At 51.8% G+C, this 68,231-nt stretch overlaps 5 protein-coding genes across 9 annotated transcripts in view; 4 read left to right on the top strand and 1 right to left on the bottom strand.

Annotated features, from left to right (window-relative positions):
* Positions 1 to 1,903, top strand: part of LOC116600521 (serine protease 45-like) — an 8,357-nt gene extending 6,454 nt beyond the window's left edge. For both annotated transcript variants that reach the window (XM_032360583.1, XM_032360584.1), the window contains 3 exons: positions 1 to 14; positions 895 to 1,058; positions 1,377 to 1,903. The exon at positions 1 to 14 is cut by the window's left edge and continues 252 nt beyond it. In XM_032360583.1, coding sequence (XP_032216474.1) covers positions 1 to 14; positions 895 to 1,058; positions 1,377 to 1,610 — 412 coding nt within the window. In that variant the 3' untranslated portion in view covers positions 1,611 to 1,903. The remainder of the gene's footprint in view (positions 15 to 894; positions 1,059 to 1,376) is intronic.
* Positions 1,904 to 9,237: 7,334 nt separating this feature from the next.
* LOC116600505 (putative serine protease 46) lies at positions 9,238 to 34,078 on the top strand. The gene is made up of 5 exons (XM_032360582.1): positions 9,238 to 9,377; positions 12,014 to 12,191; positions 12,373 to 12,632; positions 13,696 to 13,859; positions 33,655 to 34,078. The coding sequence occupies exons 1-5, from the start codon at positions 9,296 to 9,298 to the stop codon at positions 33,907 to 33,909; spliced, it is 939 nt and encodes a 312-aa protein (XP_032216473.1). The 5' UTR covers positions 9,238 to 9,295; the 3' UTR covers positions 33,910 to 34,078.
* Positions 34,079 to 35,550: 1,472 nt separating this feature from the next.
* Positions 35,551 to 40,715, top strand: PRSS50 (serine protease 50). Its single transcript, XM_032360580.1, has 6 exons — positions 35,551 to 35,746; positions 35,845 to 36,039; positions 37,306 to 37,468; positions 38,470 to 38,753; positions 39,854 to 40,020; positions 40,358 to 40,715. Exons 1-6 carry the CDS (start codon positions 35,587 to 35,589, stop codon positions 40,586 to 40,588), a joined length of 1,200 nt encoding a protein of 399 aa, XP_032216471.1. The 5' UTR covers positions 35,551 to 35,586; the 3' UTR covers positions 40,589 to 40,715.
* A 1,819-nt stretch (positions 40,716 to 42,534) lies between these two features.
* TMIE (transmembrane inner ear) lies at positions 42,535 to 50,602 on the bottom strand. The gene is made up of 4 exons (XM_032360579.1): positions 50,378 to 50,602; positions 46,916 to 47,033; positions 43,393 to 43,542; positions 42,535 to 43,090 (listed from the first exon to the last, which is right to left on the bottom strand). Exons 1-4 carry the CDS (start codon positions 50,456 to 50,458, stop codon positions 42,987 to 42,989), a joined length of 453 nt encoding a protein of 150 aa, XP_032216470.1. The 5' UTR covers positions 50,459 to 50,602; the 3' UTR covers positions 42,535 to 42,986.
* Positions 50,603 to 56,293: 5,691 nt separating this feature from the next.
* ALS2CL (ALS2 C-terminal like) overlaps positions 56,294 to 68,231 on the top strand; it is a 21,973-nt gene continuing 10,035 nt past the window's right edge. For 2 of the 4 annotated variants that reach the window (XM_032317779.1, XM_032317755.1), the window contains exons 1-13: positions 56,294 to 56,392; positions 60,161 to 60,286; positions 60,978 to 61,176; positions 61,499 to 61,564; positions 62,016 to 62,181; positions 62,660 to 62,791; positions 63,429 to 63,548; positions 65,014 to 65,072; positions 65,211 to 65,277; positions 65,738 to 65,934; positions 66,957 to 67,022; positions 67,427 to 67,525; positions 67,608 to 67,788. In XM_032317779.1, the coding sequence (XP_032173670.1) occupies positions 60,184 to 60,286; positions 60,978 to 61,176; positions 61,499 to 61,564; positions 62,016 to 62,181; positions 62,660 to 62,791; positions 63,429 to 63,548; positions 65,014 to 65,072; positions 65,211 to 65,277; positions 65,738 to 65,934; positions 66,957 to 67,022; positions 67,427 to 67,525; positions 67,608 to 67,788 (1,455 nt within the window). In that variant the 5' untranslated portion in view covers positions 56,294 to 56,392; positions 60,161 to 60,183. The other 2 variants (XM_032317771.1, XM_032317763.1) reach the window with 2 other exon arrangements.

The raw sequence follows: 68,231 nt of genomic DNA, 5'->3' as shown, positions 1-68,231 counted from the left end.
ACAGCGCTTCTCAGGTGAGCACAGTGGGTCAAGGCGGGGGGTGTGGAACCACAGGGCGGGGCATCGCCTTCCTGCTGGGGTCTTGCCTGCCGGACCCCTTCATGGTGCCTCTCAGGAAGCTTGCAGCTGTCACCTCCGGGCCCTGGCTCTTTGGACGTGTTAGGACTCTCCTTGTCCTAACTCGTCTCCTGGTCTCCACGGCCAAGGCCACCATGCTTGCCGTGAGTACCTCACTCCGGTCTAGCGGTGCCGGGGCTGGGCGTGATCTTTTGGCCTCTTACAGCAGCTCAGAGTCCGGGAATCCTACACTTACTCGTCCTCTCACTCATTCATTTGATGGGCGGCCCACCGGACCCTTCGCGTGGGGAACGCGTGCCTTACCTGCAGGGTGCTGGTCACTGAGTGTGGGCGGAGGCCCAGGCCGACGGGGAAAGGGGCTAAGACTTGGTCAGGTGATCCTTGAGATCGAGCTGGGAGGAATCTGGGATGAGTCTGGCCAGGGGCACATCTATCTGAGATGCCTGAAGCGGGGAGCGAGGGTAACCAGGTGACAGAGGTCACAACCTATGCCAGACCCGGAGGCAGGAGAGAGAAGCCAGACGTGGCTGGGGTCTCAGTTCGTCAGTGGTTGCATTGAAACTTGGCTTGTGGCCTGCTTGGTTTGGAAGCCAAGCTTCCCAGAGAAAGGGATCCTGAAAGAGAGCCTGAGAGGGTGAGGGACTTGCCAGACGTGGTCCACCCCCCCATCCCCCGCAGGGAGACAGACTGGTGAAGGAAGGCATGAAGGGGTGTGGCTTGGCTGAGTCTCAAAAATGGAGGCGGCAGGACCCTGGGAGGAGGCCAGGGCTGAGCGGAATGAGGAGAACTTTCTCACCCCGCTGGGCTCCCCCACAGCTAACTCCACACTGACCACGGAGCTGCAGGAGGCTGAGGTGTTCATCATGGACAACAAGAAGTGTGACCAGATTTACCGCAAGAAGTCCTTCCTCCCCCGCCTTGTCCCCCTTGTCCTGGGGGACATGATCTGTGCCACCAACTACGGAGAGAACTTGTGCTCTGTGAGTGGCTGGGAGGTCCCCGGCAGCTCTTGGGTCCAGAGCGACTCCCCGGGGTGGGGGCTGAGGGGACATTCCCAGGGAGGGCTTTGCTTCACGACCCTCACCGCGCAGCGCTCTGCTCCCCTCTTCCTTCCCCTGTGGCTTTGATTTTGCCTGATATTCTGGGATGGGTCTGAGGAGCCGAAGGGGGAGCTGAAGGAGGCAGTGAGATCCTCAGGGAGCAAGAGAATCTTCCAAGAGGAGTCAGAGGGGTGGGCATTCCGGGTCCTCCGGGGCCCCGGCTCCCAGAGCTTCCATGATTCCTCCCTCTTTATCTAGGGGGATTCTGGCGGCCCACTGGCTTGTGAAGTCGAGGGCAGATGGATTCTGGCTGGGGTGTTGTCCTGGGAAAAGTCCTGTGCCAAAGCGGAGAACCCAGGCGTGTACACCCGCGTCACCAAATACAGCAAATGGATCAGGAAGCAAATAGGCAGTGAGGCTCTCTCAGGCCCTCCGGCCTCCGGCTGGCTCCTACTCCTGCTCTGGCTGCTGCAGCCCCAGATGGGTCCTTAGTCTCCCCTCTGTCTTCTTCTTCCCGCATTGCCTCTGCCCTATGGGTCCGGATCAAGGTTAGACCAAGGTCATGTGTCTCTATTCAACAAGAGTCAAGGTGGGGAAAGAGTGGCCCCTGGAGATGGGGCTCTGCCTCGGCATCTGAGTGGGGAGAGACGCAGAGGATGACTACGCCCTGTGTGACTCCAGGAGAAGGGAAGTGTGGCCTCGAAGGGCTCTGGAACGGGGGACCAGGAGAGCAGGGATTAAATTTGTGCAAGTGTGAGCTGGCTCTGTTCTCTTTTGTGGGTGACCCTGGGATCTTATATGTATTGTTAGTAGTCTACATTTAAAAAAAAAAAATCACACACGTTGACAAACTTTCTCCGTCAATACCTAAAGCTAGTCATCATGTGATGTCATTGCATATGTTCTGGGCAGCTGTGACATAGGTTTTGTAACCAGCACCAGGTTTTGGGCTGTTTCGGACTCGCCCCCCTGGTGGCAGTCCTGCATGTGGGCGGTGGGGTTGGGGGAGGACACTCTGAACCATTTCTGCAGCTGTCTCCCTAGGAGTGGGCTGAGGGCAGGACAGTCATCAAAGGACACACAAATTTTAGTACTTTTGGATGACTACAATCAAAGAGTCTTCCTTCCCAAAGCTGAGCCAGTTTACAGTCATACGTACAGCATGGGAGAGTGAAACATTTCCCCTTTTGCTAAAGATGGATATTATCAGTCTTTAAAAATACGTCCATCCAATGCTAGAACGCTCTCTCATTGCTGTATTCATCTGTATTTCCCTGATTGGAAATGTGCCTTTTCATGTGTTTATTGATGAAAAGATAGACCTTTTCTCGAGTGAATCCTCTATTCATAGGCTTTGTCTCTTTTTAAGATTGGGTTGCTTTTCTTTTTCTTAACGAAAGTTTTTATCTTTTCTGAATACTAAGCCTTTGTCAATTATTTTACAACTATTTCCTTTTAGAAATATGTGGAATGGATGGAATGATGAAAGTTTTCCATAAAGACCTTTAAAATTATCATGGAGTCAAGGGGCACCAGGGTGGCTCAGTTGCTTAAGTGTCTGCCTTTGGCTCAGGTCATGATCCCGGGGTCCTGCGACTGAGCCCCGCATGGGGCTTCCTCCTGAGGGGGGAACCTGCTTCTCCCTCTCCGTCTGCACCTTCCCCTGCTTGTGCATGGCACACTTTCTCAAATAAATAAAATTTTTAAAAAATAAAATTATTATGGAATCAAATCAATTTTTACTTCCCTTTATGGGTTTTGTGCCTAGTAAAATGGGCTCTTCTCCATCTCCAGGTTATAAAAGCTGTCTTCCCATATTTCTTTTCATCTCGATAAATTTATTTTTTATGTGTAACTCTGTGTGGTGTGAGGTGGGGATCCAACTCTTATTTCCAACTGGAGAGCCAATTCCACTGATACTATTTCTTGTAGTACCTGTCTTTTTCCTGCTGATTTGAATATCTGCATTTATAATAAGGAAGTCTTAATATATCCATGTGTATGTTTTTGAAACCTCTATTGTTTTCCCACTGATCTGTTTGTCCCTGGGTTAGTGCTGTATTGTTTCAAATAGCTTTATGTCATATTTTGTTAAGTGGTAGCGAAAGCTCTCCTTTAAAAAAAATATTGCCTAATTTACAGAGTTTATCTTCCATGGAAACTTTACAGTCAGTGTGTCAATTTTTATTAAAGACACTATTGGTATTTGAATTGAAATTAGATATGCAGATTAATTTTTACAGTGTTGAATTCCTAACAGGGGTATGGTATGTGTCTCCATTCATTCGGCTCTTCTATTCACGGATATCTGGAAAAATACTGAGTGTATTTCTAAGTATTTTACAAATTTTGATTATATTCATTGTGGATGATTATCTCCTCCCATTATATTTTTTTTCTAATTTTATATGTTAGGTATTTTAAAGCTGCTGATTTAAAAAAACAGTGATCATGGGGCACCTGGGTGGCTCAGTGGGTCAAGCCTCTGCCTTCAGCTCAGGTCATGATCTCAGGGTCCTGGGATCCAGCCCTGAGTCAGGCTCTCTGCTTGGCAGGGAGCTTGCTTCCCCCCTCTCTCTCTGCCTGCCTTTCTGCCTACTTGTGATCTCTCTCTCTGCCAAATAAAGAAAAAAATCTTTAAAAAAACCCCAAAACAACAACAAAAAACCCCATAGTGATCTCGATTCCTGGTCATCTTGCAAAACTGACTTATTTAATTCATCAGTTTCTCAGTGGATTCTTTTGGCTTATTTTTGGCTAGTCAAATTCCCTAAAATGGTGAGAGTTACATCTTGTCCTTTTTGTAAATCCTACCATTTATTTTTTTTTTTTCTCATTGCCTGGGACCTCTAACCCAGTGTGAAACAGTGGCCATAATGGTGATGGTTCATGTGCTGACCCTGACCTCATCCTTCATGTGCTTCTCAGACACTCACTGGGAACCTTTGCTGTCCGAGGCAGATTTGGGCCCTGGTGACACAGTAATGAACTATTAAGATGATTATATGGTTTTTCTTATTTAATTTGTTCACATAATGAAATTCATTGCTAGATCTCAGAAGGTTTCTTAGATAAATCCCTTAATACATTGTGGATTCCATTTGCTGGCATTTTGTTTAGAATTTCTGCCCCAGACATGGTGGGCCTCCACTTTTCCTCTCTGTTCCACCATTGTTCAAGTTTGGTGTCATTGCTGTGCTAGCCTCTTAAAACAGGTTGAGAAGCGTTGTAGTATTTTTCCTATGCCCTAGAGCAGGGCCAACATTATCAGTTCCTGAGATTTTGTAGATTGTGCACATGAAACTCACTGGGCCCTGGAGGGGAGGGGGCTGGGAGAGAGGGGGTGGCTGGGTTATGGGCATTGGGGAGGGTGTGTGCTATGGTGGTGCTGTGAATTGTATAAGACTGACGAATCACAGACCTGTACCCCTGAAACAAATAATACATTATATGTTAATAAAATTTTAAAAAATAATGGGAAAACTCACTGGGCCTGATAGTTTTTTGTAAGGGATAAACCTTTGATTATTTAAAAAAAATCTTGTATAGTTAATGGCCTAGTGGGTTCCTCACTGTTTTTGCATTACTTTAATCTAGAAAATCACTTACGTTAGCTTACATTCCAACCTGATGTATAAAATTTGAACCCACGGCCTCTTTCCCATTTCTAATATTATTTATATATGTACTCATTCCCCTTTCTTAATTATTAAAGACTAGAATTGCCAAATTTTTGTCTATTTCATAGGTGTTTCAAAAAAAAAAAACCCAATCCATCTGGTAAGGGCACCTGGGTGGCTCAGTCGGTTAAGGGTCTGACTTGTGATTTCAGCTCAGGTCATGATCTCAGGGTGATGGGATCAAGCCCAGTGTTGGGTCTACACTCAGTGGGGAGTCTGCTTGAGGTTCTTTCTCCTTCTGCCACTATCTCTCTCTCTTAAATAAATAAATGAATCTTTAAAAAAAAATCCATCTGGTATACCTTATTGGTTGGCTTTATGGTTTCCATCCTTCCCTTATATTACCCTGGGACCTGGTCTGCAGCCCTCCCACTCTGCCATGCTGTTCATGTCTTCAGGGTGAAGCTGTCACCTTCCCAGCTCCCAGGGTCTGATCGAGTCAGCCTAGTCCAGTGCCCTGGCCAGCTGGCTCCAGTTGGGTTTCCAGGCAGCAGAAGGTACGGTTAGAGGAAGGACATGCACACTTCTTCTCTGAATGTGGGTGAGAAAGCAGGAGGATGTGGGCTGTCAGCAACCATTTTTTAAACGTTTTTGTATAAATTCCACTTAGTGCTCATACAGTGTGAGATTAGTTTCAGGTGTACAATACAGTGATTCAATACTTTCGTACATCACCCCGTGCAGCTGGCATCCATTTCTCAACAAGGGGACCAACTCAGGAGGAAGCCGCCACCACTGAAGGGAGGGGACAAATTTTTTTTTTTAATTTTTTAAAAAATGTATTTATTTGACAGAGAGAGAGATCACAAGTAGGCAGAGAGGCAGGCAGAGAGAGAGAGAAAGGAAGCAGGCTCCCCTCTGAGCAGAGAGCCCGATGTAGGACTGGATCCCAGGATCCTGAGATCATGACCTGAGCCGAAGGCAGAGGCTTAAACCACTGAACCACCCAGGCGCCCCAGGAGGGTACAAATTTTAAGCCTATATGAGTAGAAGGTTCTCTTCTTTGGGGACACCTAAATGGTACAAACTAACTTTTGGTTTTGTAATCAAATCTTTTTTGTTCATTTCATAAAACTCTTTTAGTCATTCTAACCTGCTTTTGGGGGGGGGACTTATTTTACTGTCCTTTTTCTAACTTATTGAGTTGTATACTGAATCAGTTATTACAGACTTCTTTGGTTTCTAATATTTTCACTTAATTCTATAAAATTTCCTCTGGGTCTTCCTTTGTCCATATGGCACACGGGTTGATATGTACTGACCTCATTATCATTCATTTCTGTATTGTTTCTAATTTCATGTGTATTTCTTATTTAACCCAAGAGTTCCATAGATGGGTGTTATTTGTTCTTTTTTCCCCCATTAAAAATTATATCGCAATGTGAATTTTATTATTTTTATGTTTTTTAATTTATTGATGTTTTATTGAGGCCTAGTATCTGCTCAGTTTTAGTGAATGTTTCATGTGTTTGAAATGAAAACATTGTGTGTTTTGAAGCAGAGTTCTAGCCATAACTGATTGAACCAGGTTTGTTGATTGTATTACTCAAATCCGTTCAACACTTCAAATATTTTATATCTATATAACCCATTGATTTCTGAGAGGCTTACCATGAGAATTAAGACTTCTTATAGTTCTAGCAATTCTTACTTTATGTATCAAAGCTATTTTGGTAAGAGTGCAAAAGTACATGCTTACTACACCATCTTGGTGGGTTATACCCTAGCAGTAAAAAATTTGTCTTTGTCCCAATTGATATTATTTGTTTTTTCAAAGATCCAGATCATAGAGTTCATTCATAATTCTGCTGTCCTAATTGATTAGGGTGTAATTTTATATTTTGTACATGTTTCCAAAAGACTTTCCTTGGTTTTATTTTTTAATTTTTTATTTAAATATTATTTATTTGAGAGAGAGAGAGAGAAGTGAAGAGGAACAAGGGGAGAGGCAGAGGGAGAGGGAGAAACAGGCTCCCCTCTGAGCAGGGAGCCTGATGATGGGGCTCGGTCCCAGGACCCCAAGATCATGACCCAAGCCCAAGGCAGAGGCTTAACAGACTGAGCTGCCCAGGTGCCCAACTTGGCTTTATTTTATGTCTTTTACAGTTTCCTGATTGGAGCTTTTAATTCATTTCCTTTCTTTGTTGAATATCCCTAAAGTTGTAGATTTGCTTTGAACACACCCAGTAAATTTTTAATGCATTGCTCTAATTATTCATATTTTCTGAAGAGTTTATAGAATGTTATTTCATCAAAATAAGCTAGCAAAGTTTATATATTTTAAAGATTTTATTTATTTATTTGACAGACAGAGATCACAAGTAGGCAGAGAGGCAGGCAGAGAAAGAGAGAGAGAGGGAAGCAGGCTCCCCGCTGAGCAGAGAGCCCGATGTGGGGCTCGATCCCAGAACCCTGAGATCATGACCTGAGCCGAAGGCAGCGGCTTAACCCACTGAGTTTATTTTTAAAAATTTCAGCTAAGGCATTCACTGTTTTGTTATTAAATCCTTGAGTCATCGTGTCGTGGTACGAAAGTGTGGCCCAAACTGTTCAGGTTTTAGGGCAGTTACTGTGGTCCTGTTAGTAGTCTAGTGGGTGGTTCATTTTTATACCTGTTCCATTCCCCCTAAGATAGTCGGAGACGGCTGTCCCCTAAAGGGAGGTGTTTTGGTTTCTCGCAGATCACTGATTGACTTTGCTTTATGGGATCCATGTTATGTGATCGATGGAGAGAACTTTATGATGTTACATAGTCATTCTAATTTTTATCTTTTCCCAACATGAAATAGACTTTTCTGTGTAAAGCTTTTGTCCTGAATCACATCTCTAGAGAGCAACATGCCATGTCTATTTTCCCTTGCATATAATTATATATTTTTACCTGTCTTTTTACTTTTACGCTTCATGTCAATTTGTTTTGGGTGGTTCTCTGATAAGTAGCTTGTGAATGGACTTTTCTTTTACCCAATACAAGAATCTTTGACTTTTAAAAGTAGAGGGTTTTTGTATTCACATCGGTGGTGATGGTGGATATGCTTGGGGTTATTTTGTTGAATTTTCTTATTTTGTTTCATTGATTAACCCCCTCCCCCAGAGTATTATTTTCCACGAAGGCAGGAGAGTAGATCGGGTTTTTCTTCTCTGGGTTTTTTCCTCCCCTCCCCTACCTTTCCCTCCCCTCTTTTCTCTCCCTCTTTCTCCCTGTTTCCCCCTAGAGGAAATGTGCTTGTAGGGAGGAAATGTGCTTGTAGGGAGAATCATTTCCTTGGTTTTCTGCCATGGATCTCTAGACATAGTTTGTTTTGCCTGTTTTTGAATTTCACACTGTACATACCTTTCCGTGTCCGGCTTCTTTCCCTCCGTGGCATGTTATGACATTGGCCACGTCTCTCCGTGGAGCAGGCCACTCACTGTTGGCAAGCCTTCTGAGCCTCCCCCCTGCCTTGGTTAGCTTTCAGTTAGGGCTCTAACCAGCAGTACTGGTGTGAACCGTCCTTAGAATCTTCCTGTGCATCTGTGCATGACCGTGTCCGGGGCACGCAAGTGGGAGGGTGCGTACAGGTTGTGGGACAGGCACACACTCTGCCTTACTAAGTGATCCCATAGTTCCCCACCGTGCTGGCCCGGTCCGTACCCCAGCAGTGTGCCAGCAACCTGGTTACCCTGCATCCTCAGCAACCCTGGTGAGGAGGGGCAGGAGGGAGCTGTCCTAATGGATAGTGTGAAGCACATGGGGTCCCTGGGGGGAACGTGACTTTCGGAGAGGAAGAAGCTTGCAGGCCTGGGTCTTCATGAGCCAGCAAAAGAAATGCCTTCTTGGGGACCTCAGTGAGGTGCTGGGGACGGCTCCCCAAGAAGGCATTTCTTCTTCTGGCTCATGAAGACCCAGGCCTGCAAACTTCTTCCTCTCTGAAAGTCACGTTCCCAGGCCTGGAACACCTGGCCTCCCTCTACCCAGGAGCCAAGGTTGTGGGAAAAAGGAAACCTCAACTTCCGGCTCAGGTACCCCCAGTAGGAACTAGCCATCATCCCCTTCCAGTGCCTCAGTTCCCACACCTGCAGGGTGCCCTCAGAAGGGTTTCATGGAGACTGGACAGGGCACTGGGGTCTACAGGTGCTGTAGTGGGCTCAGGACTAGGCACACAGGAGCACCATCAAGGTCAAGGCTGAGCCCAGGAGGCACCGTCGTGAGCCAGATACCAGCTGCTGTCACAGGCTCAGGGCTAGGCACTAGGCGCATCATTCCAGGGAGCGGCCTGGCGGCAGCATCCCATTATCACGCAGGCCAGCCCTCACCATGACCACACCCTCTCCTTCTCAGGATCCTGCTTCTGTCCCAGCTGGGTGAGCCCCCGACCCTGCGGCAGAGGCCCACTCCCCGCTACCGTGAATAAACAAACCATGAGTTCTAGAATTCTCACATAGTGGAGATGCCCTGCCCCACCCCCACTCCCCACGTCCCATTGGGGACCAGTGCAGGCTGGGCACCTGCTGGCCATGGAGTGTGGGCCAGGAGATCTTCAGAACTTCACAACTCCACTTGCCTCTGCCAGAGATGGGAACACCCTGTATTTTGAAGGTAAGGCTTTAAGAACATGGGAGAGAGGTGGGAGAGAGGGGTGCTGTCCTCATGCCTCAATTTCTCCATATCCTGATGGCCACATCATTACCAGCCTGCATGGTGTGCCAGCCTAGGGACCCAGAGGGTGTCGCAGAAGTTCTGGTTCACAGAGTAGCCACAACTAGAGGGAAGTGCCTTGTTAGAACCTGGGGAACAGGGTTGCCTGGGTGGCTTAGTCCATTGAGCTGATGCAGCTCAGGTCATGATCTCAGGGTCCTGGGACGGAATCCCACATCAGGGTCCCAGTTTAGTGGGGAGCCTGCTTCTCCCTCTGCCTGCTGCTCCCCCTGCTTGTGTGCTCACTTATTTCTCACTCTCTCTCTTGCTCTCTCTCTCTCACACAAATAAATAAAATCTTAAAAAAAAAAATTCGGGAACAAGCTAACAGCCTTGGACCAGATGAGCTTGTTTGAGGGGCGCAATCTCAGAGAACCAGGGCAGTGTGAGGTGTGAGTGATGGCTTCATGCTACCGACCCATGGTCTCAACCATGTGAGCTGGGCTTTACAGTACCCCCATTTCACAAGAAGAAACTGAGGCCCAGGGGACTTACGCGACTTGCGGAGCCGGAGTCAACACCAGTTTTCAGGAGACTCTTCCAGGTGAAACATTTGGGGCGCCGTGTGACAGAAGTCCTCTCAGCTGCCGCGTGGGATCTGGCCGTGGCAGCCCTGGCTCAGGTCACCCGCCGGCTGACCGCTCAGCCACTTGTCAGGAAACATGCTGGTGTGGCGTCTGTGGGTAGGGACATGTTCCCCAACTCAGGGACCTCGCCTTTCTTTTTCCCTCACTGCGCACCTCCCCTTCTGAGACCAGTGCCTTATAGAGTGAGTGAGTCAGAGAGATTGTCCTACTCGAGGCTGCCCCTGGACATCAGGGATGTTTTAGGGCAGGGAGGGTGGGCTCTGCCCCCCCCAGAGCTGACTGTGGAGCCTACGATGATGTGGGAGTGGGCGGTATGGGGGTGTGACCTTACAGAGACAGAGGTCAATGAGCCAAGACACGTTTTCCTGTTGCCACAGTTGAGCGTGGGCCGCGATGTCGAGGTGCAGCTTGTAAGTGGGCGTGCTGTGACTCCCGGGCTCTAAGAAGGGGTAGAGGTCGTCTGCTGTGGAGTCCATTTGAGACCCCGAGGGTCCCCTGTGTGTGGGTTAGTGATACTGGGCCTCTGGGGAGGGTGATCTGCCAATCCATCATGGCTCGCCCCGGATCTGGGGGAGCTTGGCATCTCCAGGCAGAATCCTGCCATTCCTGTGTGAAGTTTTGAGGCAGAAGGTTGGAGTAGGTGTTGTTATGGATGTGAGCCTGGGGAACGCATGCAAAGCCCACGCCTGCCCCTAGGTCAGTCACTTTTTAGGTGCTGAAGGTCATTGTAGAGAACCCTGGCTCCGCAGGGCCCACAGCTTTGTGAGGAAGGAAAGGGCAGGCTTCTGGAACTCTTCTTTCCTCCCGGAGTGGGACAGTGCCCGTTGGGCAGGCTGTCCTCTGAAACAAGGTAGCCAGGACCCTACCATACCACATGAGAGGAGCTGGACATGTGGCTCGCTGCTGAGGGGAGATGGAACATAGGACAGCAAGCCACTGGACAGAGACACGAGCAGGAACGGAACAGTGAAAGAACAAGGCAAGACAAAAGTCCGTGGAGATGTGGGGCCTCGTGAGGGTGCCTGTGGACCCCTGTGGAAGGCCCTGTTGTGGGCAAAGGTGTCCAGCCATCGAAGTCTGTGGCAAGGGAAGCGGCCATCCACATGTCATTGCCCTGGGACATGGTTGAATGGTTTGGGGGGACTTCTATGAGGCAGGGCTCACTAGATGTTTCTGCTAAAGTATTTGGACCACCATAGATTATTAGGCTTATCTGATTATTAATGGACCCCTCCACCAGCATCATGGGCCCTCCCTAGGCAAAGACAAGTCTTGGTTACTGCTTCTGAGTCCCTGATGATCTGCTTGGCATGCACACTGAGGGAAACAGACTTTCTGGAACCACACCAGCTTCTGACGGCTGTAAACACATGTCTAGCTTTGCCTCTGATCCGTGATTGTGTGTTAACAGCTTGTTGGCCAGCCGAAACGTGACAGCAGGCTATATGCATAAAAAACCTTATTTGTCTTTCTTCTTGGTCTCCAACCTTTGCGGTAGCATTTCTCCCTTTCCTGTCCTCAACGATGTTCAGTTATTAAATCCCAGTGCAAGACGGTCCAATTCAAGATCTCAGTCTCCAAACTAGTTCCATGCAGCTCCTTCTCCTCCCACTCCTCCCTGTTGGGGACAGGAAGGGGCAATGTGGGGACTGACATCACTACTCACTTCCACCTATGGTCACACAGAGCACACCTCTTGGGCCGTGGCTGTGAAGGTGGGCCCTGGAGTTGTACAAGGTGGCATCACTGTCCAGTCCTTTCTGGCTGGGCATTTGCTGCCTCTGGGCCTTTGGGTGTCATTTTTAGGGCAGTATGAGATTCCCTTGGCCACCTGTGAGGTGGCTAGAATGTGGTGCTCTCTGCCTCGATGGTCTGCTGTGCTCAGCAGTTGGAGGGCCACTTGAGAATCTGCTTTGGGCTGGTATAGTCCCCTTTTACCATTTTCCCTAGATCCCTGGTTACAGACCTGTGGTCATACCAACACTGCCTGCAAGATGGTGAAGGGGAAGCTGGTGGAGGTAGGCAAGTGGCCTTGGCACGTGAGCATCCTGTTTCTGGGAGCGTACATCTGCAGCGGCTCCCTCATCCACCACCAGTGGGTCCTCACGGCTGCACACTGCCTGCACAGGTCAGTCAGCATGGCCAGCGGGTCCCAGGGGCTTTGCTTTCTGGCCCCAGGGGGAGCCCCCTGGTAAATCTGGGGATCTGGGACTAGGGGGCTGGTGATGCTATGCTCTACTCAGTCTGTGTCTCTCCAAACACTTTTGGCCTCACTGCTGGCTACCTGCCTCCTACCCCTGGCCCTGCAGATCCAAGGACCCCAAAATGTACTCCGTGAGTATGGGAATCCAGCACCTCCCAGGCAACGGCACTCAGCTCCTGCTCACCCACATTGTGATTCATGAGGATTTCCGCAACCTCATATCCCAGGACATTGCTCTCCTGAAGCTCAGGGACCACATCTCCTGGTCCCCCCTCATCCAGCCCGTCTGCCTTCCCAACAACAGATTCAAGCCATCTGTCGGAACCTCGTGCTGGGTGATTGGGTGGGGACGTAAACGCACTCAAGGTGAGTGAAGGCAGGCAGAGGGACCAAGACCCTGGACTCTTCAGAACACAACTCCAGCATGGGCTCATTTTATCAGTCTATCTATCTATCTATCTATCTATTTACTTGAAACAGAGAGTGAGTGGGGGCTGGGGTTGGGGTGGGTGAGGCAGAAGGAGAGAGAAAATCCCAAGCAAGCTCCATGCCCATCCCGGAGCCTAATCTGGGGCTCGATCCCACGATCGCCGAGATTATGACCTGAGCCAAAATCAGGAGTTGGACGCCCAACTGAATGAGCCACCCAGGCGCCTCTCTTTGTTCATTCCTTTATTCACTTGTTCCCTCCATCAGCACACATTCCTGAGAACTCACACACACTGCACATTACCCTGACCTCTGTTGCTAGGAAGATACATACAGGGCTCTTGTGTAAAAGACGTACATAACCTTCATGAACCTCTGTTGCCAAAGTGGGGTTAAATCCAGTGCCAAGCCCACAACTTGCAACATGACAGGGAATTGATCTTTGGCTATCAATGGGGTTCTCTGTCTGCAAGTGGTATATGGGCCATGGTCTCAGGAAGCATTAAGGCTTTGGGCAGCATTCATGCATACTCATTACCACCAGGCACCAATAATTCCTGGAGATCTGGCCTTTGTGGGAGCCACCCTCGAGTCCTAGAATCGAGGAGTGTTTGTGGGATCCTGCCTTCCAGGGGGTGGTGCACTTTGGGCTCTGGGGTCTTGACATCTTACCAGGTAGCCTTGGAGCTGTCAGAGTTTAGCCTCCACCCTCATGAAACCTGAATTATTGCAGGAATCTCTCCTCGTCCTCATTAAGTGCCTGGGTGTTGTTCTGAGCCCCCGGGGATAATTTTGCTTCAGTCCTTTTAATGAGTTTAGTGTTCCCCACCCCGCAAAAGTCAGGCATGGGGATGGGGCCTTCACAAATTACCATCCCAGGAAACAGCCCTGCCTCTCACCCTGGTGAATCTGGGCAACTTCAAGTTGTAGGTGTGCCCGACAGTTGCAGGGATGACAAGGAAGGATCTCTCTCTCTCTCTTTCTCTCTCTCTCTCTTCAGTAACCCCAAAGAACACCTACAGTCTTCATGAGATGGCTGTCAAGATCATAAGCAGTGAAAGCTGCCATCAGCAGTATCAGTTCCTCTTCTTGAAGGACAAGAAGGACTTCATTGGGAAGGACATGCTGTGTGTCAGCTCAGAATGGGGCATGGACTCTTGTCAGGTGCGGGGTGTGTGGCCCAGGGCAGGGAGAGGGCTTTCAGGCGCCATGTCTTCCTTTTCACAGGGCACTATATAACCTTATGAAAATCTCCTTTCCTTGGTCTTCATTTTCCAAGTCTGTAAAATAGGGCAGAAAGTAATCTTTGCATTTGTCCCCAATAATGGTAATAATTGGCAATGCATCTCAGGTCTTCAAAAAAATTTTTTTTAAAGATTGTATTCATTTATTTTTGAGAGAGAAGAAGAAAGCAAGCACGTGCACGCACAGGGAACAGGGGATGGGCAGAGGGAGAGAATCTCAAGCAGATTCCCTGCTGAGCCCAACACAGGGCTCCATCGCATGACCCTGAGATCATGACTTGAGCCGAAATCAAGTCAGATGCTCAACCGACCTAGCCACCTAGGCGCCCCAGGTTTCAGTTCTTTTCATATCACACACTGCTAGGTAGTCTCACACACATCTCCCCATTTACACGTTCCAAAATTTCTCGATGGGATGTATCCCACAGGGAACTTGTGGGTCATAGGCTGTGCATATCTTCATCTTCAATAGTTCTTGCCGAATTGTTTTCCAAAGTGATTGCACGAATCCGTATTCTTAGAGCAGCGTTTGAGAATTCTGCTCTTCCCTATTGTTGCCAACATTTTTGGTACTGGCAGACTATAACACATTTTCCATTCTGTTAAGTGAGAAACAGAGTGATAGTACACCATTGTGGTTGCTGTGGGCATGTCCCCAGTTACTAGTACAGTTATACATCTTTTCCCGTGCTCGTTCTCCATTCGTGATTCTTCTTCTATGAATCACTATTTCAGCCACTTTGCACATTTTCTATTGTTTACCTTTTTCTTTTTATTATATTTTTGTATTTTGGATACTGGTTCTGTCTTCATTGTATATATTTCAGGTATCTTGTCCCAGTTTTTCATTATGCTCCCAACATCTGTTGCTGAAGAGCAGTTTAGGTTTTTTTTTTTTTTTTAAAGATTTTATTTATTCATTTGACAGAGAGAGAGATCACAAGTAGGCAGAGAGGCAGGCAGACAGGCGAGGGGAGGAAGCAGGCTCCGCGCTGAGCAGAGAGCCCGATGCGGGGCTCAATCCCAGGACCCTGAGATCATGACCCAAGCCGAAGGCAGAGGCTGAACCCCCTGAGCCACCCAGGTACCCCAAGTTTAGGTTTTATGGTATCAAATGTAGATCCATGTTTTCCTTTCTGGTTTATGCTTTCTGCATCTTATTTAAGAAATCTTTCCTTTTCCTGAGGTCATAAAGACATTTTCCCGTATTATATTTTTCTTAAAAGTTTGGAAATTTTGGTGTTCACATTGACATCTTAAATCCATAGGCATTCATTTTGTGAATGGTGTAAGATTGAGAGAGAATTATTTTTATTTATTTCCTCATGTGGACTTGCATTTGTCCCAATGGCACCCATTGCAAATTAAAAAAAAAAAAAAAAAAAGGACATCATATACACAAAATGTGGAGGTGATGGGGGTATAAAAATGTAGTGTTGAAAATATGTTCAAACTTAAGTGATGTTAACTTAAAATAGATTGTTATATAGATAGGATGTTATGAACCTCAATGGTAAACACAAGTCAAAAACCTCTAATAAATACCCCCCCAAACACACAAAGAGAAAGGAATCTAAGCATAACACCAAAGAAAGTCGTCAAATCTCAAGAGAAGAGAACGAGAGAGGAAGAAAGGAACAGAGAAGAACTATAAAAACAACCAGATAACAATTAACAAAATGGCAGTAAGTATATAACTATCAGTAATTACTTTAAATGTAAATGCGCTAAATGTGCTCCACTTAACTGAATGGATTTAAAAAAAAAAAAAGCAAGACCCATTTATATGCTGCCTATAAGAGACTCACTTCAGAACTAAAGATACATGCAACCTGAAAGTGAAGGGATGGAAAAAGATATTCCATGCAAATTGAAGCAAAAAGGAAAAAAAAACCTGGGGTAGCAATGCTTATATCAGACAAAAGAAATTAAAAAAAAAAAAAAACCCTAATGTAATAAAGAAGGGGATTGCGTAATGATAAAGGAATGAACCTAACAAGAGGATATAACAATTGTAAATATCTATGCACCCGATATAGGAACATCTAAATACGTAAAGCAAGTATTAACAGATGTAAAAGAAGAAATTAACAGTAGTACAACAATTTTGGGGTAATTTAGCAAGGAAACAACCCACTAGGTCAGATGGACTTTAATATAGTATATATGCTGCTGAATGTTTTATATATATAATATATATGTATGTGTGTGTATATATATATGTGGTGTATATATAATGTATATATTATACATACATATATATAAAACATCCCATCCAAAAACTGCAGAATACACATTCTTTTCAAGTTCACAAGTGCACGTTCTCCAGGATAGATCATTCTCCAGGATAGATCACATGTTAGGCCCCCAAAACAAGTTTAGTGAATTTAAGAAGATTGAAATCCTATCAAGCATCTTTCTGACCACAACAGTATGAAACTAGAAATCAATTACAAAAAAAAAATTAATTAAAAAAATTAAAACCCTGGAAAAAAAATGGAAATGTGGAAGCTAAACTACACACTCCCAAATAAGCAATGAGTCAATGAAGAAATCAAAGAGGAAATTAAAAAAATAACTTGAGACAAATGAGAATGGATATGCAATGGACCAAAATTTTTGAGATGAGGCAAATCAGTTCCTCTTTAAAAATATTTGCTGTTTTTAATTTTAATTCCAATATAGTTAACGTACAGTGTTACATTAGTTTTAGGTGTACAATATAGTGATTCAGCAAATCTATGCATCATTATGCAGTGCTCATGATGGTAAGTGGACTCTTACTCCCCATCACCTATTTCACCCATGCCCCCACCTCCCCACTGATATGCTTTATTTTTTTACAGATTTTATTTATTTATTTATTTATTTGACAGAGAGATATCAAAGGTAGGCAGAGAGGCAGGCAGAGAGATGGGGGGAAGCAGGCTCCCTGCTAAGCAGAAAGCCCCATGCAGGGCTCAATCCCAGGACCCTGAGACCATGACCTGAGCCCAAAGGCAGAGGTTTAACCCACTGAACCACCAAGGTGCCCTCGATATGCTTTATTTTAAATGAGTACCCTCAGTAAAAGTTACTATTTTTTTTTTCAACAAGGACGTTTTTTACTTGAAGCATATTTCAAAATACATGGTCCTAAGAGATGTATAGAATATATTCCATCCAAGAAAAAATACATATTTTCCTTCAAGAATACATAGAAGAATACTCTGATCAAAATATAAGAAAGAGAAGAATAGGGGCGCCTGGGTGGCTCAGTGGGTTAAAGCCTCTGCTTTCAGCTCAGGTCATGATCCCAGGGTCCTGGGATCGAGCCCCACATTGGGCTTCTCTGCTCAGCAAGAAGCCTGCTTCCTCCTCTCTCTGCCTGCCTCTCTGCCTACTTGTGATCTCTGTCTGTCAAATAAATTAAAAAAATAAAAAATTTAAATAAAAAGAAAAAGAAGAATACTCTGATCAAAATATAAGATAAATATTACAGATTTAAGACTGAAATCATACCAAAGATATTTTCCAACAATATCAACAATAAAACAAAACTGGAAAGTTTACAATGTAAATATTAAATATTTAATACATAAATATTAAATAACACACTACTGCACAAGCAATGGGTCAAATAAGATGGCAAGTCAAAATATGTCTCAAAAGAAAAGATAAAGAAAAAACTATTCTAAAACCTATGAGATGCAGCAAAGCAGATTTTAGAGTGAAATTTATGTTATAAGTGCTTATATTAAAAAAAATTCAAATAAATAACATTACACCACAAGGAGCTAGAAAAAGAAGAGTTGTAGCTAAAATTTAGTAGAGGAAGGAAATAACAAAAAAATCATAAATAAATAAAAATAGAGACCATAGGGGCACCTGGGTGGCTCAGTGGGTTAAGCCGCTGCCTTCGGCTCAGGTCATGATCTCAGGGTCCTGGGATCGAGTCCCGCATCGGGCTCTCTGCTCAGCAGGGAGCCTGCTTCCTCCTCTCTCTCTCTCTCTGCCTGCCTCTCTGCCTACTTGTGATCTCTCTCTGTCAAATAAATAAATAATTAATTAAAAAAAAATAGAGACCATAATAAACAATAAAGTAACATTGAAAGTAATGACTAGTTTTTTCAAAACAAAGCAAAAAACAAAACTGACAACGCTTTGACTAAAAAGAAGTTTGTAATATACAGGCCTACCTTGAGAAACAAAATGTCAGACAATCTAAACTTACATCTGAAGGAACAAGAAAAAGAACAAATCCCAAAGTTAGTAGAAGGAAATAATAAACATTGGAGTGATATAAATAAAATAGAGACTAAAAAAGCAATAGAAAATATCACTCAAATTAGGAGCTGGTTCTTTGAAAAGATAAAATCGATAAACCTTTAGCAGGCTCATCAAGGAAATGAGAGAGGGTTCAAATAAACAATGAAATTAGAAATGAAAGAGAAGTTCAACTAACATCACAGAAATACAAAGAATTATAAGAGATGACTGTGAAAAATAATACACTAAAAAATTGGACAACCTAGAAGAAATAGATAACTTCCTAGAAACATATAATTTTCCAAGAATTAATGAGGAAGAAATCAAAATTTGGAACAGGCTGATCGCTAGTAATGAAAAATGAATCAGTAATAAAAAAAACTCCCCCTCAAAAAAAGTCCAGGATAAGATGACTTCACAGGCAAATTCTAACAAACATTTATTTTTTATTTTTTTAAAAAAGAGGTTGGATTATTTTATTTTATTTTATTTTATTTATTTGACACAGAGAGATCACAAGTAGGCAGAGAGGCAGGCAGAGAGAGGGGGGAAGCAGGTTCCCCGCTGAGCAGAGAAGCTGATGTGGGGCTCAATCCCAGGACCCTGAGATCATGACCTAAACAAAAGGCAGAGGCTTAACCCACTGAGCCACTCAGGCGCCCCTCTACCAAACATTTAAAGAAGATTTAATACCTGTTCTTCTCAAACTATTCCAAAAAATTGAAGAGGAAAGAATGGCTCCAAATTTATTCCATGAAGCCAGCACTACCCTGATACTAAAACCAGACAAAGACAGTACACAAAAAGAAAATTATAGAGCAATGTACCTAATGAACATCGAAGCAAAAATCCTCAACAGAATATTAACAAACTGAATTCAACAATACATTAAAAGAATCATTCACCAGATCAAGTGGGATTTTTTCCAGGATGCAAAGATGGTTCAATATCTGCAAATCAATCAACATGATACAACACATTAACCAAAGGATAAAAATCATATGATCATTTCATTAGATGTAGAAAAAGCATTTGGCAAAATTCAACATCGATTCATAGTAAAAACTCTCAGCAAAAAGTGTATTGAGGCAAGATACAACATGATAGAAGCCATATATGACAATCCGCCAGCACAAAATACTCATGATGAAAAACTGAAAGCTTTTTCTCTAAGGTCAGGAACTAGGCAAGGATGTTCACTCTTGCCACTTTTACTCAACATAGTATTGAAGTTTTAGTCACTGCAATCAGACAAACAAAAGGAATAAAAGGCATCCAAATTAGTAAAGAAGAAGTAAAACTGTTTCTATTTGCAAATGATATACTATATATAGAAAACCCTACAGACTCCATCAAAAAACTAACAGAATAAAGGAATTCAGTAAAGTTGCAGGATACAAAATGAATATATAGAAATCTGTTACCTTTCTATACACTAATAATGAAGTAACAGAAAGATATTAAGAAAACAACTCCATTTATGATTGCATCAAAAAGAATAAAATGCCTAGGAATAGATTTAACCAATGAGGTGAAAAACTTGTACTCTGAAAATTATAAGACATTGATGAAAGAAATTGAAGACAACCCAAATAAATGGAAAAATATACCATGTTCATGGTTTGGAAGAATTAATCATTAAAATGTCCATACTACCCAACTGAATCTACAGATTCAGTTCAATCCCTGTCTTAATACCAACAGGAATTTTGACAGAACTAGAAAAAAAAATCCTAAAATTTGTATAAAGCCACTAAAGACCCAGAATAGATAAAACAAACTTGAGAAAGAAGAACAAAGCTGGAGGTATCACAGTCCCAGACTGCAAGCTATACCACAAACTAGAGTAATCAAAACAGTATGGTACTGGCACAAAAATGGGCACAGATCAGTGGAACAGAATAGAGAGCCCCCAAACAAACCCATGATTACATGGTTAATTAATCTATGGCAAAGGAGGCAAGAATAGACAATGAGGAAAAGACTGTCTCATTAATAAGTAGTGTTGGGAAAACCAAACAGCTACACACAAATAAGTGAAACTCGACACTTTTCTTACACCATACACAAAAATAAACTCAAGATGGATTAAAGACCTAAATGTAAGACCCCCAAACCATAAAAATCCTAAAAGAAAACAGGCAATAAACTCTTGCATATCAGTCTTAGCATTATGTTTTTGAATCTGTCTCCTCAGGTAAGGCCAACAAGAGCTAAACAAAAACAATACAATTAGGACTACACCAAACTAAAAACTTTTGCACAGGAAGGGAAAGCATCAACAGAATGAAAAGGCAACCTACGGAATGGGAGAAGGTATTTGCAAATGATATTTCCTATAGTGGGTTAATTATCCAAGATATGTAAAGAAACCATCAACATAAAAAAATACCCCAAACCAACAAAAAACTCAAAAATCTGATGAAAATGAGTAGAGGGCCTGAAAAGACATTTCTTCCAAAGAAGACCTACAGATGGCCAACAGTCCCATGAAAAGATGCTCATCGCTCATCATCAGAGTAATACAAATCAAAACCACAATGAGATATCACCTCATGCCTGTCAGAATGGCTAAAATTAACAACACAAGAAACAACAAGCATCCATGAGGATGTGGAGAAAGGGGGGACCCTCTTGCACTGTTGGTGGGAATGCAAACCAGTGCTGCCACTGTGGAAAACAGTGTGGAATTTCCTCATAAAGTTAAAGAGTAGAACCACTCTATGATTCAATAATTCCACTGCTGGGTATCTACCTGAAGAAAACGAAAACACTAATCTGGAAAGATAAATGCATCCCTACACAGATTGCATTATTTACAACAGCCAAAATATGGAAGCAGCCCAAGGGCCCACCAATAAATAAGTGGATAAAGAAGACCTCCAATGTATTTTTGAGCTTTTTTCTTTTCTAATAAAGGTGTTTAAGGCAGGGCGCCTGGGTTGCTCAGTGGGTTAAAGCCCCTGCCTTTGACTCAGGTCATAATCCCAGGGTCATGGGATGAGTCTCTCTGCTCAGCAAGGAGCCTGCTTCCCCCCTCCTCCCGCCTGCTGCTCTGCCTACTTGTGATCTCTGTCAAATAAATACATAAAATCTTAAAAAAAAAAAAAAGTGTTTAAGGCTACAAATTTCCCTCTAAATACTGCTTTAGCCTAATGCCACATATTTTAATATGTAGCATTTTTACTATTATCCACTTTCAAGTATTTTCTATAATTCCCATTCTTATTTTATTTTGACCCATGACTTATTTAGAAGTGTTTTTTTTCCATCCCCAAATACACGTGTGCTTGTTTGTTTCATTAATGATTTCTGACCAAGTCATCATGTGGTTATACATGGGGTAATACATACAGCAATACCAATTACATGAAATATGTTGCAACTTGCCTAGTTGCCTGGTATGTAGTTAAGTTTTTAATATTTATCTCACTGTTTTATATTTCTCTTAATTTTTGTCCTTCTTCCCTTGGGCTCGAATTTTTTTTTCCTATCTTCTTGAGCAAGAAGATTTAGTTTTGTGTTTGAAGTACTTAAAACCATGAAATCATCTTTTAATTAAATGTGATTTCATCTCTTAAATTTTGTATTATTGTGATTCCTTTATGGCTACCTTATTTTAAAAATATATATAGTGTGATTTGAAAGGAAATGCATGCATTTCCTTCAAAAGGTGGGTACATAAATGAAAAAATTGGGAAACGAAACTCTCCTATAATCAAACTACCTAGAAATTTCCCCTCTAAGTTGCTTAGTTTCTATCCTTAACACTTTCTTTCTATTCATATATGAACCTCTAAAAAAGTTTTAGGGTCTCTTCCTAGTTTTTAATCTTTAATGAAAGACTGTATTATAATTTTATTCTCCAAATTGTTTCTTTTACTTGAAATAGATCTCGAGCTATCTCAGACTGTCTATATAAATACAGTCCTTTCTTCCTAAATACTGAACAACAATTCTCTCATATGGCATAATCTATATAATCATTCTCCTATTGATAGACTTATTAACTCATTTCAGTATTTTTCTACCATGCCAGAGTAAAAATCTTTATTCATAGATCTTTGCACATTTGTTCAAATATTTCTCTAAATAAATTTTTAAAAGTGTAATTGCAAGATCAGTTGTATGCACATTTAAAATTTTTAAAAATATTGACAAATTAGCTTTCTCAAATATTTGATTGATTTATATCAACACCAACAGTATTTTCTCTATGTCATCACCAGAAGTAGGCATTATTTTTATTTTAACTTTTTTTTAAAAGATTTTATGTATTTGTCAGAGAGAGAGAGGGAGAGAGAGCAAGCACAGGCAGACAGAATGGCAGGCAGAGGCAGAGGGAGAAGCAGGCTCCCCGCTGAGCAAGGAGCCCGATGTGGGACTCGATCCCAGGACGGCGGGATCATGACCTGAGCCGAAGGCAGCTGCTTAACCAACTGAGCCACACAGGCGTCCCTTATTTTAACTTTTGTTCCTCTTGTAGACTAAAACTTTTATATCTGCTTTAATTTCATGAAATCAGGCAATTTTGTAAATTGCCTGTGCAACAGGTATTAAGTAGGAAGTTTCAATGAAGTCATCAAAATATACTGTGTAACCGGATTCAAAGGTAGTTGTGTGACTGACAGTGTGTGTGTGTGTATCAAAGGATCAAGATGGTAAAGTGGGAGGTGATTTTATGAGGAGAATTTCCCAGGAAAGAGCTGCTCCTGCGCACTTACTCCTCCCCCTCTAAAGGATGGGGGTGGGGGAGGGTGCCTGTCCCACAGTCAGATCTCTGGGGAGGGGTTTCAACAAGACCACTCAGAATATGGTGCTGGCCCACTCAGCGGTAGTCAGGTATCAATCTCCCCAAGATCCAGAGAGCAGGAAGTGCCTGGGGGATGAGCAGGTTCCCTTGCCTCCTCACTCTCCTGCTTTAACCTTGGAACGTTTAGAAAACTGGTTAGCAAGATGGGGTTGGAAGGGTTGCTGAAGGGAAGGAATGGGGAAAGTAGACCTGGCTTCCTCCTTCCCAGGCCTCCTGCTTGCCAAAAGCCCTAGATAGCAGTGGGGAGAAGTTTTACCTTCAGTTAAGTGTGGCATCGTGACTGTTGTGTGGGAATGGATATTCTGATTTCTGAATTGAAGTATGTTTATGTGACTGTGTCATCACAGCGACTATGATTACATTAATCACAGTGAGCAAGGCCTTCTGGTTCTGCCCAAGCACTTACCCAGGGTCAGGGACAAGAGCTCAACTTCTAAATAGATTGTAAAAGAACAGAAGGTGTCCAGACTAAGATGCTTGAGTTGTTCAGTGGACCATTAACACTTTTCTTGGTCCTTTGCTCCTGATTTTCTATTAAACTACTTTTGTTTTTATTGATTTGTAAAAACTCTGAGTATTATATGCTGTACTTATTATAGGTGAAGGAATATCATGTCTTTTTCAACATAATTTAAAATGTTTTATAAATATGTGTACTTTTTATATAAACACACATACATACACGGAGAGAGAGTATATAAAACAAATACGGTAAAATATTAACAATTAGTAAATCTGGATAAATATATACTTGTAACTTCTTTGTGAGTCTCAAACTACTTCAAAATAAAAAAGTTATTTAAAGCTTTGGGAGCTGGAAGTTTTAACCCTTTATAAAATGCTTTACAATATTTTACCCTATTTGTCCATCATTTGCCTTTTTTTGGTGTGGACTTTTTTTTCCAAAGAGTTATTTAAAAATTTGATTTATCATTATTTCCCTTGATGATAGTGGTTTTTGTGCTGTGCCTAGAAGTACCTTTCCCACTCTAAGATTATGAAATTATTCACTCATACATGTTCTTAATTCTTTTCTTTAAATATTTTAATTTCGATTCATCAGGAAGTTTGATAGAAGGGATGTATTATTTTCCTCCAAATATAGCCTTTCCTCCAAATATAATCTTTTATTGAATACTTAATTTTTTCTTGGCAATGAATTAGAAATGGCCCCTTTAGGAGCTGCCTGGCTGGCTCAGTCAGTGGAGCATGTGCCTCTTGATCTTGGGGTTGTGAGTTTGAGCCCCATATTGGGTATAGAGCCTACTTAAAAATAAAATCTTAAAAAAAAAAAAAGAAATGCCCCCTTTATTATATTCTGCATTCCCATTTTATTTTGGTCTGTCTCTGAATCTTGCAGTCTCACTCCTCTGCCAACTCCACTCTTCTTAAATTATTGTAGCTTTTTAATTCCTTTTTTTTTTTGGTATGTGGTCAGACAAGTCCTCCTTCATCATTTTCCTTTTAAAGAATTTGCCTGGCTGTTCTCCCATGTTCATTCCAACTGAACAATCTCAGTAGAATGTCAAAAAGAAAATAACTTTGGCGATTTTGGTGGAAATTAATAGATTAACTTCAGGAAAATAGACTATTTTGTTTGATTTCTTTCTGTCTAGAGCAAGGAATTTATGGTTTCCTCCACATAGTTACTGCATGCTTCTGCTTAAGAATATGCCTACATGATTTATATCTCTTGTGAGCAGTATGTTTTCTTTCATTGTATTTTCTGCTTGAATTATATATTTGGTTTGTGCATGCGCGCGCGTGTGTGTGCGTATGTAACAAGCATTCTTTCTGGACCTAGTTGATTCTCTTTAATTTCGCAGGTCCAGAGACAAATCATCGGCAGTGATCACTTGAACTCCTTTCCAATGGGTAGACTTCTGATTTTTCTTGTCTACTGCAGTGCAAGAACTATATTCCATGGCTCTGTCTTCCAGGAGATACAGCGCCATTTTGTTTTGAGCGTGTTTCTCTCTCTCTCTCCTTTTGAAAGATTTTATCTATTTGAGATAGAGCAAGAGCAAGTGAGCAAGAGAGCACGAGGAGAGGCAGAGGCAGAGGGAGGAGCAGGCTATCCACCGAGCAGGGAGTCCGACATGGGGCTCGATCCCAAGACCCTGGGATCATGACCTGAGCCGAAGGCAGATGCTTAATGACTGAGCGACCCAGGCACCCTGAGTGTGTCTCTTGTAATATGGCATAGAGCTGGATGCTGTTTTTGTCAGCATATCTGGGAGCATAACCTTTAATTCATTTACCAAGAAGAATGTTTCTTTTTGTTCCCCCTCCTTATGTTTTAGGTTGATTTTTTTTCCTCTCTACTTTTCTGCTTTAATAGTTTAGAAGTTGTCATGTTTCAATTTCATGCTGCTACTGGTCACTTTATATTTCCCACACACATATTTAGCCTTGAATTAACAAAATAGAGTCCATCAGAGTCTACAGCTTCTTCCTCAGTAGGACAAGACCTTCCTTCATTTTCACTTTCTTTATTTCCTTCTCCCAGACTCATCCTCTTGTTGAAAATATCTTGAGGAAAAGAGTGAGCTGAACTCTTTTGTTATTTCCAAGAATTTTTAGTTGACTCTCTCGGGCTACGCAGGCCTACAATCCCAGGAGCTGTAATTAGTAATGATTTTACCTCTTTGGTTTTCACGATGCTTGGTTTTTTCATTCCCTTGGGCATGTCTCCCCCAAACAACCTGGAATTTGTAGCTGGGCCTTATCTTGTTGCTGGCATTCACAGATGTTCTCCCCACACTTCATCACGAAACACAATGTTAATGTGGCATATCATCTATCAGGGAAAGAGAGGTTCCTTCCTGATCTGCTCTTTTATTCCAAGACTGAATGCCTTGCTTCATAAGACATATTTTCTGCAGGTTCCTTCCTGATCTGCTCTTTTATTCCAAGACTGAATGCCTTGCTTCATAAGACATATTTTCTGCAGGTTCCCTCCTGATCTGCTCTTTTATTCCAAGACTGAATGCCTTGCTTCATAAGACATATTTTCTGCAGCTCTCAAGATGACTTCTCACTCTGATCAAATTGCCGAGTCAGCCCCGAGAGCAGACTCCTCTTGTCTGCCTTGCTCGCCAGGATGTCTTTCCCTGCTCACCGTGTCCTCCTGCTTCACTCATCTGTCAGATTCAGATTTATAATATCCTTTTTTAAGAACATGTTTAATTTGTTTATTCATCCAACAGACAGCCCATGCTGGGCTCTGGGCCAGACACAGGGCCATGTGGGTGCAAGGCCCAGGAAAGGTACTGGTCTGGGAAGGAAATGTCCTGGGACAGCCATCCATGCATCATGACCCACCTGGCCTTTGCATTTTGTTTTCTTCCTCCAGTGAGGCTGGGCTCCTTTTTAAGGCATGCTGAGGAGGTCACCTCCTGTATCAAGATAAAGAATCGAGACGAGGCTTCACTTGAAAAATGTTAGTGCATGTTCTGGAACATTTGAAACAACATAAAAGATTTGCTCCTTGAATGCTGGATAGAAGTTGCCTATGAAACCATGTAGGCCTGTTTTCCTTTGAGGGGTAGGTTGTGGGCACAATTTTAAGTTGTTTTGCCCGTGGTTATTGGACTTATGTGATTTGCATTTTCTTAAAAATTACTCATTTCATCCAGAACTTCAATCCACAAAGAGGAGGTTACAAACATTCTTCAGATTCTGAAGAAGTGTATTTTCCCAGGATGCGGTTCTTGCCTCTTTTCTACTCACACCATGAAGTACTTGCATTTTCCTTCCCTTTCTGTTCTTCTTGGCAAGATTTACAAGGTGCTTATCTATTCTGTTGTTTTTTTTAAGAACAACCTATTGATTTTATTTCTCAAGGTGATGATTTTCTGCTTTCTACTGCACAGATTATCCCTTTTTTGTCTTTATTAATTCCTTTTCAAGTGTCTTGAGCTGAATGTGAGCTAATACATAACTGAGAACAATAATGAATAAATTATTTTCATTCTCTCTTGTTTGAGGAAACTATTTAGACCAAGACTCCTCAATGTGAAATTCAGGCCCATATGCCATGGGGCTTGGCCACATGTGGTTTTCTTATCGCTCTACATAATAATCATAGATTTTAATTCTGTTTTTACTTTAACATTTTTGAAAGTTAATTTATTTTCCTTTGTTAGGGTAGTTCACATTTTGTTATGGGCTCTGGTTTTATTTCACTGTGGTAAGAAAATGTCCACATTTGAGATCTTTCTTTCTCCACACTATTGTCTCTGAGTTCTCTTTGTCTCTGGGCCCTTGGAGTCCAGTTAATCTTCTCTCTCAGGTAAGGCTCCTCATGTTATCATCATTAGCTGGATTATCCCTGTCTTGATTTTCCCCTTCATCATCCATATTCTCTTCTGCAAAGGCACCTACTTAAATCTGTTTATTACATATCTTTAAAGATGCCTGTATCTTTGAAAAATGCATAGTGTTGCTGTATGTGTATTTTCACGTGCATAAATGACATTGTGCTACTCATTCCCTCCTGTATTTGTTTGTTGAGCAGTCTCAATCTGTTAGAGAATCCACACTAAATGGTTTTATTCTTTCAAATCTCTGTCCACCTCCTCAATCCAATGTGCCTTATGTCAAAGCTTCTTCCTTCCTTAAACATCACTTTGGGCAGTCACTTTTAGTTATTACATGCACTGTCAGATTAGAAGTCTAGATTTAAATTGATTTGATTTAAATCTTGCCAAGCCTACCACTTTGCTCTCCTTTGGTCTCCTGGGAACGGGGTCCCCACTTCCAAACTGTCAGGGATCTGGAGACTGGGGTGGACACTCTGGAGTCTCCCTTAACTCTCTCTCTACTCCAGCTTCCTTTTCAATTCTATTTGCATGATCAGTGCTTCTCCATCCCCTCACTTTCAATATGCATGTGTCTTTAAATCTGAAAGTAGTCTTCCGTAGGCAGCATATAGATGATTCTTGCTTTTTTTTTTTAATTCAAAGATTTTATTTATTTATTTGACAGAGATCAGAAGTAGGCAGAGAGGCAGGCAGAGAGAGAGGGTAGGAAGCAGGCTCCCTGCTGAGCAGAGAGCCCAACGAAGGACTCAATCTCAGGACCCTGGGATCATGACCTCAGCCAACGGCAGAGGCTTTAACACACTGAGCCACCCAGGTGCCCCCGATTCTTGCTTTTTTGTCTGTTTCTTCACTGTATGTCTTTTGATTGGAACATTTACTTCATTTACATTAAAAGTCACTATTGAGAGTTATGTACTCGTTGCCATTTTGTTACTTGTTTTATGGTTGTTTCTGTAGTTCTCTTCTGTTCTTTTCTTCTCTTGCTGTCTCACAATTTGCTGGCTTTCTTTAGTGGTACACTTGGATTCCTTTCTCTTTTTTTGCATATTTACCATCAATTTTTTATTTGTGGTTACCTTCAGATTTGTATGTAACATCTTCTGCATATAGCAGTATCTATTAAGTTGGTGGTCACTTAAGTTTGTACCCATTCTTTACTCCTCTCTCCCCTACCTAATGTTTTAGATACATGGTGTCAAACTTTACATCTTTTTATTTTGTGAGTCCTTGGATTAATTTTAAAGATATAGTTATTTTACTGCTTTTGTGCTTCCTACTATTCTTACTCCTGCTTATGGTTTTTCCTTTCCACCAAAATGTCACCTTTAATATTTCTTGTAGAGCAGGTTTAGTGGCCATGAATTCCTTAACTTTTGTTTGTTTGGGAAGCTCTTTATCTCTCCTTTTATTCTGAGTGGTAGACTTACTGGATAGCATATTATTGGTTGTAGATTTTTTTTTTTTCCTTTCAGCACTCTGAATATATCAATATATAGGTCTTCAAGGTTTCTGCTGAAAAATCAGCTAATAGCTTTATGGGGTTTCCTTTGTGTATAACTGTTTTCTTCTCTGTTGCTGCTTTTAACATTTTCTTTTTTTTCACTACTTTTTGCCATTTTAATTACTATGTGTCTTGGTGTGGACCTCCTTGAGTTGATCTTATTAGGAGCTCTTCATGCTTCCTAGATGTAGATCTTTGTTTCCTTCCCCAGATTAGGGAGGTTTTCAGCTATTATTTTTTCAAATATATTTTCTGTCCCTCCTTTTTTCTCTTCTCCTTCTTGGATCCCTATAAGGTGAATGTTATTACACTTAATGATGTTACTGAGTTCCCTTAATCTATTTTATTATTATTATTATTTTTCTCTCTCCTGTTCAGCTTAGTTGCTTTCCATTTTTCTGTCCTCCAGGCCACTGACCTATTTTTCTGCTTCCTCTAATATACTATAAATTCCATCCAGTGTATTTTTCATTTCAGTTATTGACTTCTTTATCTCTGGTTATTTTTTATGTTTTCTATCTCTTCTATCTCTTTGCTGAGGGACTCACTGGGGTCCTCCACTCTTTTCTCAAATCCAGTGAGTATCTTTATGACCATTCCTTTATTATTATTTTTTTAAGATTTATTTATTTATTGAGAGAGAGAGAGAGCGAGAGTGAGCACATGAATGGAGTGGGGTGGGGGGGCAGGAAGAGTGAGGCAGAGGGAAAGAATCTCCAATGGACTCCCTACTGCCCTGTTGAGCACAGAGACTGACACAGTCTCAAACCCATTACTGTGAGATCATGACTGGAGCTGAAATCGAGAGTTGGTGCTCAACCAACTAAGTCACCCAGGTGCTTTATTATGACCATTACTTTAAACATATTATCTCCATTTTGTTTAGGTTTCTTGCTGTGATTTTTGTCCTGTTCTTTTGCTTGGGACATATTCCTCTGTCTCATTTTGTCTAACTCTCTGTCTGTTTCTAAGTGTTAGGAAAGTCAGCTACACTTCCTGCTATTGCAAATAGGAGATTTCTGAAGAAGATGTTTTGTAGTGCCCTCAGTACAATGTTCCCGGTTCACCAGAATTGGCACTTCAGGAGGGTCTCCTATGTGTGTTGTGTGCACCCTACTATTGTGATTGAGCCATGTTTGCCTCCAGTCCAGTCATCCGCAGTGGCTCTCTTCACCTGCTATGGGTAGGATTTGGTACCTATATTGTTACTGGGTCAGTCTGGGGCTGCCATGGGCTTGAGTTGAGTCAGACCAGGTATTTGCAAGAACTGTAGTAGCATTGAACTGTAGGATGCTCTTTTTAGGTGTTGTCCCCTGAAAACTTTCACTGGTGGGTGGGGCCTGTAGTCAGTCCTGATGTCTGCCCCCAGGCCACTGCTGGGGGCTACAGCTGGACTGGTAGGGGTGGTTATCTTCCCCTCTCCCCAGAACTAGTCAATTTGGAGTGGTGCTGGACCCTGTTGGCCTGGTTGCACTCTGCCAAGCTTGTGGCACTGCTTTGGATGGTCTCCTGCCAAGGGTGTGTTGGAAGGGGTGAGACTGCAGGAGAATGTCTTGCAGGTTGCACAGTGCCACCAAGGTCTGTGCTGGCCCACTGCAGGAAGATGATCTTCAGCTGCCTGGGAAAACTCCGCTGAGGCCAGCTCAGATGGAGGAGTGGGATGTGGATGCACTTTTAGCAAACTAGATGGAGAGGATTCCCAAGGGGCTGATTCCTGCCAGTGTCCATCCATGTATCTAGGCTGAAAGGGTGGGGGTGAGAAATGCACCTGCTGGGTCTTTTCTTCCTGGAGAAGTCTCCCCCAAATCCCTTCCTCTCCTGCACACACTCTGAGATTAGTAAATAAATCTCCTTCTCATATATGCTAGGTGTTTTTTAAATTGCTGCTTCTATGTTGTATCTCCATGGCTGTTTGTTATGCTATCTCTTTAAGAGCGGGGGCTCAACTTCCTATGACCCTCTGGCTCTCTCAGAGCTGAGCCACTGATTTTTTAAAGTTCCAGGATTGTAAGAACTCACAAAGTTAGGTGCCTCTGGTTTTCAAAGCCAAATGATATGGACATTTGTCTTCACAGAGGGAATCCCCTGTGCCTGAGGGACTCCTCTCTCCTCCCTCCACCTGTGGCATCCCCCCCTCTCACAGACAGTCTTACAGGTCATTTTGGCTCCTGACTGGGTCTGACCCTTCCTACCCTGTTCAATGTGGCTTCTTCTCTATATTTAGCTGTGATGAGTTTGTTCTGCCAGTCTTTGGGTCATTTTCTGGTTTATTTTCTCTGATGTGGGTGATATCTAGGTTTATCCATGGGGTGAGGTGAGCCCAGGATTCTCCTACTCTGCCAGCTTCCCCAGTCTCTCAATTCTCTTTCTCTGCTTGTTAACATTCAGGGTGTCCTTACAATATATTAAATATTGACCTCTCCCTGGTTTTAAACAGAGTAAATGCCCTATCTTAATTAATCATCTATCTTCAATGAGATTCAGTGTCCTTCACTGAATAGTCATAATTTTGATGTAATTAAGCCCAACACATCTCCCCTTTGCAATTTGTGGTCTTTGAATCTTATTTTAAAACATGGGCTTCATCTCAAGGTAAAGTCATGGCTTACATGTTTATAATGAGCCTTTAACTTTTCACGTTGAGAGTTTTAATTCCTCTAGAGTTTTGTTAGGTAGGATCCAACTTCATTTTTCTTCATCAGTTTCCCACCATTACCACAGAGATCTCCTTTCCCAGAGCTTTCTGGAGCACGTGCTACATCTTCTCACGTGCTGGCATTGGGTTGGCTCTCCAATGCACGACTTGTCTGTTTTCCTATTTTTATTCCAGTACCACAGTTTCTGTAATTACAGATTCGAAATACATCTAACTCTGGTGGGTCAAATCTGCCCCCAGCTTGACTCTCCCATTTGCTCTTCTTTCTCAGACCTGTCATAGAATCCATGGACTCATACTCTTCAATATCAATTTTAGAATCAGATCATCAAGGTCTTGGGAAAAAAATCCATCTGACATTTTATTTGAAATTGTGTGAACTTTAGAGATTGACGTAAGGAGGATTGACACTGTTATCTTTTAAAATAATTTTTTGCTTTCTATTGAAGAGACAAAAGCATATTTATAGAACATATATAGAGAATAGAGAATAACACAGCCAACACCCACAGCCTCCCTCCCAAGCCTATGAAATAGTGCTGCATTTCCAGAAACACTGAACCTTTCCTGGGTGATAATCTCTGAGTCTCAAGCCAAGAAGTCTTTAATTATGCTCTTTTTTTTTTTTTTTTTCCTGCTGCTGGCACTTGCTCATGGTATCTCCACTTCCCCATGTGTGGGATGATGCTTTAAAGAGTGAGGAAATGTTCCTTAGGGTGTCCTCTGTGAGAATTCTCTGGGCACATGACGAACCCAGGACCACTTTGAACGACATCCTTGGTTGGGTTTTTGGAATCACACACATAGTGTGAATTCAAATTGCAAATTCACATGAGGGGCAAGTATTCCTAGTTTCTCTGTCCTCAGAGGGCATGGTCCTTTTTTGGAGGTGTAGCTTTTTGCAGGAGGTTTTTGCCTTGGGCTCCCCTCCTTGCACAGGCCCTGGGTTTTGTCTTTTATCTCCGGCACCAGTGAGGAACACTGTGGAAATGGAAGCTCAGTTTCACCGGGTTTGGCAAATAGCCTTGGGACCAAAGCCATGTGGGCTTTGCTGACCTCTCTGGGTTTTAGCCCTCCCTTGGGTTTTGGACTCTGAGGAGTCTTTATTTTCTTGCCAGCTCATCTGTGCATTTAAAATGAGAAATTTTTTTTAAAGGTTTTATTTATTTATTTGACAGAGATCACAAGTAGACAGACAGGCAGGCAGAGAGAGAGAGAGAGGGAAGCAGGCTCCCTGCTGAACAAAGAGCCCCATGTGGGACTCGATCCCAGGACCCTGAGATCATGACCTGAACCGAAGGCAGCGGCTTAACCCACTGAGCCACCCAGGCACCCTAAAATGAGAAATTTTTAACATCACACATATTTAATTATCTACAGCAAGGTCAGGTAGGGTATCTGGCCTTGTATACTGCAGAAAGCCAAACGGTGAGCATTGGTATTTTCATGTTTTCAGCCGTCTCACCTAAGAACCAAAATATATCTTTACCTGCTTGTCAGTCTTCTTTTAATTCTTAGGTATAGTTTTATTATTTTTTTTCCTTAAGTGTCTCGTGCATTCTTCATTAGATTATGTTCTTTAAATCTTGGTTTGAGTCACATTAAATATATATATGTATATAAATGTATAGAGACAGCCCGTTTTCTGATTTATAAAACTTTTCAATACAGAAGAGCATAGAGGAAGTTTTAAAAAAATCATAAACCTGCTCTCAGCAGACATAACAGCTATGAGTTTTTGATGCTTGTTGTTATTAACATTATTCTTATACTTCCACTTGCTTTACACAAAAAGAGGGGGCTGGTTTGCATTTCAAATAGTCACTCTGCAAGCAGGAGTGTGGGAAAGAAGGTAAGGTGGTCAAGGGTGGCACCTTGGAGGCCCACCGGAATTTAAGGGAGCACAGAGGTGGGGACGGGTGTTGGGTGGAGGTTCTGATCAAGAGTTAGCAGGAGAATGAAGAGGAAGGCCAGTGTGACCCTGAGCTGGGGCCCCAGGGCAGAGCTCCCGTGTCACAGAGCAGGTTCCTAGCCATGCTTCATTAGCAGGGATGACACAAGCCCAAGGCAGCTCGCACTCAGGATCTGGTTCAAGAAGGTGTGAATTTCCACAGCACCTGCAGTGAGGTCCTCACGCTGCCTCCTTCATGCCTCCCCTCCTCCGCTCCACAGGATAATTCTGGCAGCTCCCTGGTTTGCCAGATGAACAACACCTGGATTCAGATGGGCGTGGTGAGCTGGAGTCCGAGCTGCCACCAGCCCCGCCTCCTGAGCATCTACACCAGCACCTCCGACTTCACCTACTGGATCAAGAAGCAGATCACCGACATGATGTTCACGAACAGGGCTGGCCCTGCCTTCCTGAGCCCAGTCGCCCTCACGGGCTACATTCTACTGGTGTCCTTGGGCTCCCTGTGGCTCCTGTGAGCGGTGTCTCTGGGGCAGGCACTCCCAGAGGCCCCTTCTTCCTCTCGAGTTCTGCCCTCAGGAGCCATACAGACCCAGGGAGCACGTGACAATAGGACAGAGAGTCCGTGGGGAACGGTCCCAGAGCCACTGGTTTTTAAGTTGTTCAATGAAGATGCTCTTGAGTTTTACGCCATGGAAGTCCTCTTTCTTCTTGACCGGGGCCAGAACCCTTCAGAGCCTCCCCAGCCCTGAGAGGATTGTCTGTCGTCTCAAGGGGAGCCTTCCCCTGAAGGGCTTCTCTGTGCCACTGCTTGCCATGTTCCCCGCCCCCCAATTCTGGGAAGCAGTTTCCTCTTCTGCCAAATACCAGGTGGGACTCTGTGGGCCCTACTCCCTATTTAATCATCTCAGCACCCCAGCAACCCCAGTCCCCATGGTCCTCCTCTGGGTCTCTGACCAGCAGTCCCCTCAGGCCTTCCAAAGAGAATCTGTCATCATCCCAAGAAACTCCGTGACCCGACTTAGATTTATGGACTTGGTTCCAGAATCTGTGAGCCTTTCCCAAGCACTCAGATCCCCCTAAGGGTCTCCAGAACCCAACCAGTTCCTCTTCTCTCCCTGGCAGAGGTGGATGTTGGGGTGAGGGGGAGAAAAGTTGGCTGAGGCGGAGTGCTTGCCGGGATGAATTGTAGGAGGTGACGGCACCCGGAGTTCCCAAGCTGCCTCAGCGACCTCCATCAGACTCTGGAGGTCAAGGCCAGGCTGGCCCAAGGGAGCCAGAGCCCCGCTTGCAGCGTGGAGATTGCCTGGGGGCAGCTCAGAGCTGGTGGGCCTTGGGTTCAGAGCCCTTGTCCTTCGGGTGCCACAAGTGTCGCGGGTATGATTTGTTGTCTCCGCAGAGACTGGAGTGCTGAATGCCCAACCAGCAGGTCCCGGCAAAAGATAGAGTGTCCTAACTTGATTTCACGTTCACCTAGAACTTCCCTACAGCTTTGAACCAAAGTTGCTCATAGGATTTCCCCACACTACTTATTAGATGTGTTATCTATGTCATGGAGCCATCAAACTGTTCCCCCAATTCCAACATACCTGAAGGCGGCCTTCTGCTCCCAGCAGGATCTGCTGGCTACCGTCACTCTTCCTTTGTGACCAGGAACAGCGCCTACACAGTCTTTCCCAAGCAGATGGATCCGTCAGAGAAGAGCCTTTGCTGAACGGAGGGAGGGCGGGTGTTGCTTAAAATTATGCCATCTTCAAACATCGTTCTGGAAAGCCTTTCCAGCCGCTCAGTTTCAGTGCCCTGGGGCAAAGCCCCACTGCAGTTACCAGGCTGGGGGGTGCGGGGAAGGTGGGCCTTTTGGAAATCCTGTAGGACAGCCCCAGAGGTTGGGTCCCATCGCACGGGGTGGGGGGGGGGACGGAAGCACAAACCCAGCAGAGGGCGGTGGGCTGCAGGAGCGAGGCGGTACAGGAACTGGCTGTCCTAGCCCGAGGGACTCCAGGAAGGGCCTGTCCAGGCGCAGTGAGCGAGACCGTGGGGCGGAGGAGGCAGATGGCAGAAGCCCTGAGTCCGTCAGGGCCGCCCCTGGGCTGACGCGGGGAGCGCCACCGCGGGCGGCCATTGGGGGGCGCTCAAGCGGGACGGGGTAGCGGCGCCGGCCTTGCCCACACAGCGAACGCCGGCGCGGGCGGCCGATGGGGGGCGCCGTCGCGAGAGGAGCACCGCGGCGCCATCGCTGCCACTCCCGAATGGAGCTCCGGTGCAGGACGCCGGCCCGCAGGCAGGGCCCCCAGGGCCCCGGGGCATCTGCTCTTCTTCTGCTGCTACTGCTGCTGCTGCCACTGAGGCCCGTGGGTGAGCCCCATCCCGCCCCCCCCACCCCCAGGCCTTCGCGGGGCCTCGTCTGACTGCCTCCCCCGGCCTGACCTGACCCTCACTGCATCCTTCCTCAGGCTGCCTGGCGAGCCAAGCCCCAGGGACACTGCCTGAGCCTGCTTCCGCCGACCCTGGCGTCCCCTGCGGCCCCAGTGCCACCTGTCCCTCAGACGAGCCTCGCCTCCCCCGCCAGGCCCCCACCGACCTGTCGCAGCCCATGACCCCCCAGACCCAGACCATGTCTGTTTCTACCGGGTACAACATCTTCCTCAGTGAGTACCGTGGACTCCCTGGGGGAGGAGGGTGCAGGAGCCATCGGAAGGACCTGTGACCCCTGGGGACCGAGGGGGACGGCGGAGGAAGGGGCAGGGAGGAGTGAGAAGAGAGCTTCCTCGTACAGGGGTTTGCTGAGCATCTACTGGGGGCCAGGCCTCCCGTCCAGGAGAGGTGGGAAGGAAGGACACTCAGAGGAGCCTGGGGAGCACTGCTGTCCCCCCCCCCCCCCGAGCTGACCCAGGCTCCCAGCCAAGGACTTAGGGGATCTCCAGCACAGCTTTCAGGGAGCCACCCCATGGGTGTCTCGGGAGCACCCCCAGGCGACCTTCTCTCCAACAGCGGCTTTCCATCGTGTTGAACAGAAACCCCCAGAAGATTTCTTATCTTGGAACTCAGTGCCCACAACTGAGCTGCCACCAGAAGCCTGTCTCACAGGGCCCACTGCGTGCAGACACCCCCTCTCCTATGTGGCACCCAACACGTGCTGGTGCTGGCCCATGCAGGCTGATGTCCCCATCCACACACAGTCCCCCCCAACCCCCCCCACCGCAGGAAAACCCTGGGGGTGGGTTACTCTGAGGTTGGATATGTGCATTTTCGGTTTGAGAAGTTTTCCAAAGTGGCTGCACGCTCCCCGCAACCGGGGGTGAGTGGTCTGGGCCGATAACCCTCACCCATCCTTGGGGCCAGAGCCACTGAGTTTCGTCGGGCAGGTGGTGTGGAGGGGAACCTCCCTGTGCTGCAGGGCTCCCGGAGGATTCCTGGGACTCAGCAGCTTTCAGGTTGGCTTGCTGCTGGGATGTCGTCCTTGGGGTGTGTCTGTTCACGCCCATGGCCCGTTTTTCTCTTGGGTCGTCTCACTGAATCACAGGAGGGTTCCCAGAGGAGGGAGAGGGGTCTGGCTGGGCCAAAGTATAGGGGGTGGGTGCAGACAGAAACACGGATGAGTTTCTGAAGGATCTGGTCAGAGTTCCAGGCCCAGTGCCATACCAGAGTGGGGGGGCTGGGAATGCTCTGGGCCCCCGGTCTGGGGGAGGAGGGACAGGGGTACCTGGGCAGCGCTGAGGCCCTTTAGAAGCTGCAGACTTCCATTTTCATGTGCAAAAAAAGAGAGATTCCTGTGGGAAAAGAGAATCACTGCCTGAGTGTGGGCCACAGCTGGAGAGGCAGGAGATGGTACTGAGGGGAGGGAAGGCACCTTGGGGCGGTGGGGGGGGGTTGCAGCGGCCCATCCTCCAGCAAGCTCTCACCTTCCTCCTCAGCCTGCGGCTCCTCCCAGGAGAAGGACCCCACCCTCAGGGACCCAGAGGCCATGGCTCGGCGGTGGCCATGGATGGTCAGCGTGCAGGCCAACGGCACGCACATCTGTGCGGGCACCCTCATTGCCTCCCGCTGGGTGCTGACCGTGGCCCACTGCCTGATCTTGTGAGTTGGGGCCTAGGTGGGCGGGTGGAAAGGTGTCCAGAGCCACGGGGCCTGGTCATGCTGCCAGCTGGGCCTTCGGCGGCAGCCGTGCTCTGGTCCCAACCCCAGCCTCTCTCTTCAGCTCTCAGCATGTGCAGGCTGAGTCCTGCCGATTCCTGCTTCCTTCCCAGAGGGCTGGGCACTTGCTCCCCTCCCCTTGGCTCCCCAGGCCTCAGCAGTCCTGCTGTAGATAGGAGATAGGGGCTTGGAAGCCACTAGCCAGACCTCCTTCCTCCTAGCCGCAGAGAGGAGGTCCTAAGTCCTCCGTCCCACACACCATTTGCTTCACTTACATGCCTTCCTTCGTTCTACCCATAGCCTTTGACCCTCCTTTGAAACCCTGGCCTGGGCCCCAGGGGCAGAAAGGGGACGCATCACTCCTCTTGGCTTGCTGGGGCCAATAGATGAGAAGACAGGTGCTCCCCGGGGAGTCCGGGCGGCGTGGGGACAAGAGAGAGAGCATGCCCACGTGCCAGGGCCAGGGGAGGGCCTGAGGGCAGCATCCGTGGAAAAGCCTGCTCCAAGCCCAAGGGCTGACTTGGAGATTGAGAGGCATGCTGGGAAAGGAGGCTGGAGGACGAGGCTGTGGCTGATTGATTGCGCCCGGCCTCTCTGCCACTTCCAGGGCCTGCACTGGGTACCAGACAGAGTCCAGAGTTTGGAACTAGAGAAAACTGGGTCCACGTCCCAGCTCTGCCACTTCCTGGCTGTGTGGCCTTGAGCCGTTTCCTGGGCTTCTCTGAGCCTTGGTTTTCCTCTCTGTAAAGTAAAGGGTTGTTGTAAAGGGCAGGACCACACAGCAGATGTGCAGAGGGCCCTGTTCACAGCTGTTGGGAGAGAGGGGCTCGGGGGGCTTGAAGTAGGTGGGTGGCCTGCCTGGACTGACTCGGAGTGCCACAGTGGGGTGGAGGCCTGGGTGGGTTGCCTGGACCTGAAGACAGACTCCCCTCGTGGTCCCCTAGGCAAAATGTTACCTATTCAGTGCGGGTGGGGAGCCCGAGAATAGACCAGAAATCCCCGACGACCTCCGACGTCCCGGTGTACCAGGTCATCTTGAACAAACGGTACCGGCCCCATCGGTACTGGTCCTGGGTGGGTCGGGCCCACGACATTGCCCTCCTCAAGCTCACGTGGCCGCTCAAATACAACAAGTACGTCTGGCCCATCTGCCTGCCTGGCTTGGACTTTGAGGTGAAGGACGGCTCCCTCTGCACTGTAACGGGCTGGGGACTCCCCAAGTTTGACGGTGAGTCAGAGCCTCTCCGGAACCGGTTGGGGGCGTGGTGGTGTGTGTGGGAGAACCCAGTGGGGGGAAGGCCGGGGTCTCTGTGGACAGCTGTTTCTGAGACATCTTCCCTTTGGGCTCTGGTCTCCTTCCCCCTGGGGGGTCTTGGCAGCAAATAGGTCATGACCGTTCAGGCCTGAAGGGTCCCAGAGGCCCATGAGCCCTCAGCCCCAGGCCAGGGCCTGGAAACAGGACTTCCTTGAAGGCAGAGGGGGGCAGAGTGACAGCTTGCCTTGGGCGCGCAATCCCAGGATTTGAAGCAGAAATTTGCAGTGGGAGGAGTAGGGTTTGGTGACTGTAGAAAGTTCCCCCAGCGGCCCTGCATGGTTGGCTAAGGGCCGTCTGCAGCCAGAGTTGGCTAAGGGCCAGTCTGCAGCCAGTGAACCTCAAGTCCTTTATCTTCCCCGGGGATGGAGCAAGGCCCGAAGTGTAGGGGGGTCTTCCCAGGCCCACCCAGGGGCTATTTTCTTAGGAGTTTTAGGAAGGCCCAATCCATTCAGGGAGCCCCTCTTTTCCACAAGGCAGGCGCTCATCCCTTTGGCTTCACGGAACCATCTTGCCTAAAAATAGTCTGCAGTGGTTCCAGCCTGGGGCTGCGGGTGGCTGTTTGTCTTTCCTGCCACGGCCTGTCTGGGGAATGGCTGAGGATGGCCCCCCAGGGGCTCCAGCTAGAGACAGAGTCACACTGGAAGAGAGGGAGGAGGGGACAGGAGGTGGGAGGGCCTAGGGCCCACAGAGCGGGGGTGGGGGGGTGGGGGGGGTCTGGGCTAGCTAGGGTGAAAGAGACCTTTGGGGGAGGCTTAGCAAAGGAGGAATTTGGACCTGAGAGGGGCTGCGCAGGCCTTTGAGCTGGAAGGGCAGACGCCAAGCTGCTGAGATGGGAACAGACCCCATGGACTGGAGTCTGGTAGGGGTGAGACCAGGCCCTGCGAGGCCAGGCTGAGGGCAGCCTGCTCCGAGATCTCCAGGAGGGCCTCCTCAGAGGCTGGGGGAGCAGGCCAGCTGCAGCAAGGACAGCCCCCCGGCTGGCAGTGAACCATGGGGGGGACCTGTCCCCGCAGGCGTGTGGCCCCAGTTCCGGAGCATTCAGGAGAAGGGAGTCACCATCCTGAACAGCAAGGACTGTGACAAGTTATACCACAAGACCTCCAAAGTGCCCTCTCTGGTTCGGGTCGTGGACTCCCAGATGGTCTGTGCGGAGGACTTGAACCGGGAAAACTTCTGCTACGTGAGCACCTTCCTCCTTGCTCCCTCACCTCCAGGGGCGCCTGCAGAGATGGGGGTGGGGCGCTCAGAGGGGAGGGGAGGACGGAGGAAGAGATGGGAAGGGAGAGAGAAGGGGGTGGTGAGAAGAAGGGGGGTGGGAGCCTGAGGGGGGGGGAGGTGAACCTCTCTGAGGGAGGTCTCCTGGGTCTGGACCTCGAGGACACCTCTCAGCTAGCTGACCCCCTGGGTTGTAGTAGGGGAGCTGCTGTGGAAGACAAGTGGCGTGGGGGTACCTTGCTTTGTCCTTGAGCCGGAGCACATCTCCCTCTGACCCTTTTCGTTACACACGCCTCCTGCAGGAGATAAGTGGAGAGCCCTTGGCCTGTTCTGTGGACACTACGTGGTACCTGGTGGGACTGGTGACCTGGGGCCCAGGCTGCGGGAGGAGCGAGACCCCGCCCATCTACCTGCAGGTCACCGCCTACCAGCACTGGATCTGGGAACGGGTCAGCGGGCAGGCCCTGCCAGCCCCATCCAGGGCCCTGCTCCTGGTGCTCCTGCTGTCCCTCAACCTCCTTGCTGCCCTCTGACACCCTCGTGCTGTCCCCTGGGGGTGCCGTCCTCACCCTCTGGGCCCAGCATGCTGCAGGTGTAGCTCTCCCTGCCCCGCAGGGCAGGGCAGAGCAGAGATGAGGTGCTCAATTAAACACTTCTCTTCCCCAAGCTGCTTCCTTCCTGAGTCTGCTTGAGTGGGAGGTGAGCGAGCCAGGGAGGGGGGTGGGGTGAGGAGGCCCGCCAGCCTGTCTCTCCTGAAAGGCGCAGAGCCCCCTGGGTCTGTCTCCATCTATAGGTTTGGGGTGGCTCCCGCAGAAAGAGGAGGGGGAGTATAGGAATGATACTGGGGTCCAGAACATACTCTGTGGGCTGAAATGGGGCTGCTGGGACCCAGGGTGAGGCTGGGGTCAAGGGGCAGCTATATCTGGGCCAGGGCAGGGAGTGTGTTTTCTGGGCTACTTTAGTGGGAGTCAGGTTCTCCTTGACTTTGGCTGGAGCCACTCCCCCTCCCACTCCGTCTCTGCCCAGAAGCACTGTAGTGAACTTGGACCTTCCAGCCCTGTGCCCTGCCTAGAGCCTGAGGCAGGTGCCCACGGGGCTCAGACGTTAAGGGTGGCAGCCCTGCCTGTCCAAGAGAGACTAATAGAGGCCCTAGGTCAGAGACCAGGGAACAGGGCAGATGCAGCCCCGGCCTGGACATCCCCCAGTCTTTACCAGCAGCTCCTCGGACTTCTGGTGGCCCCTGCCCCTCTGGGCCTCTGTTGACTGGGCCACACAGAAAGCCTCTGGCCTGTATGTGTTGTAGGACCTTAGCCACAACCTTAACCTCCTGCATGAGAAGCCCGTAGGCTAGACCGTGAGGCTAGAGTCAGGGCTCTGACTCCAGACCCACAGCGGGGCTTCTGGGGTTTCTCTGTCCCTTCATGGCTCCGTGACCCATGTCTGCCCGGGTCCCTCTTCTTGCATCACAGTCATCCAGCTCCAGGTCACGATCCACACCGGACCCCGTCCCCAGCATGGGGCTCAGGCCACAAAGTGAAGGGGGGAGGTGGAGAGCGGGGGCAGCTTCCTCCCGGTCTCGGCCAGCTGGCGGGTGCCTCTCCCTCCAGCTCGTCCCAGTTCAGGCTGGGGGCATAGTTAGGGGAGGGAGCTCCTGCTTGGCCGGTGCCGCCCGCCAGCCTGTCCCAGTGCGTCACCCTCTGCGTATATGCTCCAGGGACAGGGCACCCTGAGGGATCATCTCAGGCCACTCAGGTACAAGAAGGCACTCAGCTTTATTTACATATCCGTCGCAGGCCACCAAGGCTGCTCGTCCCAGCTCAGGAACGAACCATGGGGTCTCCTCAGTTTCCAGGCCCAGATGTGTGCGTCTCCACGGAGGTTAGCCACCATGTGGAAATCCCTCTGTATGTCCCCTCCCCGAAAAGTCAGCCTTGGGGTGAGGGCTGTGGGCCTCCCCGACTCTGGTCCGCGTGACTCCCTGAGGCGCCACCTTTGAGGTGGTAGAAGAGGAAGCTGGATGCTGTTCTGCACAACAGGTGGAAGGCTGCCTGCTGCCTTGGCGCCCCTGACTGTCCCCTGCGGTGACCCCAGCGGGGGAGGGGGGACCCTGACGACCCCCACAGTGCTCCCCTCGGCTTCTCTGGGACTCCCTGGATTCTCCCAGATGGGGCCCTGCTACCAGCTTTCTTCACTTCTCCCTTTAGCCCGCAGGCCTCAGCCTTCTGCACCCCGACCCACCCCTGAGGCCCCCCCCACAGCCCCGAGTCCCCAGGCCTCACCCTCGGCCTCCCAGCAGCCTCAGCTCCAGTGTGGCTGCCTGGCATGTGGGGCTGGAGTTCCCCTGCCTCCAGATGGGCGTTCTATCACCTCCCCGGCCAGGACCCCGGCTGGGCATGGGCCTGGGCAAGCTCCCTGGCTACCAGGGCTGCGTCTGGAGAAGGCTGAGAGCCTCAGCTCGGCTTCCTCCAGTGACCCTCTTCTCCCCACTGGCCAGCCTGGCTGTGGCGTCACACTCCAGCCCCTCCAGTTCTGCCGTCTCCTTCTAAGAGGCAAGCCACGTCCCGTCAGCCCCGCAGAGCCACTGCTGTTCCTGGAAGCAGGGACAGAGGCATGTCTGGGTGGGGGCAAGGCCACCCCACTCCGGATCTGCAGGGGGACAGTGGCCCAAGACCACCTTTGCTGAGCGGCCACGTGGATGAGGTGAAAGAATTGGAGTCCAGGCTGGGAGGCAGGATGCCAGGTGCAGTCCTGCCCCTGCCCCCCAGTGGGCTGTCAGGATGGGGCCTCAGCAGGCCCCTCCAAGCCAAGAAGAGGGTGTTCTGCAATCTCTCTAGTCCACGGATGTGCTGGGAGTCCAAGATGCCCGGACCCTGGCCAGAACTTGAGCCCCAGGGCTAGCCAGCCTGGGCTGCCACCTCCAGGAAGCCCTCCTCATTTCTCCCCTTTCTTCTTCTTGGCTTCGTTCTTCTCATCCTCCTCTACCTTGATGGCCACGGTGTCCACACTGTCCTTCTTCTTCTTCTTCTTCTTATCCTCTGTGGGGTAGAAGAGGGACAGGGGGCCGGGGTGAGGCAGGGGGTCGTAGGACCCGCACCAGAGCCCCCCACAGCCAGCCCATCACTTCTTCCTTCCAAACCTCTCTCACCTGCAGAAGAGCTCCTTGTGTTACCTGCCTCACTCGGGCCCGTTTGTGCACTCTGGTCTCTAGGGACCAGAACATTATGCTGGGGGAGGGGAGGAGCAGGGCCACTCTCAGTGGCAGGACTGAGAATCGGGCTGGTTTAGGAGGGACAGGTGGTGGTGGGGGGGGGGGGTTGGGGGACCCCTGCCTGCTCACCTCCAGGGATCTCCGTGAGCTCATTGAGGGGGGGCACCGTCTCCAGTTTGTCCGTGTACATCTTGGCGGCCTTCCGCTGCAAGTAGCGGGCTTCAATCTCCTTCCGGGTCCGGGGCACGCGGCAGTTGAAGATGCAGCACAGAGTGATGACTGTGACAGGGGTGGGGGTAGGGGGTGGACAGAGCAGGCTTGGCCAGGGCTGGAGCTCAGACATCCCAGGAACGGTCCCCACATTTCAGACCTGCCCTCACCTGCCTACGTGCATCTCACCCAGCAATCGCTGGCAGAAGGCTCTTCATTTGCATGAGATCCCTGTAGGCTCTGGGATTCTTCCTGAGATCTCTTCTCCTGAGCAGGGCGGACTTCAGAGAGTCACACAGGGACCCGCTCTCCGAAGGACCTGGCGCTGGGCTTAATGGGCTGCTGTCGCTGTTCTTAACAATTTCTGAACAAGGGGGTCCTGTACTTTTTGCACTGGCCTCTAAGTCCTGTTGCTGATCTTGCTTTCTGACTAGATCGGGGCCCCTGGAGGACAGGACAGAGGCCTGCACAGTGACTCAAACGACAGCCACCCAGACGCTGGCCTGTGTTCCCAGCCAGGCCTCTCAACTCCTGGTGCTTCCCCTCCAGCCTCCTGAGAGGACCTCAAACACTGAAGGACGGGGCCATGTCTCCCTCAGCCTCCCTGAGGACAAGCCTGGGCTTCTCCTGGCCACGAGGGTCCCCCAGAGGGCACAGACCCTGCCCTGGGGCGTTTACGCAGATAGTTATTCCAGGAACGGTTTTCCGGCTGAAGGCAGCTGTGCCCACGCGAGCTGGGCCAAGGAATGGAGCTGGCCTGTCTAGTGATGGGCAGGGCTGGGCACAGCTGCCAGGACCCGGCTGGACTGAGTTTGTTTTTCTAAGGCCCCACAGTCTGACCACCCTGGCCCCGGCCTCGGGGGAGGGGACCGGGCTGCTGCTTATTATAAATCGGATGACAGGACATAACTTCCTGGCAGACTCCTGGGGGCAGGATGGCCAAGCAGGACAAGCCAGGCCTATTTTAAGGAAGATGGATTAGACCAATGTAGCCGGGACTGAAGCACCCTTTGGGGTCAACTTACGCAACCCCTTCAGCCAAATCTTGTGGCCCCACTAAGTCTCACCCAGATTCACAGAATGAGGGGGAAAAAAAAGAATGAATGAAGGCGTGGGATGCTCTCAAATCCTTTGCTCCTGAGGACAACCAGATTCCCGAATGGATGGACAGGGGAGCTGACAATAATCGGGAACCCTGGGGGACTGCACGAGACCCCAGCAGTAGGTCTGACTGCACAGGGCTGTCCAGGGGCATGTGCTTCTCCTGGCACCTTGGATAAGCCTTTCTTATCCCTTCGAAGCTGGGTTCTAGTCTTCTCCAGGTCCCGGTGTGTATGCCCACGGCCCTGATCCTGCTGGCTTGGGCCGCCCCTTCTAGCCGCCCGCTGGGCACGTCCTCTCACATGCTTGCTCTCCCCAGAGGCTGGTCCCAGGCCCCGAAAAGCCCGGGATCCAAAGGGAGCTCAGCTATTGGCACCTGGATCAGGGCTCAGATGCTGCCCCTCGATCCAGGCCTGCCCCACCCAGACTGGCCTGGTCATTTCTCATCAAAGAAGTTAAAAAACAATGTGCCTTGGATGGAGATCCAGGGCCCCGACAGGGGCTTGCAATGTGAGTCCCCAGGCTGGAGAGAACTCCCGGGGCACCCCCATCCAAACCCAGCCCCTCTGCTCAAGGTTCTGGGGTGACACGTCACCAACAGTGGTGCCACTAGGCCCAAGCTGACTGGGAGTCAGGAAAGAAGATTCATCCCCAGAAGATGGGGCTAGGCCCTCTCTGCTCCCTAGAGCCTGGCGCGGAAGATGACAACGAGTAGAGACCGGCTGCTCAGAGGCCTTTGGGACTCTCCCTTATCCTTTTCTAGGAAATAGGGTGGGGTGTAGGAGCTGGTCTACATGCTTCATATCCAAGCTCCTCTTTGGGTCTGACATTGCAACCTTCTTGTGTGGTCCAGGCACCTCCACTGTCTGGGGCCGAGCAGAGCCCGGAGAGGCTAGCCTGTGTCTAGAGGCCTTTTGGTGTCTTTACTCCTGCTCCCTGGAGTACCCCGGAACGGCTCCCTTGACCTGCACCCTACACTGCTCCAGCAGGCAGATGCCTCCCAGAATCCTGCTTCTTGGTGCTGGGGTGCAGGTGTGGGGTGGCAGACGGGGCCATGGTTTCCCCTCTGGATACCTGGGCTTGGGCCGCAGCCACAGCTGGCTGTCCGCGGGGCCTCCACAGAGAGGACTCAGTAGTTCTTGCCTTGGCCAGGAATGAAATGTAGCCTCTTGCTCAGCTCCCACTCCCACCCCAGCCGTGAAGAAATGGTGATGGTGGGGTGTGGATTATTTTCCCACAAGGAGGGCCTTTCTGGTGCCAGGAGAAGCACATGCAAATCAGATGTCTTTGTCTCCCTTGGAGTCCTTACATCTGGGTGGGCCCTCTGCCAGGACGCTCCCCTCCAGGGGACTTCATCCTGGGACAGCTCCAGCTAGAACTTAAATGACATTTTCGCGGCCCAGACCCGGGGTGCAGTCAGCAAAAATCCTATAGCGGAGATCTGAGACTTTGTGTGGGGGGCATTTCCTCCCACCTCTGCTGATACCGTCCTCTCTGCCTGGAATGCTTTTCCACTTGCCCACCCGGCAAAACTATGCATTCTCTCACTGATGTGCAGCTAAGAGACTCTTCTCCATGAAGCTTGTGTAGGGGGAGTGGGTTTGCTTTCTTTTCCTTGCCTGCGTCTTCCCGGATCCATGGTGTATGGAAAGCGTTGTCAGACTCTACGTTGTACCCTGGCGGCCTCCCCCTTCCATTGGCCTTTCTCTACCCCTCTTTCCCCAGCGGCAGACCCCCTACTCTGGAAGGGCCGAAGGGAGCACAGCAAACCCATTTCTGTTGTGAGTTCGCATCCAACAACTCCCAGTCCCAGGAGAGGAAGGGGTCTCCTGCTTTTAATTGAGGGGGGTGTGAGTCATTCCAGGGGAGTGGGAGTTGACAAGGCACGGTTTCCAGCCCGGGAGCCGCATCTGCCGGGCGTCTGGGGAGCCTCTAGGCTGAGCTGCGGCCAAGAATGGCCTTGCTGGGGCCTCTGGGTGTGGGCCCTTTAAGCGGGCCAAACTGCAGGAAAAGCATCAGGAGGCCAGCGATAGGGAAAAATGACACGTCCTCATCCTGGTTCAGTGGAGTCCCCTGTAATTACCGTAATTGCCCTGTGGCTGTGTCCCAGCCGGGCAGAATACTTCAGGTCACCACCAGCCTGTCAGTCCTCCACAGGGACTCTGTGTAGAACAGGAGATGCCAGAAACCACAGTGGGCCTCCTGCGGGCGGCTGGCCTGCTTGCACTGCCCGGAATTGCTGCTCTGAGCCCCTGGGGGATGGTGCTGGTAGGGATGGGGGGAGACAGGGGGTGCTGTGCTTCTGCAGCAGCGTGGGAGGGGGCGGGGAGCAGCTACTCACTGATGGACAACACGAAGAGTGAGAAGATGCCCACCACGTGCCAGAGGCGCATGTCCCAGAACACCACCGTCTCCTTGGTCAGCGGGGGCGGCTTGGGCTTGGGCGGGGCCGTGCTGGGCTGCAGGTCAGGAGAGAGGGAATTGAAGCCAGGCAGAGACCAGGGGCTGGGGCTGGGCAGAGAGAGGCCCAGGTTTCAGTAAGGACTCAGCCCGAGTGTTCCAGAATCTCCTAGAATCAGGTGTCTTATACAGTCACAGCCACCTTGCGAGGGTCCAGGTTTAGAGCGAGAGAAGAAAGCAGAGCCCCAGAACCATGGAGCCAGTGACCTGGAGTACCAGGGTGCCTGAGGACACCAAGGTCTAAAGGGGCAAAGGTGGATGGCTTGTCCCAATCAGGTTCAAGTCCTCTTCAGGCGGACTGCTAGTCTTGCCTCCTGCTCCAACCCGGGGCCCCACAGGCAAATGGGGTCTCAGGACCAAGGCCAGAGACAAGGCGAGGCCGGTGCTGTCCTGGGGGACTTTGCTTCCAAGCATCCTCAGTGTGGGGTGGGGTGTGGAGCTGGACCTAGGTCCCGTGGCTCTGCTTCCTGGCCAGGACCCACACTGGGTAACCTCAACATTTGCCTCTCCTGCCAGAGTCCTCTTCTGACTATGGGCTAGGCGGGAGCCCTCCCAGGACAGGACGAGATAAATAGTCTGCAAGACGGCAGTGACACCTAGAGGCCAAGCATTGTAAGCATGGCTGAAACATCCCACCTTCCCAGTGAGATGCCACCTTGCTCTGGGAGTCTAGGGGGACACAGCCCTGCCCTGGGGGACTGAGGGAACAAGACCCTGCCCAGTAGGTCTGGGTAAGACCTGTCCCTAACCTGAGGGACTGAGAGGGCTATGACCCTATCTCTGTCACCAAATTAGGCTGAGGGATGTGGGCCGTGGAGAGGGGGGAGTGGGGGGCGGGTGGGATTGGTTAAGGCTCAGAGGGAAAGAAGATGCTGGGACATCTGTGGACTTCGCTGTCTCCGGACTAACTGAATCAGGACAGACCTGCAGTCTCCTCTGGCTCTCTAGGAAGGAAAGGCAGCTCGAAGCTCAACCATCCATCTGGTCTTACCCCTGGTCCATGAGGCATGGGCTGTGCACCTACCACAAGCCAGGAGCTTCCTCATCTCAACAACACCGCCCTTCAGCACGTCCCAGGTAATCAGTGAGCTTGGGATTGGTATGTGATTCCCCAGCACTTTTCCCTGAGTCAGGATAAACTTGTTACCTCTAAGCCTCACGTTCTCCACCTGTGACTTGAGTCAGGTGGTTCCTGGGCTTTCTGGGAAGCTCTCTCTACCCGATCAGAGTGGTAATGATGAGGAGAAGATACCCTTCCTCAGCATCATCCCGGGGGACTGGATCCATTTGTAGGGTGAGACACATGGATGTGGGGTCAGGCACCTCTGTGGGGTCAGGGCACATGTGTGTAGGTACAGGGTATGCGTGCTGTGGGGGTATGCATCTGTGGTCAGTCATAGGTCTGTAGAGTCCAGTGCTGTCTGGGCCAGGCTCTGGGCAGTGGCTGGCTTCCCGATTCTAAGGCTCAGTGTGTTTGGTCCGGCTGGGCTGTACGGCTGGAAGGTTCTCAGGTCCAGAGACGAGATCTCGGATTCTGGGCCCCAGTAGCTGAGAGTCCACTTCTGATATCTTCTCATTCTAGCCTTGTTCTGGGCAGAATTGAGATTCTAATCTCACCCTGATAGGGATCTTGGGTAGAGGGTACTAGGCAAGAGTGGCCATCTCTGTGGTGGGCACTGCGGAAGGTCTAAACCTAAAGCTTGGGAGCCCCAGGCTCCAGCAGCCGGAGAATGATGCCTGGAGGGGCTGTCGTGGGTGGTGTTGCGGACTCCGGCCCTACCCATCCTTCTGGTGCTTGCCTGGATCCCCTGGGCTCAGCCAGGCCCTTGTTCAGGCTGTAGGCAAATGGCAGGCAGATGGACTGCAAATGCAATTTCCCTTGATGAGTAGGGAGAAGATGAGCTCCCGGGGGCTGAGGGGAAGAGTCCTTGGCTCAGAACGGACACGACCGCCACCCTCCGCCTTCTCCCGCACCCAGGCCAGCTCAGTTTCTGCACCCAAGGCCTTGGGGCAGCCAAGAAGGGGTCCAGGTACACTCTGTGTGACTCAGGCCAGCCTGGCTCCCCTTACAGGGACACTGGAGCTGACACCTGACTCCAGCCCAGCCTTTTGATCACACCCCCCGGTCAGGAGCATGGGCAGGCTTAGTACTGGGGAACAGGGCTCTGTCTTCTTGTCCCTCGGACCGTCAGGTTCAGGGCTGTGTCCTCTTAGGTCCTCAGGATAGGACTCTGTTCTCCCTCTCCCATTCTGTCCCCTGGCACCTGCTCCCACGGGCTCTCCTGGACGCCTCACTGTTTCTTGTCCTTCTTTCTCTCTGTTCTCTCCTCTCTGCCCCTTGCACAGGCTCCAAATCCTGCTCCTTCCTGGCCCTGCCTCTTGGGCCTTTCCATCTGGCCTCATGTTTCAGAATTCTGGTTCTGGTCTGCCTCTTTGACTCCCCTTCACGGCTCAGCAGGAATTGGGGACAGAGGGGACAAGGAGGCTGCAATGGTCCCCACTCTTGCCCTCCCAGCCCTTCTCGGCCCCAGCCATGCTCCTGGCCATCCACCCCACCCATCTTCCTCACCTTACTGGGCTATCTCAGCAGTGCCCCCAGCTCCCCCAACTACATGCCCTCTTCCGGTTTATCCTCCTCCAAAACTCATCCACGACTCTTCCCTGCTCAGAGACCTTTTGCTGGCTCTCCATAATCACCATGACCAAGTAAGACCCCCTGAGCCCTGGGTCCTGCCCTGCCTGTAACTTCCCTCTGGGGCCAAGTGCTCCACATGGGAGCTGAACTCAACACCGGGCTCCTCTGTAAATGGTCTCAGTCTTGTTGTCTCCCTGACCCCACCCTCCAGCTTGGAAAGCCCTCACCTTCCCAAGGCTATGTCACCCCCATCAGCAGAAGAATTTTCCTCCAGCAGACTAGATCTAAGCAGACCCTAAGCTCAGGGACTAAGATCAGGAACTAGATCTCCCCTATCAGACTAGAGGTCACTGACACCAAGGACTCTGTCTCCCCCACCCCTCCCTGGCCCTCATTAGACCAAAGGCAAGAGGGTAAGGGCTGACTGAGCATAGCTGTATCCCCGGACTGGGAATCCATACGATCAGAGTGAGTCTCCCCCACCAGACTGAAATCTGGGGCTGTACCCTCCCATCAGGAACCCTAAGTTTGGGGGCTGAGTCTCCTGCACAGCCTGGGAGCACAGGGGACAGGGCAGTGTCACCCCATGATCCAGGTCTGCGAGGACAGTTGGAAGGGAAAAAGCCAGCTCCCAGGCAGATGGGCTTTCCCTAAGCCTCTGCTGGCGGGCCACAGCCTCCCCGGCCCTCCCGCGTCGCCACGCCTCACCTCCACCAGCTGCCCGGCGACCCTCGCGAGGCAGAGCCCCAGCGCCCAGAGGGGCCCCGCGCCCCGTCGCCGCCTCGCCATCTTCGCGCCCGCAGCTCCGCGCTCGCGGCCGCAGGTGGGGGGAGCCGGTCGCGCGGGGCCGGGCGCGGTTGGCCCGGTGACCGCCCCGCCAGCCAGCGCTCGCGGCGGCGATCTGGTCGCAGGCCGCGAGTGGGCATCATTTATTCATCATTGGTGTCTAGTTCCTGTGCTGCCGGCCCAGGGCCCGCCCCCCCATCCCCTGGGGGATAAGAGTCTGGATCCCCCTCCCCTAACCTCAGCCAGCCAGCCCGAGGTGTGGGAGTGAGTGGGAGGAGGAGGATGGGCTGGGGGCGGGTCCTTGACCTACAGGTCCCACCCCCACCCCCTACCCCCCCACCCCCGCCCCAGTCGGGCCTCAGTTTCTCCATCTGGGGCAAGGGGAGGGGCTAACATCTGCTGATCTAGGAGGCCCTTCCCAGTCTGACGTTCTGAATTTGAAAAACCCTGCTGGACCCAGGCTGGTGATGATAGTTTTGCGGGGGGGGGGGGGGGGGGGGGGGGGGGGGGGGAAGGGGGTGGGGGGGGTGTTGAAAGGGTGGTAAGTTGGGGGGGGTTGGTAGGCAGGTTGCCATAGGGACGGGCGCTCAGGGATGTCCTGGGCTTTCTGGGCTGGCTTCCTGCCCAGAAACGGGTCTGGTCACTCTGGACAGCGGAGCTACAGAGGGGGATGGGGACCTGGGGATGGTATGGTCAGCACTCTAGTTGTGGGTACTATGGAAGGTTCCTGAAGAAGCCAGCATCTGCTACCCCCCCCCCCGCCCCCGAGACAGGGAAGGCTCCACCTGGAAGGGCTGGAGGACCATTTCCCAACTCTGGCTGACCCTGAGCCTCTGCCACAGTCTGAGCCCCCATTGTCACTCCAGTCTGAGGCATGATCCTGACCTCACTCTCAACCTGGCCCACATGTTCTCTGGTCATCAACCCACGATCCAGGGATGGACGGAGGGTGGGTCTGAGGAGCTGTAGAGACCACAGGGGCTCTAAAGGAGGAGGAGGGAGGTCTGGGGTGGGGGGACTTCTCTGGTCCATCCTTCCTCTTCTCCCCTTTCCTACTTCCTCCCTCCCTTCCCCCCTCCTCCCTCCTCCCTCCTCCCTCCCTTCTTCCCATCCTCCTCTCTCTTCCATTGTTATCTATCTTGTGCCTTCAGAGTGCTGGAGAACCAGCCAGCTGTTGGACCCTACATTCTTCATCACCATACACAGGGGAGAAGGCTGAGGGGCTGGGAGCATTGGGTCCGCCCTCAGAACCAGGGACCTTGTACTACAGAGCACAGAGATGCAGCAGATGGGCGAGGACCAAGGCGAGTGACAGCAGAGAGCAGAGGGCCAGCTGTGGACACCCACAGGGGATAGGTCTGGGAGATCACAAGGCAGGCAGAAACAGAAGAGCCACTGGCAAAGGACAGCTGGCTCGAGGGATCCTTGCCAGTGGGGTGGCCAAGGCTGAGGGCTGGGTGGACTGGGCCACCCCATCCTCCCCATGCTCGCCCAAGCCAGGCAAACAGGAATTCTACTAAGGCTCAAGTCACTTGCTCAAGTTCCCACTTCCTCACGCCATCTGTCATAGGCCAGGCGAGGGAAAGACACACGGACCAGCCAGGGAGGTCAGCCTTGGGACATAGGGTCAGAGAGGCCTTGGCTGGACTGGCCTGAGGTTAGTGGGCCTGACAGTGGCATTGGGGAAGCCATTACTCCTGTCTGCTTTGAATTCCTCATCTGCGGAATGGAAAGGATAAGACTGTCATCAAGGGGCTGTTGGGACCATGACATTGAACTAAGGATTACAGGAGTGCTGAGCATAGGATGGCTCAGCCCAGGAAAGGTATTTCCCGCAAAGTTCAGTCCTTCCATCCAAGAAGTAGGGCAAGCTCAGTGAAGAAATCTGAAAGGGAATACAATCATGTGTGTCCTTACTGTCCCCTGAGATGGCCATTGTTCCACATGGGTTCCATTTCTTTGCAGGCTTTTTTTTTTTTTTTACCCAGAGCTTTTACCCAGCCCGACAATCCTAGACCCGCATGTCCCGCAAAGGCACTGTCAAATACTGTCACACAGGCTTTGAAGTCAAACTGACTTTAAAAAAACAGGGAGTCCTAAAACAGGACAGTTTTAAGCTTTTATAATCTGAGAAGTATGAAGCTGCAAATTTACAAGAAACACAGTTCAGAAGTTTATTCAAATTTCCTCTTTTTGCCCTGTAGAGATGGCAAAAGTTGACTGAAAACACTGAAGTTATTATCCAAAGTTCACAAAACTAAAGTTCACAAAACTAAAGTAAATACTCCTTAAAAATTTAAGGAAACTTTTAAATTATGTTTCTTATAGGTTTGTAGCTTTATACTTTATAACATCTGAAGTTAGTAAAGCTTAAAACTAAGACTCCAGGGGCATAGTCATCTTGATGGTTGTGAGACCTCAGTGGGCAACTAAACGCTCTGAGCTTCAATCCCTCATCTGTAAAATGGGTATAATAGCAGTATCATGGCCCCTGCACGTCGCAAGCCTTTGGGCCATGCTAGTTGTTCTGTTGCGGTTATTGTGGGGAAAGGCAGTGTGATATCACACGGTAGTAAAACCCAGCAGCATTGGGGGTCCTAGGTGACTCAGTCGTTAAGCGTCTGCCTTCAGCTCAGGTCATGATCTCAGGGTCCTGGGATCGAGCCCCGCATTGGGCTCCCTGCTCAGTGGGGAGTCTACTTCTCTGCTCTCTCTCCTCCCCTGCTTGTGTTTCCTCTCTCACTGTCTCTGTTAAATAAACAAAATCTTTTTTTTTTTTAAAGATTTTATTTATTTATTTGACAGAGAGAGACCACAAGTAGGCAGAGAGGCAGACAGAGAGAGAGAGGAGGAAGCAGGCTCCCCCCCGAGCAGAGAGCCCGATGCGGGACTCGATCCCAGGATCCCGAGATCATGACCTGAGCCGAAGGCAGAGACTCAACCCACTGAGCTACCCAGGCGCCCCAAATAAACAAAATCTTTACAGAAAAAGAAAAAACCCAGCAGCACCTCATTCAATGCCTGTCAAATATTTGCACTTTCCCCAGTTCTCCAAAATGTGAAACACCACGGTGAAAGAAACACCCGAAAAGCTAAAAAGGCTTTTCTATCTTGGAAGGCTCTTCTTCCTTCCGTGTACTTATGAGGAATTGAAGGCCGGAGAGGGGTTGTGCCCTCCGTCAGGTCACACAGGAATGGAGGACTCAGACTCAGTCTGTGGCCCCTGACCAAGGCTCTGCCCCTGCCCAGTACTATTTCTAGTCCTGCCCAGGATCCCCCTGCATCCTACCGCCAACAGGGCCCATCAAGTCTGGGTTGGCAGAAGTCTAGACCCTCAGGCTCCCCAGCCAGGCTCCCCTGGAAGACAAGTGTCCCCACTCCATGCATGGTTGCATGAAGGTTGGCCCACAGAATCCTGTTTGTCCTTTGTGTGCTTTTTTTTAGCTCCTGTGGATTTCCGGTGGGGACCCAATCCTGTTTCCTGGGCCTCTGGGTTGGAAGCCATGGGCAGAGTCAATTGATGGTGGCCAGGGGGAACTGTGACAGCTCCTTCTTGGGGCCAGAAATGCCACAGCTCGAGGCTCAGCTCTGGGGAAGCAGAGGCTTGGGACTGGGAATCTTCCCAGCCACAGAGCCAGGCTGGGATCCGAGATATCTTGGACTTAGCCTGGGCTGGGGGTGGTGGGGGTGAGGTCAGGTGGGGGTGGGGAACACGCCAGCTAGGCCTGTGACACAGTGGCTGGGGCCTGCTGGGTGCTGGCCATCTCTGACCTTGTTGGCCCCAGGCCTGGCCCAGAATAACTCTGGGGCTGGGCTTGGACCTGGTGAGAACTTGTGTCCCAGGGCACGCATGTACACGGAAGTGCAGGCACACTCTGCACTCACTTCTCTGCGGGTCCGAGTGTGAGTCTTCGTGTGTATTGCATGATGCAGTGTGTAAGTCTGTGTCCATGGGGATGGACACGTGGTCCACATAGACCCACACACAGGGCTGCCTCCTGAAATGTGCTACATGGGAGTCCTGCCAGTGAGTTCAGTAGTAGACGGGTCTGTGTGGTGCACTTAAGTGTGCACACCACACATCCCTATGACTGTGGAATCACACATGTGCGCAGGGGGACATGGGAGTAGTGTGCACAGGTGTGTGCCGCACTGTGGCTCTGTGCCTAGTGGTGGGACTGGGCATGGGCCCTTGGCCATGTTGCAGGGGACCAAGGGCAGGCAGACCCGGGGAGGTCGTCCTTCGTACACTACTGGGGGCATTACAGATGACTTGGCCCCATCCGAGAGAGAGAGACAGAGAGAGACAGAGAGGCTTGGCGGGTTTTGCCCCATTTGGCAGATAATAATACCACGCTTTGCAATGCTGGTGAGGTCACCCAGCCTGGGGGTGGGCGGTGGTGAAGGGAAGACCAGCCCCAGCCTTCTAATCCCCCTAGATGTGGCTGAACAGGAAGTCTGGGCTGCGGGGAGGAAGCGGAGGGGGCCTGTCCCTTCCTGCTCCAGCCCAGCTCCTCCCTCAGCTACAGGTACAGATGAGGACACTGAGACCCAAAGAGGGGAAGTGCTGGCCCAGAAAAGCCAAACACAAAATCAGCTTCCTCCTGCTCCGGACTCTGTCCTGCCTGCCTTGCTGGTCACGCATGGTGAGAACACGCACTCTTGGACAGCCGTTCGCTCTCTGCATGTGGCTATGGCTACTCCCCAGTCCTTGACCCTTCCTCCCAAGCTCCAGAAACCCCTTGCCTGACCACCCCCATGTGCTAGGGGACCTGCAGACCCACCGGAACCCTGCTCTTTTGGGAAGGAACCCTTTGAACCATCATGAGCTCCCTTCACTGGGGATCTCTCTTCAGCTTGATAGGATGAGGCATGACCCCCCACCCCTCAGACTTGAGTAGGAGGTTGGTGGGCTACCCTTTCTGCTCTTCCACTGCCCCCAACCGGTCCTGTTGGTCTCAGTGTTGTCAGCCATGAAAGGGGCAATGACTCCAGTCATCCCCTGGAAGCTGAGTCCCACGGGAATTGATGGGGGTTGGGGGGACTGGCATGGCCCCTGGAGGGGGACCAGACAGCAAGACTGCGGGCTCCTTTGTTACAGGCTGAACCTGTCTGCCCCCCCCCCCCCTTCCCCTTGGGATTAGGCTTCCACCACCATTTCCAAGGTCACAGGCTCTGGAGCAGACAAGCGCTGATTTCTCGCTCTACTGGACCATGTAGAGACCCAGCAGTTCGGGCAGGGGGACTTCCCTAAGGTCACACAGAAAGGAGTGGAGGCTGGCCGTACACACCTGGCCCAAGGGGCTGCAGGGCAGCCTCGGTTTCCCCCACCCTCGGCTTCAAGTTTCTTGTGATTCTTGTGATTCGGTATTGGTAGAGGGGGTAAGGGGCTGCACCCAGGCCCCAGACCGTCAGAACAGGGGCAAGTGCACCGAGAAGGCTCTGGCAGGACCAGGAAAGCCACGCTGCTTCCCTGACACTTTTTGCTACGCTGGGAGAACTTCCCCCGGGAAAACAGGCTGGCCCGGGCCTGAGTAAGTGAGTGAGTGGGTGTATGTGTGTGTTTCAGGGGGCGGAGGAGTCAATACCCCTTCTCTCATTCCCATCGGGTCCCAGGAAACTTCGGACCCCGGACAACTCCAGGTAAAGGCCGCAAGAGTAAACCTCTGGCGGGGGCGGACCGACGCCGCGTCCCACCTCCTGCCAGGCGGGCCCGTCGGCGCCAGCTCCAACTTCCACTGGCAACTCCCGGAGGTGGGGCGGGGAGATGGGCGTGGCGGGCGCCGGGGGCGTGGCGGGGGGGCGTGGCGGGCGCCGGGGGCGTGGCGGGGGGCGTGGCGGGCGCCGGAACGGGAGGGGGGCGGTGGGCGGTGAGCGGGCGGCGGGCTGCGAGCGGCCGCGGCGACGCTCCCCGCTCGGGGTACCGGCACCGCACAGGTAAGGGCGGGGCGGAGGTCGCGCGTCTGTGGCCTGGCTCCTGTGCTCCGCGTTCCCTCACTCCAGGTGGGACCTTCGCCTAGCGCCCCCTTGGCCAGCGCGTCGCCGTCACTCCACGACTCCTCGGTCCCAGGCGGCACTCACGCCGGGGCTGTCTGAGGTTGTCCCAAGGCCCCCTCCGTGCCAGCGGACTTAAGCCTCGTCCTCCCCGCCCCGTGGTCACCCGGCTCGGGTTTAGGGGCAGCGCAGGGACAGCCCCCGCACCCCCGTGTGGGGTGCGAGGGCCGCCCCCTGGACCTCACCCAACCAACCTGGGGGACTGCCAGGAGGAGGTGACGCCTGCAGTGAGACCGGCATGGGCAAATGCCTGGTGGCTGGAACAGGATCCCATGTTTGGGAAACTCTGGGGACTGCGTGTGCCCGGATGGGGAGGTGCAGGAGAGCTGTGAGAGCCTGGGAGTGGGGTGGGGGTGGTGGGCCTTCTAGGAGGAGAAATTGGGAGCCATGGAGGACCAGAAAAGGGGTGCGGGGGTGGGGGGGAGGCCCAAGTGGTGACTGAGGGGTCAGCTGTGGCAGTTGAGTGCTGCCTCCCTGGGGCAGCCCCTTTCTGCTCTACTGCTGTGCTTGCTGGTTGTTTTAGGGAGCCTGGGCAGCCCAGAAAAAAGTCACCAAACAAAACTTCCTTGCCTATCCTGACCAGGAAATACCAGAGTGGGTGCCATGACAGGGTGTGGCCCAGGGGCCTAAGAGGCCTTGGAGAGGGTAGGGGATGTCCCAGTGACCCTGCCTGAGAGCAACCTGGCTTGGACAGAGGCCGGGAATGCAGGGGAGAGAGCAGGTCTGGCTACTGGTTAGATCGACACCGGGACGGGCAGCTGACTCACCTGGACAAGCTGAGACTAGCCAGTTCTGTCCTCACCCGCCCCACAGAGAGCACCAAGGCTGCCTGAGGAGGTAGGAGGCAGGGCCCTACTGGGAATTTGCTGTGTGCCCTGAGGCAAGTTGCCCAGCCTTTCTGAACTGCCTAGCTCAGGTGAGCCTGGTGGGACAGGGAGCCAGAGGCCTGGGTCAGACTGAGCCTTGCACGTGCTCTTCAGATAGTGTCTTGGTCCTCCAGTTCCTTTCTAGGCCTCAGTTTCTCCATATGTACCTCCTGTGCAGCCTGCCACTAAGGGACCTTAAACCTGGGTAGAGGACGAGGGTAAGGAGGCCATGCCCTTGACCACAGCCGGGTGGGTTGGGGGTATGATGGGATTTGATCAGGGATTACTCCTGCTGGGTCCCTCTCATGTTATGGCTTAACACCTCCCCTCCACCCCCAAACACACTCATACCTGATACCTGGTCTGCTCCCTGCTGTCATACCCTGGTTGCCTCCAGGATGAATTCCAAGCTCCCTAGCCAAGGAGTAGGGTCCCATGGTCAACACCAGGCCAGACCCCCAACCTCATCTACAACCTTTCCCCCCACCCACTACCTCACCAGTCATGCTTAACTTCTGGCCTGTCCTCTGGGCGATGTGCCTCAGTTCCCTAGGGGTGACATCCCTTTGGGGCCACAGATCTGGAAGGGTCCTAGAGTCGTGTCTGCCAGTCTGATCTGTAAGACTCATTCTGAGGGGCCCAGGCAGCTTTGAGCCGGGAGGGAAGCAGAGGACCAGGTCTCCACACCCAGAGCAGCTCCCCACACCTGTTTGTCCCTTCTAGGGAGGACTTACATAATTTGAAAGCTCTGATCTAATCAGACCCCCATTTCACAGAGGAGGTGACTGAGGCCTAGAGAGGAGCAGGGCTCTGGATAAGCTGGACCATGACCAGCACTGAGCAGTGGGGTCAGCAGGGAGTCCCTTGGGGGCTGCTGAGATGTGGGCCAAGCAAGGGTGCAGGCAGATAAGTAGGGAGGGGTAGCTGCCAGCCCTGCGGTGGGGGGGGGGGGTAGTCTGAGGTGGAGAGGGATAGAGAGAGAGCTCCATGTCCTGGGTCTGGCGTGGCTGGGGTGATTCCCAGATCAGTGTGAGTGTGGGGCTGCTTGCTACTCAGGACCTCCCAGCCTCCGGCTGTTGACAGCAGGTCCACACTCGCCCTCATCCGGTTCCTATCCGCTGGCTTCGGAAGATGCTGGCTGCACCCTCTTCCTCTACCTTTAGCCCATGTCCTCACCTCTCAGTTCAGACCCCGACTGACTGGCTGCCCACTGGGGATGGAAAAGTCAGCCCCCAAAGGGTCTTTCCATTCCATCCGTTTCTGGAGATAATGGGGGAGGGTCAGGCGGCCCCCACTTGCTGTACCCTGGCCCCAGGTTGGGGGATTTACAGGGCTGTCGCAGGGACCCAGAGGGGCCCAGGGAGAAAGCAGGCCACAGCTGGGTGTCTAGCTGCTTCCCCTTCCTGCCTGTCCCTCCCCGAGGCCTCGCCCTCCTGAAGCAGCAGCAGCAGGAAAGGTGGGGCAGGAATGCCGGGGCCTGGGCCCTTGGCCAGAGCTCTGAGGCGCCCGCCCCCCTTCCCCAGAGTTGCAGGTTTTGCCAGGGGCCTGAATGCTCTCTGGTGCCGCAGGGCTCGGGTTGGGAGGGATGAGACCCCTTCCTCTCTGCCCTTTTTCGGCTGTCTGTGTTGCCTGCTCATTCCAGAAGCTTCCATTGTATCTCCCACCCCACCCCACTCAGCTAACTGTGGAGCCTCAGAGTGTCAGAGCCAGGGAGAGGCAGTGTGAGGGTCTGGGGCTAAGAAACCCTCCAGCTCTCACCCCTGAGATGTCTGGTCAGGTCATTTGGGCAGATGAACTTTGTTTGGTGAGGGCATCCAGTGCTGCTGGGAGAGGGCTGTGTCTCTGGGAGGCTGTAGCCTGGCTGGGGGTGCGTGGGTGGGTGTCTTGGAGCCCAGGCCCCCTGCTCCCCCTGCCTCTCATCAGAAAGCCGCATTCCCAGGGGATCCCCTGCCTGCATGGTGGGCCCCTCACTCTGGGGTAAGAAGTCCATAGGCTCAAGCCCACCTGCCCACCCCTGCAGCCCCCCTCCCTTTCTTCCAGGCCCAGCAGGGTCAGCCGGGTTGAGGGGCAGGGGGGTCTAGCTGTTACCCACACTGACCTCACCCCCCCCACTGCTCGGCACTGTCATCATGCCCATCTCTGCAAGTGTGACTCTGGGTCCTACCGCTTCCTTGCCCTGAGGTCCTCCATGGCTCCTCTGATGACCACTTAGGCCACTCTTACCCTCGGAGCCTGCACCCTCAGGCCCATGATCCTTTGCTCTCATGGTGTCCCACCTGCATGCTTTGTCCATCTCTCTGCCTCTTTATTTCTCGCCCATCTGTGATGGCTCCCGCAGGAGAGCACCTCCCTACTCCCCTAGACCTTTCCTTGCTTATGCAGCCCTTTGGGTGACAGGGGGTCCTCAGTCATGATCTTGAGAAAAAGGCTGGGTTCTTCTGACAGTGTGTCCTCGTTTCAAGAGACTCGGTGGAGGGGGAGTGAGGTCAGAGTGCCATTAGGTATTACTGTGAGCCCTTGGGAGCCATGGTGGATGTTTGAGCAGGGGAATGACTAGGCCAGAACTGGGCTTGAGGAGCACCTGCTTGGTCAGGTCCCTCAGCTGGGCCCCGGGGGCAGAGCAGAACAGGGCAGGGGTCAGTGGCCTGTCCAGAAATTCCTCTTTGAGGCCGCCTGGGCCAATTGCTCACAGCTGTCATGGGTGGTCCTGGGCACATGGACGGAAGGCATGGCACTGACCCTGCTCTCGCTGGGGCCCTCATTCTTGCTTGTGTCCCTTTCACAGGCCCTGAGGGCAGTGCCCTGGCCATGTGCAGCCGGGAGGAGGAGGCCCTGCGGCGGCTGGAGGAGGTCTTCTCAGCTACTCTCGCCCGCATCAACAGCCTTGTCCTCCAGCCCCTGCTCGAAACCAGTGAGTCTTGGCTCTGCAGTGGCAAGGGTGGGGGACACTGGAACCATCCTGGGGATCTGAGACCTTCCGAGGCACAGCTTTCTCAGCCTCAAACGGGAGTGAGAACACTTGGTATCGGCATCCTCTGACAGGACTGGGGCTCTGCCTTTGGTCGCTGGCTATTCCCTTCTCCGAGGCATCCCCCGGGGCCAGACTGTGAACCCCTAGCCTAGACCGAGCTATACATAGAGTCAAAATCCCACCTCTTCCAGGGCACGGGCCTCATTCTCTGCTTGGATTCTCATCCCACTCTCACCTGGGCCATGACCCACTTGGGGGCTCACCTGTGAAGTGACCTTGGTCAGGTGCCTTCCACCTGGGGGCTCTGTCCGTGCTTCTCTGGGTACCAGCGGACCACGGGATCTTACGGACCCCATATCCCAGACCTGAGAAAGCCCAGAGTCTTGGGAGATTTAGTGTACTTGGTGCCCCCTAGGTCATGAGTGCTGACCCTGTTTCGTGAGGGGGTGGATTGGTCCCCCCGCCCCCGATTCCTCAAGGGCACTGCCCCGCACTCTAGCCTGCCCGTCCCTGCTAAGCTCAGGGTGCCACACCGGCTTCCTCTCCTGTCCTAAGGACCCCAGCTGCAGCTCCTGGGCTACAGGGCGCCACCCCCATCACATTGCATTTGTGCTGCCCCCCCTTCCTCCAGCCCCAGAGCCCTCCGACCCCCAGGTCAGGGAGTGCCTGCGGCTCGTGCAGCAGCTGCACCAGAGCTCCCAGCGGCTCTGGGAGGTGACGGAGGAGAGCCTGCACTCGCTGCGGGAGCGGCTGGGCCACCACGACGCCGTGGGTCTGGAGTCCCTGCTGTTGCTGCGTGATGCTGACCGTGTCCTGCAGGTCCACGTGGAGTAAGGCAGCGAGGAAGGCTGGGGCATGAGGGCTCACCTGGCTTAGGTCAGGCTTAGGCCAAGGTCTGGGTTCAGTCTGGGGTCAGGCTCTGCTGGGGTCGGCCTCAGGGCCTTGGGCTTCACCCCTGCCCCCGGGCACCGGCTCAGAGACCCCAGACCTGAGCCTTGGGGCCTCCCAGGGAAGAAAGACTAGGTGGAATTATCTGGTCAGGGGCAGGGCTGCAGCCAATCAGTGGGTGGGATCCGGGGATCCTGGCAAGGCAGGGGTTAGGGTGCGAAGCTGTGGGCTGGGCCTGCAGGCTGTCTCCTGTGCTGCCGGCAGGTACATCGAGTCCTACGCTAGCTGCGTGGCGGTGCAGGCCTTTCAGAAGGCAGCAAAGAAGAGGAGGTGAGCCTGGGATGCTGCAGGGTCCCTCTGCGTGGATGGGGGTGTCCGGGACAGAAGGTCAGGGAAGTCCCATCCCCAGAGCAGCGGGTGTCAGAGCCCGTGATTCATCCTGGTTCTGACTGTTCCATACCGCTCCACACCGGAAGAGAGGGAGAGAAGTCTCTGGGGGCTGTAAGCACAGTCCAGACATCCAGTAGCCAGACTTTACCCTGGAAAGGGGAAAGAGGGGCCATCCTGTTCAGGGTGGGTGCTTGGACTCAACAGTCCCTTCACACGGAGAAACTGCCATTGACTCTGCAATAGGGCGGCTGTATTAACCCGACGGGAGAGCCTTCTTGGGTCTGGGATTGCCCCTGGGATCTGGGGGCTCAGCTGGGGGATGGGGATGGCCATGGGTTCAGGAATGGAGGAGGGGAGTGAAGGTGGTGTGTGTGGCCGTCCATCCACCCAGGGAGTTCTGGCGGGGCCAGCGCAAGGCCCTGGGGCAGCTCCTGTCGGGCGTGAGCTCCGAGGCCAAGGTGGGCACCGCACTGACCCAGGCCCTCCGCCAGCCGCTGGCCCATCACGTGCAGCAGTATGTGCTCCTTCTGCTGAGCCTCGGGGACAGTGTCACGGAGGTAGGTTGCAGGGGTGGGGGGGGGGGCATGGAACGCTCACCAGGCCTGTTGCTTGTAGGGGAGCCAAAGGAGGAGGGAAGTAGGGCCTTGGCTCTGGGGACTCACCTTACTCAGTTTGAATAAGACCCAGCCACATGTTGGGGATCATGCAGTGTCCTGGGCCTGGCGGGGGGTGTTGACAGGGCCTGAGGTCTATGGCTGTGCCCTTGGGGGGCTGGCAGAGACCCAGGAGCAGATGGAAAGCCGTGTTACTGGATGTGAGGACCTCTGGCCCAGGCCCAGCGGTGCTCTGGAGCCCCTTCGCTCTGGCCTCGCCCTGAAAGAAGGGCTGGCAGGCAGAAAGGGACACACTTCGGCTTTGATCCGACCTTCCGAGCAGCTGGGGCCAAGCCGGGGCTTGGGCAAGCATCACAGGGTGGGGGAGGCTCTGACGAGTCTCCCGTCTCCCCGACTCACCGGCCGCTCTGTGTCCCCGCAGCCTCACCCCGCTCGGGAGCTGGTGGTGCACGCGGCCACCCTCTTTGGGAACCTGCAGTCCTTCATGAGGCAGGCGCTGGACCAGGCCCTGGCCACGCAGGCTCTCTGGCACTCCCTGAGCAGCCGGCTGAGAGTGAGTTTAGGGCCCCATGCGTGGTCAGGGAAGGGGCCTGCTGGACTCACTGTGCCTCCATTTCCCCATCTGGGAGTGGGGGCGGGGGTCGAACCAGGTGGCTGGGACGTCTGTCCATCCAGCAGTCCTCAGGCGCTTGTGGAGCACCTCCCTGGTCAGGGGTCAGGCACCTGGTGAGCTGGCTCTGAGGAAGGGGAGTCAGAATTAATGCCACCAAATGATCCTATGGTGACATCACTGCCCGCTGCGGCATGTAGTGCCCCCGCTGGGGTGGAAAGCCCCCTGTGCCCTGGGAGGGTGTGACAGGCCTGGGGCACAGGGTAGACAGTTAGGTGAGCAGGAGAGGGGACATGACTTGCCAGCGAGAGGCAGGGACTGCAGAGCCCCAGTGAGTGTTGTTGGGGGCTTGGCGGGGGCAGTGGATTGAGGGGCGGTGGGCGTCAAAGCGAAGCTTCAAGACAGGCTGTGCTGCCCCTCCAGACCTTGGAGCCCCGGTGTCCGCCACCGAGCTGGGGGCCTCCAGGAGATGCTCAGACTGTGGGGGGCTGGCGCGCCTGGCAGAGGCAGGTGGAGGAGTGGGTACAGCCACCGGGAATGGGGGGTGCCTGAGCCCCTGCCCCCCTGCTCTGCTCCCCAGGATGTGCTCTGCACCCCTGCGCGCCGACTCCTGCAGGACAGCCAGGATGTAGCCGTGACGGTCACCCCGCTGCGGGCAGAGCGTGTGCTGCTCTTCAATGATGCCCTCGTCTTGCTGCAGGTTTGGGGGAGCTGACCAGAGGTCCTGGGGCCGCAGCAGGGGTCTGGGATCTGGCCGAGAAGCGGGATGGAGATAGCTGGGAGCAAGGGAGAACTCAGGCTGCCCAGGTTTGGGGGGTGGGGGATGGGGAGCCGAGAGGCTGGCAGGCCGGGGTGGGGGCGGAGGGTAGAGTCATTCCTGCAGGAGGGGGACGCTGTGGGGCAAGGCTGCTCCAGGTGTGTCCCAGCCTCAGCCCTTGCCGACTGGCATCCCTGCTAAATATTCCCTCGGTTTCCTCCTCTGCAAAATGCTTGGGAGTGAGTTTGTCCTTCTGCGGATGCCGGGCAACTCTTAGTTCTCTTCCCGGGTGGCTCTTGGTGGCTGGGAGGGCTGGATAAAACCTCAGGGCACACAAGAGGCTTCTAGAGAAGAGTGCCACGTGGGAGCAGTGCCTAGGATTCTGGATATCACAGGCCGGGGGTTTGGGATTGCTCCCTGGCCCGTAACCTTGACTGTGCCTAGCTCCCCCTGAACTCAGACTGCCCTTGTGTTAGCCAGAGCACTGTCTTCTTTGTCCCCTCTGAATGTCAGTCTGGGACTCCCCTGCACATAGGAAGGCTGAGGCCTGGCAGGGAGGCTACCTGCCCAGACCCGTGTCTCCTGAAATCTGGTTCTGGGGTTCTGATTCACTTTGGACTCCCCTCCACTCCCGACTTCGCTGTCTGTGCTCCAAATACACTGATGGCATGTCACTTACATGCTCTGTGCCCTTTCCTACCTCTGGACCTTTGCATGTCCTGTGCCGGGCCCGCCCTTGTCCCTGCCTGTGTCTGGCCCCCTCCTCCTGCCCTTTGGTCCTGGGCCTGAACCCCCTTTACCTCCTGGGGCAGTGAGGCAGTGATCAGCCTGCCTAGGCCAGGCAGGAGGTCGCTGCATGCATGAAATCTTTTTTAGAGGAAGGGATGTTCATCAGCTCTCAGAGCAGGGACTGCTTTCCAGGTAGAGGAAGCAGCATGAGCCAAGGGTCAGATTGAGGGGGACTAGGGGAGGCTTGAGATGGTGTGAGTGTGGCAGGGCCATGGCGTCTTGGTATGGAGGGGGCGAGGAGTGGGGACCTGGGAGCCAGGAGTGGTCTGTGTGGTCTCAGGGGTCTGGCTCAGCAGCGAGGTCCCCATCCCCCAGACGGTAGGAGCCTGAGAGGTTTCTAGCAGGGGCCGATGGTATCCGAGCTGTGGACATGATGGAGCAGGATGTGTGGGGTGGGGGAGGCTGCTCCCGAGGTCCCCGCCAGCCCTCAGATGGGAAGGGAGACGGAGGAGCTGCCCTGGAGGTGGGGACCAGTCTCAGTGCTGGGCACGCTGGACTGAGCAGCCAGGGGCACTCAGTGGTGTGGCCGCAGGTCAGTGCCTGGAGCAAGCCTGGGCCAGATCAGTAGGGGAGCGTCTGAGCTGGGCCCTGGGTGACCCGGTGCCCCATCTTCTTCCAGGGTCACAGTGTCCACACCTTTGATCTGAAGCTGGTGTGGGTGGATCCTGGGCAGGACGGGTGAGCAGCCCCCTCCAATGACACCCCGGGCCTTCTCTCCCTCCACCCTCATGAAACTGCCCGCACCCCAGGGCTGGGGCCTCCCGGAACACCCTCCCGGACAGAGCGGGGGCCTACTCGTCACCTCCATCTGTCTAGGTGCACCTTTCAACTCCTCACACCCGAGGACAAGCTCTCCTTTTGCTCTAAGAACGCTCAGGACCTGGTGAGTGTGGGTGGGCTGTGAATCGGGGCAGTTGGGGGAGAGGAGTGAGGGGAGATACCAGGAGGGGCGGGGGAGGGCACAGGTATGGCACCCTGGAGGCTCCCTGCGAGTGGCCAGGCCTCTGGGGTCATGGTCAGAGGGCGGCGGTGGTCAGCCTGGGGTCAGGCATCAAAATGCCACAGAGCCCAGGGCATTTTCCCCCATGAAGCCGGGATTGGGGCCTGTGCGGGTCCTGGTGGTTCTGTGTGGCCCCTCTGGGCAGACCCTGAAGCCGCACAAGAGGAGCTCAGGTCTGGATGCGGAGCCCTCAGGCGCAGCATGGGGCGGTGGGAGTTCCCCCAAGTGCCTGAATAGGTCGGGGGTGGTGGAGGCGGTACTATCTGGAGCTACCCTGCAAGGCTTCCTAGAGGGGCCGCTGGCACAGCAGGGACCTCTCCTGTGTCTCCCCTGTCCCCACCAGATGGTCTGGCAGTGGAAAGTGACTCAGGCTGTGTGCCAGGCCCTACGTGGGAAGAAGGACTTCCCTGTGCTGGGGACGGGCCTGGAGCCCTCCGAGCCCCCCGCCTGCCGCTGCGTGGCATACACCTTCCGTGCTGAGGGCCGGCTCTGTCAAGCCACCTACGAGGGCGAGTGGTGTCGGGGCAGGCCCCATGGCAGGTGAGCGACCGGGGCTCCTCCTGGGAGTCAGAGGGGCGGACAGGACCCAATCACCTCCGGCCACCACCAAAGGCTCTTCCTTCCTACATGAGTCAGTCAACTCTGTTTGTCCCCTATTCTGTCTTAACGCGCCGTCGGACAGGACCTGGCCCATAGTAGGTCTGTGCCACGTGGAGTGTTGATGCTGGTGATGAGCCCCGGGCACGTGGGACAGACTGTAGGTCTGCAGTTGCTGTTCTCAGGAGGGCGGAGGGATAATTTTCATGTCCCCGTGACACTAGCTGGTGATGGAAATGGTTGGCAGACCTCCTGTCTTCACTAGTCTTTATGAGAACACGTCAGGGGAGCGTTACTGCCCATTCTGTAGGTGCAGGAACTGAGGCCAGAGACTGGCATGACTTGCCCAAGGCCTTAGGGCAGGTTGTAGGGTGAGTTCAGCTTCAGCCACAGGTCTGTGTGACCCCACGAGCAGGAGGGCTTTGGGAGCACATGCGCTCCGCTCTCCGACCCCCAGGCCACAGCTGGGAAAGCCAAGGCCCAGAAAGCAGAAGGGACTTGCTCAGGTGATGCTCACAAGCATGTTAGTCTCTGAGACCTTGCCTACTTCCAGAAGGGGCTCCAGGAGACAAATGAACAAAACACAACAAACAAACAAGCAAACAAACAAAACCCAGAAAACACGAGGCCATATCAGAAGAGGAGAGGAGGGTGCTAGAAACCACTGACGAGCGTTTGACTTAAGCTTAAAGTTTAGCTTGGACCTTCCTGTTGATCAAGGGGGAAAAGGGAACCTGGATGTTTCCAGAGCCCTCCCTGTGGGGTGTGGTGAGTGTGCTGGCGGCTGCTGGGACCGTTGTGTCAGGAGTCAAGAAGGGTCAGAGAAGAAGGCTGGGTGGGGGCAGAGAGTCCGCTCCGGGGGGAACCTCTGAGGCAGCCCGCGATGGAGGTCAGCCGGGGGGCCTGTGTTTGTTGAAAGGTGAGCCTGGCAGGACTGATATGCGTGGACCTCAACTGTCTTGCAGGGGCACCCTGAGGTGGCCAGATGGCCGGAATCACGTGGGGAGCTTTTGCCAAGGCCTGGAGCATGGGTAAGGCGGGGGGTGGGCAGACAGGTGGCTTTCGTTCTCGCCACCATCCCCAGCCTGGCCCCATCCTCGATTCCCAGACCTCAGGCAGGAACTTAAGGCCATTTGGTCCAGCTCCCCTTAGGGCACAGAAGGGAAAGCCCGGGGGGGGGGGGGGCGAGCCATGGAGGGCGTGGTTGGGGCGGGAAGGTGCTCCGGGGATGCGTGAAGGGTAGGGACAGGGGTGTCCCGAGAGTGGCTCTTGGGAAGTAAAGATTCCTGAGCACCTAGGAGATTCTCCCCGTCGTCTGAGAAGGCCCCTCGGAGGCAGGGACACTCCGGGGCAGCATGGAGGGGTGCCGTGGGGTGTCCTGGGTCAAGGGGACAGCCAGGGGCTGACGGCGCTCCCCACGCACCCACACTGGCAGCTTCGGCATCCGCCTGGTGCCTCAGGCCTCCGAGGACAAGTTTGACTGTTACAAGTGCCACTGGCAGGAAGGCAGCATGTGCGGCTACGGCATCTGTGAGTAAGTGCCCCTCGGCTGGGTGGCAGGGCAGGTGCGAGGGGCGGCCGCATGCCCCGGGCTGAGCTCGGGGAGGCCGGGCCAGCTTTGGTGACCCTCCGCAGGTACGGCACCGACGAGGTGTACAAAGGCTACTTCTGGGCAGGCCTGCGGCACGGATTTGGGGTCCTCGAGAGCGCCCCGCAGGCCCCACAGCCCTGCAGGTACACGGGCCACTGGGAGAAGGGCCAGCGGAGCGGGTATGGCATCGAAGAGGACAGCGACAGGTGAGCACTCCGCTGCTGCCCTGCGGGGGGAGGGCAGGGTTAGAGCTAGACCCCCACACAGACCGGGGTGCCTCAGGGTACAGCACTGTCGTCAGAGGGTCAGGTCCATTTGTCCCCCCAGAGCCCCCCCCGAAACCCCTCACTTCCTGTCCACAACCTTGGTTGATGCTGAATCTCAGAATGAGGGGGCCCTGAGCTCGCTGACCAAGGAGCGTCCCCGGTCTGGCCCCTCCTTGCACTGTCCGGGAAGAGTTTCTGAGCCCTGGTCTAGTCCATGTAGGGACCACAGCCCTTCCCGGCTCTCTGGGCTGTGAGACAAAGCCCAAGGCCCTCAGCCTGGCATTCAAGGCTTGCCTGTTTCTCTGACTTCACCCCTGCCATGCCGCAGTTGCACCCTGCCAGCCTTCTAGACCACCAGACGCCCCCTCGTACATTGTTTCAGT

Source organism: Mustela erminea, chromosome 1 (assembly GCF_009829155.1).
Source record: "Mustela erminea isolate mMusErm1 chromosome 1, mMusErm1.Pri, whole genome shotgun sequence".
Lineage (NCBI taxonomy): Eukaryota > Metazoa > Chordata > Mammalia > Carnivora > Mustelidae > Mustela > Mustela erminea.
This window is presented reverse-complemented; position numbering and strand designations above follow the sequence as displayed.

Coding starts and splice junctions, on each gene's coding strand:
- LOC116600505 (XM_032360582.1), top strand. CDS start 9,296: ATGGAGTGTGGGCCAGGAGATCTTCAGAACTTCACAACTCCACTTGCC. Junction 12,192..12,372: donor GCTGCACACTGCCTGCACAG/GTCAGTCAGCAT, acceptor CTGGCCCTGCAG/ATCCAAGGACCCCAAAATGT. Junction 12,633..13,695: donor GGGACGTAAACGCACTCAAG/GTGAGTGAAGGC, acceptor CTCTCTCTTCAG/TAACCCCAAAGAACACCTAC.
- PRSS50 (XM_032360580.1), top strand. CDS start 35,587: ATGGGGGGCGCCGTCGCGAGAGGAGCACCGCGGCGCCATCGCTGCCAC. Junction 36,040..37,305: donor CGGGTACAACATCTTCCTCA/GTGAGTACCGTG, acceptor CTTCCTCCTCAG/CCTGCGGCTCCTCCCAGGAG. Junction 38,754..39,853: donor GGGACTCCCCAAGTTTGACG/GTGAGTCAGAGC, acceptor CTGTCCCCGCAG/GCGTGTGGCCCCAGTTCCGG.
- TMIE (XM_032360579.1), bottom strand. CDS start 50,458: ATGGCGAGGCGGCGACGGGGCGCGGGGCCCCTCTGGGCGCTGGGGCTC. Junction 47,034..50,377: donor TCGCCGGGCAGCTGGTGGAG/GTGAGGCGTGGC, acceptor CCTGACCTGCAG/CCCAGCACGGCCCCGCCCAA. Junction 43,543..46,915: donor ACTCTTCGTGTTGTCCATCA/GTGAGTAGCTGC, acceptor CCCCTGTCACAG/TCATCACTCTGTGCTGCATC.